The sequence below is a fragment of the Arvicanthis niloticus genome, chromosome 26 (assembly GCF_011762505.2).
Source record: "Arvicanthis niloticus isolate mArvNil1 chromosome 26, mArvNil1.pat.X, whole genome shotgun sequence".
In the NCBI taxonomy this organism is placed as follows: Eukaryota; Metazoa; Chordata; class Mammalia; order Rodentia; family Muridae; genus Arvicanthis; species Arvicanthis niloticus.
Window position 1 is genome coordinate 38766557 of NC_133434.1, and position 59497 is coordinate 38826053.

General features: G+C 39.1%; 1 protein-coding gene and 2 pseudogenes across 1 annotated transcript; 2 read left to right on the forward strand and 1 right to left on the reverse strand.

Moving 5' to 3' along the window:
- Positions 1–28041: 28041 nt before the first annotated feature.
- LOC143439445 (uncharacterized) lies at positions 28042–39212 on the reverse strand. The gene is made up of 5 exons (XM_076925866.1): positions 38961–39212; positions 36440–36553; positions 32329–32455; positions 32068–32128; positions 28042–30929 (listed from the first exon to the last, which is right to left on the reverse strand). The coding sequence occupies exons 2-5, from the start codon at positions 36452–36454 to the stop codon at positions 29648–29650; spliced, it is 1485 nt and encodes a 494-aa protein (XP_076781981.1). The 5' UTR covers positions 36455–36553; positions 38961–39212; the 3' UTR covers positions 28042–29647.
- Positions 38866–54361, forward strand: LOC143438909 (vomeronasal type-2 receptor 116-like; annotated as a pseudogene).
- A 2797-nt stretch (positions 54362–57158) lies between these two features.
- On the forward strand, positions 57159–58699 carry LOC143438910 (vomeronasal type-2 receptor 116-like; annotated as a pseudogene).
- The last annotated feature ends 798 nt before the right edge of the window (positions 58700–59497 follow it).

Sequence of the window (59497 nt, forward strand, 5' to 3'; positions counted from 1 at the left end):
ACTCTGTCTAGGCAGATATAATCAGTCGACTATTCTGCAAGTGTGTCCTTTTCTGGACAGTAATTTGTCTGTAGAAGGAAAGTGGCAATTCTTGCCTAGTGGCTGTCTCACCACAACTGGAGTAACTCCAAGGATGCTCAATTTCTTCTTAGAATTTAACATAGGAAGCTGTCCGGAGCAGACAGGTCTCTAATGAAAATGTACATTAATACTGAAATGTTTGTCATGTCAATTCTAAGGATTTCTGATGTTTTGAAAACCAGCTATCCATGTAAGGTAATCTGGACTGTTGCCTGTTAACTCCACTCAGCTATTTCTAAATAAAACATAGAGAACACCCTTATAATAAACTCCAAGTCATGAATTTGCTATAGTCACTTAACTCAGGCTGACCATCTCAAATCAGCTAAAAAAGTTAAAGAAGGACTGGGTCTAAGCTTTGTATTCCTAAGTGTGTTATACTGGTACAATGCCTATGAGAGTAACAATATTCATCTCACTCTTATATCACTAAGAAGCTCATGCCAATGAAAACCTTAAAATTTGTAATCAAAGTAAATTGGTGCCATTTAAGAATTTATATCTTCATCTTGATATTAATTATACAGATTTCTACTAATAGGTTATGGCTATGCAATAAACCCTAGCTAATCCTCTCTATTCTGACAAAACCACTACTTTTCCCTAGAGAGACAGCCCAACATTTACCACCTTAGTCCCCATGCCCAGGGAATAGGGGCGCTGACTCATCATTAGCTTCTTCAAGCTGATTATGGGCGTTGAGATATTAGAAGAGGAGTGGGGGGGGGAGAGCAAATTGACAATCCTCTGATGCTGTGTCTTCGCTGCCTCCAGATGGAATTCACGGACCTCAGAGGTTTGAGCAGGTCTGCCCAGCTTGCTTGTTGAGTAGATACACCAAGGCTGATCATTCTGCAATATACAATTCTCAAAACAAATTTTAGTATCAAGATAGTTTTTTTTTTAAAGAGGGCTGACATTTTATTAAGAATGTTGGTTCTAACCGCTTTTCTATTTTTCCCCTCTTTTATTGGATATAATATTTACATTTCAAATTTTATCCCCTTACCATATTTCCCCCACCACCCAGGAACCCCTTATCCCATCCCCCCTCCTCCTGCCTCTATGAAGGTGTTTACCCACCTACCCCCAGCCTCCCTCCCCACCCTCATATCCCCCCCCTCAGTGCTCAGCCTTCAGGGTACCAATGATCTTGTCTCCCACCTATGCCCAACAGGGCCATCCTCCCCTACATATACAGCTGGAGTCATGTGTCTTTCCCTATGTGCTCCTAGGCTGGTGGTTTAGACCCTGGGGAGCTCTGGCTGGTTGGTATTGTTGCTCTCCTCACGGGGCCACCAGCCCTTACGGTTCATGGTTCCTTCAATTTACTCTCTAACTCCTCCATTGGGAACTTTGATCAGATTAATGGATAGCTGTGGGTATCTGTCTCTGGGTATGTCCGACTCTGAGAGACCTCTAAGGAGACAGCCTTATCAGGCTGCTATCAGCTTTCCCATCCTGACATCCCTATCAGCGTCTATTTTTGGTGACTGCCTATGGAATGAATACCCAGACGCAATGGTCTCCCTACAACCCCCCCTTCAGATTCTGACCCACACTTTGTCTCCATATTTGCTCCCTTGGTTATTTAGTTACTCCTTCTAAGAAAGACCTAGGCATCCTCACTTGTTCTTTCTTCTTCATGAGCTTCATGTCGTCTGGTAGTTGAATCTTTGTTGTTTCAAATTTTTTGGGCTAATCTCCGCTTATCAGTGAGTAAATACCATGTGTGTTCTTTTGTGATTGGGTTACCTCACTCAGGATGATATTTTCTAGTTCCATCCATTTACCTAAGAATTTCTCGAATTCATTATTTTTAATAGCTGAGTAATATTCCATTGTGTAAATGTACCACATTTTTTGTATCCATTCCTCTGTTGAAGGGCATCTGGGTTCTTTCCAGCTTCTGGCTATTATAAATAGGGCTGCTATGAACATAGTGGAGCATATGTCTTTGTTATTTGTTGGGGCATTTTCTGGGTATATACCCAGAAGTGGTATAGCTGGGTCCTCAGGTAGTGCTATATCCAATTTTCTGAGGAACCACCAGACTGACTTCCAAAGTGGTTGTACCAGCTTGCAACCCCACCAACAATGCAGGAGTGTTCCTCTTTCTTCACATCCTCGCCAGCATCTACTATCACCTGAGTTTTTGATCTTAGCCATTCTGACTGGTTTGAGGTGGTATCTCAGTGTTGTTTTGATTTGCATTTCCCTGATGACTAAGGATGTTGAGCATTTCTTAAGGTGCTTCTCGGCCATTCGAGTTTCCTCAGTTGAGAATTCTTTGTTTAGCTCTGTACCCCATTTTTTAATGGGGTTATTTTGTTGTTTGGCATCTAATTTCTTGAGTTCTTTGTAAATATTCGATATTAGCCCCCTATCAGATGTAGGATTGGTAATGATCTTTTCCCAATCTGTTGGTTGCCGTTTTGTCTTGTTGACCGTGTCCTTTGCCTTACAGAAGCTTTGCAATTTGATGAGGTCCCATTTGTTGATTCTTGATCTTAGAGCATAAGCCATTGGTGTTCTGTTCAGGAACTTTTCCCCTGTGCCTAGGTATTCGAGGGTCTTCCCTAACTTCTCTTCTAATATTTTCAGTGTACCTGGCTTTATGTGAAGGTCCTTTATCCACTTGGAGTTGAGCTGTGTGCAAGGGGATAAGAATGGATTAATTTGCATTCTTCTACATGTTGACCTCCAGTTGAGCCAGCACCACTTGTTGAAAATGCTGTCCTTTTTCCACTGGATGAATTTAGCTCCCTTGTCAAATATCAAGTGACCATAGGTATGCGGGTTCATTTCTGGGTCTTCAATTCTGTTCCATTGATCGTCCTTTCTGTCTCTGTACCAATACCAAGCAGTTTTTATCACTACTGCTCTGTAGTACAGTTTGAGGTCCGGAATGGTGATTCCCCCAGAGGTTCTTTTATTGTTGAGAATAGTTCTCGCTATCCTAGGTTTTTTGTTATTCCAAATGAATTTGTAAATTGCTCTTTCTGTCTCTATGAAGAATTGATTTGGAATTTTGATGGGTATTGCATTGAATCTGTAGATTGCTTTTGGCAGGATAGCCATTTTTACTAAATTAATCCTGCCAATCCAGGAGCATGGGAGATCTTTCCATCTTCTGAGATCTTCTTCAGTTTCTTTCTTCAGAGACTTGAAATTCTTGTCATACAGATCTTTCACTTGCTTTGTTAGATTCACTCCAAGATAATTTATTTTATTTGTGGCTATTGTGAAGGGTGTCATTTCCCTGATTTCTTTCTCTGCCTGTTTATCCTTTGAGTAGAGGAAGGCTACTGATTTGTTTGAGTTGATTTTATATCCAGCCACATTGCTAAAGTTGTTTATCAGGTTTAAGAGTTCTCTGGTGGAAGTTTTAGGTTCACTTAAGTATACTATCATATCATCTGCAAATAGTGAAATTTTGACTTCTTCCTTTCCTATCTGTATCCCTTTGACTTCCTTTTGTTGTCTAATTGCTCTAGCTAAGACTTCCAGTACTATATTGAATAGGTAAGGTGAGAGTGGGCAGCCTTGCCTAGTCCCTGATCTTAGTGGGATTGCTTCAAGTTTCTCTCCATTTAGTTTGATGTTGGCTACTGGCTTGCTGTATATTGCTTTTACTATGTTTAGATATGGGCCTTGTATTCCTGATCTTTCCAAGACTTTTAACATGAAGGGATGTTGAATTTTGTCAAATGCTTTCTCAGTATCTAGTGATATGACCATGTGGTTTTTATCTTTGAGTTTATTTATGTAGTGGATTCCATTGATGGATTTCTGAATATTGAACCATCCCTGCATTCCTGGGATAAAGCCTACTTGATCTTGATGGATAATTGTTTTTGATGTGTTGTTGGATTCGGTTTGCGAGAATTTTATTGAGTATTTTTGCATCAATATTCACAAGAGAGATTGGTCTGTAGTTCTCTTTCTTTGTTGGGTCTTTCTGTGGTTTAGGTATGAGTGTAATGGTAGCTTCATAGAATGAATTGGGTAGTGTTCCTTCTGTTTCTATTCGATGGAATAACTTGAAGAGGATTGGTATTAGGTCTTCCTTGAAGGTCTGAAAGAATTCTGCACTGAAACCATCTGGCCCCGGACATTTTTTGGTGGGAAGATTTTTAATGACTGTGTCTATTTCTTTAGGCGTTATGGGACTGTTTAGGTGGTTTATATGCTCCTCGTTTAACTTTGGTACCTGGTATCTATCTAGAAAATTGTCCATTTCCTCCAGATTTTCCAATTTTGTTGAGTATAGGCCTTTGTAGTAGGATCTGATAATTTTTTAAATTTCCTCTGTTTCTGTTGTTATGTCTCCCTTTTCAGTTCTGATTTTATTAATTTGAATGCTGTCTCTGCACCCTTTGGTTAGTCTGGCTAAGGGTTTGTCTATCTTGTTGATTTTCTCAAAGAACCAGCTCCTGGTTTTGTTGATATTTTGTATAGTTCTTTTTGTTTCGACTTGGTTGATTTCAGCCCTGAGTTTGATCATTTCCTGCCGTCTACTCCTCTTGGGTATACTAGCTTCTTTTTGTTCTAATGCTTTCAGGTTTGCTGTCAAGTTGTTGATGTATGCTCTTTCCACTTTCTTTTTGTGAGCACTTAGAGCTATGATTTTTCCTCTTAGTACTGCTTTCAATGAGTCCCACATGTTTTGATATGATGTGTCTTCATTTTCATTTAAATCTAAAAAGTCTTTAATTTCTTTCTTAATTTCTTCCTTGACCAAGTTATCATTGAGTAGAGCATTGTTCAGTTGCCAAGTGTATGTCGGTTTTCTGATGTTTTTGTCCATGTCAAAGACAAGTCTTAGTCCATGGTGGTCTGATAAGGTACTGGGGATTATTTCAATCTTTTTGTATCTGTTGAGGCCTGTTTTGTGACCAATTATATGGTCTATTTTCGAGAAGGTACCATGAGGTGCTGAGAAGAAGGTATATTCTTTTGTTTTAGGATGAAATGTTCTATAGATGTCAGTTAAGTCCAATTGGTTCATAACTTCTGTTAGTTTCATTATGTCTCGATTTAGTTTCTGTTTCCATGATCTGTCCATAGCTGAGAGTGGGGTGTTGAAATCTCCCACTATTATTGTGTAGGGTGCAATGTATGCTTTAAGTTTTAGTAAAGTGTCTTTTATGTATGTGGGTGCCCTTACATTTGGGGCATAGATGTTGAGAATTGCAAGTTCCTCTTGGTACATTTTTCCTTTCATGAATATGAAGTGTCCTTCTTTATCTTTTTTGATTACTTCTGGTTGAAAACTGATTTTATTTGATATTAGAATCGCTACTCCAGCTTGTTTCTTGGGACCATTTGCTTGGAAGATTGTTTTCCAACCTTTTACTCTGAGGTAGTGTCTGTCCTTTCGACAGAGGTGCATTTCCTGAATGCAGCAAAATGTTGGGTCCTGTTTACGTATCCAGTCTGATAGTCTATGTCTTTTTACTGGAGAATTGAGTCCATTGATATTAAGAGATATTAAGGAAAAGTGAGTGTTGTTTCCTGTTATTTTTGTTATTGGCAGTGGAGATATGTTTGTGCAGCTACCTTCTTTTACGGTTTTTGGAAGATTACTTTCCTGCTTTTTCTAGGTTGTAGTTTCCCTCCTTGTGATAGAGTTTTCCACCAATTATCCTTTGAAGTGCTGGGTTTGTGTTGAGATACTGTGTAAATTTGGATTTGTCATGGAATATTTTGGTTTCTCCATCAATAATGATTGACAGTTTTGCTGGGTATAGTAGTCTGGGCTGACATTTATGTTCTTTTAGGGTCTGTATGATATCGGTCCAGGATCTTCTGGCTTTTATGGTCTCTGGTGAGAAGTCTGGTGTAATTCTTATAGGTCTGCCTTTATATGTTACTTTGCCTTTTTCCCTTACTGCTTTTAGTATTTTTTCTTTGTTTTGTACATTTGATGTTTTGACTATTATGTGGCGGGAAGTATTTCTTTTCTGGTCTAAACTATTTGGAGTTCTGTAGGCTTCTTGTATATTTATGGACATCTCTTTCTTTAGGTTAGGGAAGTTTTCCTCTATAATTTTGTTGAGGATATTTACTGGTCCTTTAAGTTGGGAGTCTTCCCCCTCATCTATACCTATTATCCTTAGGTTTGGCCTTCTCATTGTGTCTTGGATTTCTTGTATATTTTGGGTTAGTAGCTTTTTGTATTTTGCATTTTCTTTGACAGTTGTGTCAATGTTTTCCATGGTATCTTCTGCACATGAGATTCTCTCTTCCATCTCTTGTATTCTGTTGGTAATACTTGTGTCTATGACTCCTGATCGTTTTTTTTAAGTTTTCTATCTCCAGGGTGTTCTCCCTTTGTGATTTCTTTATTGTTTCTACTTCCATTTTTAGATCCTGCATGGTTTTGTTTAATTCCTTCTCCCGTTTGGTTGCATTTTCTTGCAATTCCTTAAGGGATTTTTGTGTTTCCTCTCTAAGGGTTTCTATCTGTTCTTTGAGAGTGTTATTTATGTCTTTCTTAAAGTCCTCTATCATCATCATGAGAAGTGATTTTAATTCTGAATCCTGCTTTTCTGGTGTGATGGGGTGTTCAGGGCTTGCTATGATGGGGGAACTGGGTTCTGATGATGCCATGTAACTTTGGTTTCTGTTGCTTACGTTCTTGCGCCTGCCTTTTGCCATCTGGTTAATTCTAGTGCTACCTGTACTTCTGTCTCTGATTGAAGCCTGTCTTTCCAGTTGTCTCGCTTGTGTTTGGTCTTCTAGGAGTCCAGATGTCTTTGTGATTTTTTCCAGCTGCCCTGATTACAGTGGTATCTCTAGGATGCCTCAGGATATGGTGCCTCCAATGTAGCAGTCCAGCTAGATGTCTGCTGTTCTGGGTGCAGTGTCTCCTCTTGGATATCTGACACTCTGAGTTCAGTTGTTCCTCTGTGGCTCTGGGTTGAGCGGACCTTCCAGTATGTCTCAGGCGGTATCCGGGGTCCACATAACTGCAGACCTGGTAGAGGTCTGGTCCAGGACTCAGACCCGGGAGATGGGCAGAAGGGGGGTGCTAGCCGGCAGGGGCGCGGGGGAGGGGGGCGGGGAGGGGTATCTGCTGGGTTCTGAGCACTCAGGGCGCCCAGCTATGAGCTCAGGGTAGTATGTGGGTTTTCCTACCTAAAGCTGGTTGTGGGATCTGTGGATCCCCCCGAATATGTCTGGTGGAATCCGGGTGCACTCACCCACAGGCCTAAGACTGGAGGAGGGGCGAGCAGCAGAAGGAGCATGCTAGCGCTGGCTATGGGTTCTATAGATCTCCCAGAATGTGTCTGGCAGAATCCAGGGTGCACTCAGCTGCAGGCCTCAGACCAGAGGAGGGGCGAGCGGCGGAAGGGGTGTGCTAGCACTGGCTATGGGTTCTATGGATCCCCCAGAATGTGTCTGGCAGAATCCTGGGTGCACTCACCTGCAGGCCTCAGACTGGAGGAGGGGCGAGTGACGGAAGGGCCTCTGTCAAGTTCTTTATGCACATTGCCTTCATTCACATTGATAACTGTTTAGAAGTATTTCTATGAGCTTCCTTAAACATCTCAATCCAGCTGTGGTATAACAGCACTTATGTAGCAAAACCAGATAGTTTGTTTTCTGATCTCTTCAAGGTAAAGTTCAGTATGGTCTCAATAACAGTTTTCATTCTACCTGAAATGGATCCATCGTGAGAATTAGTCTCAAGAAAAATCATCTCTGTAAATTTAGGAAATGTGTTGGCACCCACCTGTAAACATAGCCCTAAAGAAAAGAAGATAGAAGGTTCAGAAATGTCATAGTCTTCATCAACTACAAAACAAGTTTGAAGAGATCCTCGGTTATATTATACCCCACCTCTAATATCCTTTCTACCTCAAAGAAATTTTGCCATCTGTTTTGCTAGAACCAAAGATCAGTCATGTTGAAAGTTAAGTCAGTACACAAATACTGCACCTGTCTCTTACCTGCTCCCCCAGCCTTATTCTTTCCTCAACTTCACTCTATGCTTTCTCATGGTGCCACATTTCCATTCCCCATCCACAGTCTTTTTCTCTGCATATGTTTCTCAGAGCTCTCTTTTTATTACCCTCCTTTTATGTTTCCTCTTCTTTTAGGACACCAGAGGAACCATAAAGAAGACTTGTGAATTCCTAGGAAAGAAACTAGAGCCCGATGAGATAGATCTGGTCGTTAAGTACAGCTCCTTCCAAGCCATGAATGAAAGCAAGATGTATGATTTTAATATCCACACAAAATATAATTACTAATGTTTCGCAGATGTTTAGGAAAGGTAAACTATTTCAGAATATGTCAGATCATGTGGAGGTCTTCTGCCAATTGGAATATATCAGCAGTGATTGCTCAGCATTCATCGTTTTTCATAAAACTTACAGGGGAACTTTTCCATGGCAATTATGTGGGCTTAAGGCACTCTGAAATATTGATTTGTTCTGGAGGGTAATCTTGGGATTGCAGACAGTTATGTCCTATACCTTTAATGGAAAATGAGAAAATAGATGTATTTCTGAGAGGCTTTGTAAGGCTCCCTGTATCAGACCTCAACTCTAAAAAATATTTAACGTATCAGAGCAAAGATCTATCTGGGGTGGTAAACACAGAAATCACTTCCTTTAACTTCTGGAAAAGATGTTGAACAGGACAAGATTACTGCCTCAAAGCAGGCCAAGAATCAACCTCATAAGGACTAAGGGAAATATTCTCCAGTATTAAAACCAGAGGATATTTGCCAACCAATATTTTTAACTGCTGCAGGCTCCTGGATGCTCTCTTTATTTTGAATTCTCTTCCTTAAATGGTAATAGCAATCCTTTATATGTATGTGCCAACTCTCTATGCTGGTAGAAGTTTATGTGTATGGTTTTGTAGCTGTGAAGTTAGTGAGTAACTTTACCAGAATAAATCACAACTGGAGTCTCACCCACTCCTAATTAAAGAATATGAGGTGAGATGGGCCTCATTATTCAAGAATGAATGAGTCTGATGTTAGGTCTTTGTGGGTGAGTGAAGGACTTGGTTATAGATACAGGTGTTAGAGATTTAAAGGTTTATTTTTTCTTTCCCAATAATTTTAATGTTTCATCAGTAGACTTCAGTCCTTCTCTACCTTAGAGTGTGAGAATAAGATCCTAAGTATGTAAGGGCATCAGAACTTTACATGGAGATAACTATTTAAAGGGGTTAGCAGATTGCATTTAATAAAATACTCTTGGTACCTTCATAAAAAATTTAGACTCTATTTGAGAACAAAGACTTGTCACCACAGGAATGTGGTCATCTAAAAAGAAATGACTGAAGCCTCTGGAAAAACACTACTGTTAATAGATAACTTCAGGCTCCTGGACTCAATCCAGCCTGTGTGGATATAAAGTAATCAGCACTGGAACTTATGGTCTTACCTAAGAAAAGAAGTCTATGAATTTCTTGCAATGAATTAGAATTTGGCAGAGGCAAACAGTATGTATACCTAAAAGGCTGCAAGGAAAAGCTAAAAAATATTGTGGCTTGTTTAATAGACAGGTTCTATGGAAACTAACAAGCAAAAGTTCTGTTGGATTCACACTGAAGCAAATGCAACAGAATTTAGAAAACAATTCTATGATGATCAATGTCTGGCACTGATACCGTATTTCATGTAATACACAGAGGATAACGGTCTAGCACTGATACCGTATTTCATGTAATACACAGAGGATCAAGGTCTGGCACTGATATCGTATTTCATGTAATACACAGACCTACAAGGGCTACCACTGATTTTATATTTCATGTAATACATCAAAGATCAAGGTGTAGCACTGATACCTTATTTCATGTAATAAACAGACGATCAAGGGCTAGCAGTAATACCGTAATTCATGTAATAAACAGATGATCAAGGTCTAGCACTGTTACTGCATTTCATGGAATACACAGATGATCAAGTCTCTTCCGACTATGTTAGGACACAGAGCTGCAAGCACCATATGTCTTTGAGGGAAAACTGTAATCGTATACTGCTGGCAATGCCCAATAAAACAAAAACTGCTTCTGGTGATGTTAATGGACATGTAGTGACCAAAAGGCATTCGCTAGGTCAGTAAGTGCACGTGACGTAATAATGTATGTGTTCATCTTCTGAATTAACGATGCCACACACCTTGTGACCTTACTGACTCCTCCTTTCTCTGTTCTTCACACGGCTTATGTCTAGGCTGGAATCTGCTCTAGAGGCTTCTGATTTCTGATATGCAGATGCTCTAACTCTAGCGCTCAAGCTCTGCTTTCACCCTAACAAGCTTTTCTTGCAATGAGCAGAGTCAGTGTCTCACTCAGAATCTGCTGCTGCTTTAAGAGAAAACACAACCTCATCCCGGGCATCATGTGATTTATCTCCAGCACTGGAGATTTTCTTGGCCTTCTCTTACTAGAGACTCTCCCGATCCCTGTGTAGCCTCGGCAGCTGGGCTACAAATGTGTATTTAAAATCTTTTTAAAAATCCACGGGAATCTGAATGAAATAACATATTACAGGACACAACTGTTGTGTAGAGTATTTGTCATAGTTTGTGCTTTTGATTAAACTACACAAGGAATCCATGTTTGATACAGAAAATGATGAAATACAGATGCAAAAGAGAAAACCCAAAAGCTAAAGTAAACTTAAATTCCCCCACAGAAATTAATTTTAATATTTTATTATTAATTCTTCTTGTTTTCCAATGAATTTATTTACAATTAAACCATTAAGTAGAAAGGGATATGTACCGATGTATGTACTCATAAGACACCTCTTCTAAACAGTTACAATGAAAATATTTGAGGTGAAAATAAGACAGGATTTAATTTGGCTTAGGCTAGCCTCAAATTCATTAGATAGCTGAGCTGGGTCAGCTCAGCATTATGATCTTCTCAACTTGTCTGTTGGGTTCTGAGATAAAGGCATGCACCACCAAAGGGAGCAGCATGTTGCCTTTCAATTTCAAGCTCTTTCTCTTCGAATCATTTTATTTTCTGAAAGTAGTTTTCCTGAGAAGGTATCCCATAGTTCCGGAACCTAAAAATCTTGGGGTCTTCAAGTAACTTCAAAATTACAGCTTCTTGTTCCAGTATCTGGGATCCACACATGATCGTCTGCGCTCCTCAAAAGAGAGAAGTGGGTCTTGTCTCCAGCTCTTCCCTCTATAGTACACTATGTTCTGCTTGACTCCACTCAACTGCTGCTGCTGTTTTTTTCTGCTCAAATTTTCAAAATAGAAGTTGGAGGAAGCCCAGCAAAGAAAAAAGGCAGAGAAGGTTAACTTGATTGAGAACCACATTCTGTAGACTGCCTCAGTTCTGCTACGATTCCTGTGGACATATTTTCTAGCATACACTACTGTTAACATTGGTAACTGTCTCACCCTATGAAAGCAGTCATCTTAAAATATGTGCTTGTAGAAACTAGAGAGATGGCTGAGCAGTTAAGAGCACTAACTGCTCTTCCAGACGTCCTGAATTTATTTTGCTGCAACCAAATTACCTTTAGTCACATCATTTTTTAGGCTATACAAAACCATGTAAGACTATTTATGAGGAAAACCAAGAAAATGTAATATATATATATATATATATACACACATATATATATATATGTATATATATATATATATGTATATATATATATGAAAGAATATATAGACACGTATTCAATATATATGTATACATATAGACATATATTCATACACACATATACACACATACTATTGCTAATATCCCTTGTAGAAATCTCACAAAATTGAATAGTAATACCTAGTTTTCAAAATATCACTGAGGAGGCTGTAGAGATGTCCCATTGCTTAGGAGCACTGACTGATCTTCCAGAGGTTCTGAGTTCAATTCCCAGCAACCACATGGTGGCTCACTACCATCTGTTACCTGATCTGGTATCCTCTTCTGGTGTGTCTGAAGACAGTTACAGTGTACTCACATAAAAATGAAATAAATCTTTAAAAAGTCACTGAGGAAAGATATTAGGTACTAAAGTGATTAATGCTTCAGCTGCTCTTTTTAAAAAAAATGATTTTATGTATATTGGTGTTCTACATGCTTGTATGTGTATATGATGTTTTAGATGCCTTGCAACTGGAGATAGAGACAGTTCTGAGTTGCCATGTGGGTGTTGATAATTGAACCTGGGTCCTTTGAGCCACTGTTCTTATCCACTGAGCCAACTCTCCAGCAGCCTCTGCTGTTAATTCTTAAGTCACACTGCCCTTATTTGGTTATAGAGATGTCTAAGATGTCTAAAACTTGCCAATATAGTTTAATTTGAACAACTTCAAAGTAATCTTTTGGAAGAACACTTTTGTGTTTTGTCTTCTGGAACTTAAGCCTATGCAAGCAGGAGATCTATGGAAATATTAGAAAGATGAAAACCATGGTGTTCTGCTCATTAAGTTGGTTGGAACCAGAATGTTAAAACTTAAATAACACAAATGTTCTCACCTTGGCAAGTTGCCCTCAAAGAGAGATGGTGTTACAGAGTATACAGGTTACATACAACATGACTTCACCAAACACCCCTGCAGAGTGAAATAATGAGACATCAGTAGTGCACCTCAGCAATCCCAGTGCTCAAGGCTGAGGTCAGATGACTGCAACCTGAAGGCTAGTGTGGATCCTGCCTTGGGAAAAAAAGAGAAAACCAAGGCAGGCATAGTGGTCAATGCCTTTAATCTTAGCACTCAGGAGGCAGGTGTGGTGGACAAGCAGATCCCAGTGTCTTCCAGGACAATCTGGTCTACACAGTGAGATCAGGACAGCCAGAACTATAGTGAGATCCTGTCTGCTAAACAGAAAACAAGAAAGCCAACAAAAAAAAAAAAAACAAAGAAAACACATGGACATCTGTTGTACTAGAAAGCATATGCTCGGCCAAGTGTGGTAGCATATGTCTGTAATTGCATTATGCAAGATGTGGATGTGGGAAAATTAGGGGGTCAAAGATAGTCTTGGCTTCATAATAAGTACAAGGCAAGCCAGGACTATATTCACTTCTGTCTCAAAAACCCAAAGTTTGTCTGGAGAGAGAGTGCAGCAGTTAAGAGCACTTGCTGCTTCTCCTAAGGACCTGATTTCAGTCCTGAGCGCCCACCCATGTCTAGTAGATCACAGCTGCATTTAACTCGAGGGGATCTTGAGCCCTTTTCTGTCCTCTCTGGGCACACTAATATGTGATATATATATATATACATATAGACACAAAATTTCTAAGACATAATTGTAAACAAGTTAAAAAAACAATTTTATATACTAACTTAATTACTATATCAAATGATTAATTATGTCCAAAGTCTAATTTGCTCATTCATTCATTATTTATTGCAGTACTTGTGACTGAACCCAAAATTATTAACATGCTAGACAAGCAGAATACACTGAGCTAGGTCTGTCACTTACTTAAATATTATGACATATCACAGTATCCTAGATTTTCATCATTTTGGCGATATAGCTCCCCAAACTCATGACTCTAGGTTTCTGTACTGCCAACAGGTGTCACCCAAGGAATCAATAACTTTTCATTATACTGGCGAGTCTCTTTTCTTTGTTGGGTTGGATATCTTGATTCCCTAAGTCCAATATATGCTTCTTTCTTATTTTCACACATCTTGATAACATACATCCTGTGTGGATTCATATGAAAAGGTTTATAAAGCATAGAAATTTTAAGTTGGTTGAAACAAAACAAAACAACAAACCAGGGTCATGGCAACAGTCTTTAAAAGTCCACACTCATCTTCTCAGTGGCCTTACTTTCCTTCTAAGTACTTCCTCTCTTAAAAACATATGTTATGTGTGTACTTTCTATGAGGTTAAGACTCTGCAAATATGTGGAATTTTGAAAACATCTTTTAGAAGTCAGTTCTGTCTTTCTGAGAACAAGTCATCAAGCCTTGGTGGTCCCTTTAACTGTTGAGCTATCTTGCTCTCTCCAAGAAAACTGAGTTTCAAAAATTATCTTTTTGCTGCTATTCCCATATGACTGGTAGTTTGGCTGAGTAAAGAATTCTCTAAACAATTATTTTATCTTTTATTTATCTTTTTGTTTTTTATCTACCTTTTTTTGAGACAAGGTCTCTCTATGTAGTCTTGGCTGGCTTGTTACACAATGTTCAGACCAAGTTGGCCTCGATCCTGCCTGTGCCATCACTCTTCTTTACCACTGCTTCAGAAAGAGATAAAAGCAAATCTGTGTCAATTCATTATTCTACATTCATGTTTCTATGAAGTACTCTATAGGGTTAAATGTGTGTTAACTTCCTATGAATAAAGAGACTTTCAGTGAGTCCTTTCTTATAAAAGCATATTCTAGACGATCAGGCCTATTAAGGTTTATTTACACAAATGAAGTTCATTTCTATGGCTCTATTAGTAGGTCATCAATATGAGAAAAATATTCAGCTGCATTTTTTTCTGGTTATGGCTGTAAAAGTTATATGTAAGAAAACTAATGAAACTGAAGATGTTCCTGGTACTACAAAGAGAAGAAAAATTCAGGCTAGCCTAAATAAAAACAAAAATAATTTCCAAGACCAAATTTATTCCAGAGAGAAAAAAAGAAAACTGTTCAACTTCTTGGGTATCCACTCAAGAAATCCCTGCAATCAATATTGGCAGGCTATTAGGTGCTAAATAATCTATCACCATCAGCTGAGCTACACACACAGACCTCTAGTACTAGAAGGCTCCACTTTTAAGTTTCTGGACTTTACAACTTAGATACTGACACACTTTTACCTTGTTGGTATTCTGCAGATTATGAGTAGACCAAGATTGTAAGGCAGGTTAATTCAATGCAGAAATCACATAGATGCTTTTAAGTCAATGACAAAAAAAGTAGCAATTATCTTCCAAAATGGTTTTATCAATGTCTACATAGAGAGAAAATCAGCACAGAAATAATCAGTTAAACAGAAGCAACTCACCCCTGGTGTAAGCATTCATCTGAACAGAGCCAAAACTGCAAGAGCAAGCCAACATTCTACTAGCCAGGCTAAGAAGGCCAGGGAAGACAGTAGGTACCTGTACTGAACCCCGAATGGCGGTCTGCGGCCATGTGAGACGTCAGGTATGAGGTATTGGTCTGCTGGCTGGGCTGTATTCCCCACTCTCCTCTGCGCTCTGATGATGTAGTCTGTTTAGGCATTAGGAAGCATGACAGCAAGATATGGAAGGAAAGGTAAAGCAACAGAAAACAACAACAAAATCCAGTACATTAGTTTTCCTGCAGGGTTTCTGTATAGAAGTTGACATTAACAACTGCTGCAGAGCACTGAGAAATAGTACTGTGACAGCATTCATTTCCACTAATGAACCAACACACCAGTTCAAAGAAAACCTGTACTGACCAAGAGGAGAGAGGGAGCCAACCAAAAGCTGGGAGTCACCTTTCAGCTTCCACATTAATGTGATTTCAGCAGCCACTAAGCAGGTCCGATTCCGAAAGTTAAAAGATATTGAGCAAACAGTCATAATCTCATTGATTAAATAACTAAGCAGATAAAAGTCTTCCCATGAGGAACCAAGAAAGTGTCACTTCCTTAAATGGGTAGGTAGCTTACTACTCTCAAGTTTGATGTCCATGAGACTTACTTTTTCTTCTTTTAACATCCCTCCTCTTCCTCCATTTTTTTGAGACCAGGGTCTGTCTTATTCTGGTAACCCTGATTGGTATGAAATTCATACCAATTCTTCAAGTGTTGAGATTATAAGCATGAAACACCATATCTGACTAACAAGAGATTTACTAAGATGAACAGTGGCTGGAATATGCTTTCATATCTAAATGAATGGGCAAAAGTAGTTTTAATTTAAAAAAATATTTTACTTATTAAAGTGTTTGTAGATCTGTTTTATATGTATGAGTGCTTTGCCTACATGTATGTATGTGTACCATGTGCCTATGAAGATCAGAAGAAGGTGTTAGATATGCTGGAACTGGAGTTACAAATGGTTGGGAGTCACGATGTGGATCCTGGAAACTGAATCTAGGACTTTTGGAAGAGCAGCCAGTGATGTTCACCACTGAAGCCCCTCTTTAGCCCCCAACATATCTTTTTAAAGAAGACTCACATGCTAGGAACAAGTAAGTAAACATAAAGCTTCTGGTTCCTTGAGCCTATAGTATTTAATTTGGAATTAGAAACAATTTACTAATTTACTTTCACTTTTAGAAAGCAAAAGGCAGATATTTATTCAGCAAAAATAGGATCTTAAAAAAATTAAAACTCTTCATACTGTTTATATATTTGCTGCCATTCAGGCTGTCCTCATGTCTTCTTTACCTGTTTGTTGTTTAAGGTCGCACACTAGTCTGCCCTCACTTATGTGTGACTTTTTGTTCTGTAGTCTGTATTAGGTACCTTCTGCCCTGAGCCAGATGGCTGAGGAGGTACTGCCATCAGGTCTCACAGCTGTACAACAGTCCTAAAGCTTTAAAAGATGAAAAATGAGCAGTTTGAAAGGAAGTAATGAAGAGTCAGTAATTAAAGGTTTGATTGCTGCTAATATCAGTAACAGCAGGGGTTGGAATAGAGCATTGCTTCTCTACATTGACACTAGGTAAGGAACTTATTTCAGAAATGCTGGTGATCATAAATGTGTATTCTACAGCTTAAGGCTCCATACGATTTCCCTCTAAGGATTTCATTGATAAGAACTGTTTAAAGTTCATTGGTAAGTGACTTAACAGATATTTCCTATAAAGCAACAATTTACTTGTCATTATTAACAGACTGTGAGGTCACATAGATAATGACAGTACTGTAAAATATTCTTGTCAGATTTGCTGTTATTTCCTTTGGGGGATGAGGAGGCTCAATAAGGAGGTAGCTGTAGTAACTTGCTTGATATGTAATTTCTACAAGTGGGATTTGGGTTTCATGCTAACAGCACCACAAGAGAGTTGAAACTATTATAAATATTCCTTCCCTGCAGGGTTTTGATAATTTGCTTAGGTTGATCTTGAACTGGCATGCCATCATCTCACCAGTGACCTGTGTAGCTTGGATTAGACTATACTTTGATATTTCCCTTCCAATAATTTCTGTTGATAGATATTCACATGGTAAGTTTTCCAAAATAAAACTGTGGTAAATAACAAAATTATACCATGTTATAAACCCAGTACATTATCAGATGCCTAGACAATTGAATCAGTGTTTTTCTAATATTAGAAGAAATACAACTAATTTAATAAAGTTTAAATGGAGTATTCAACTTCTTAAGCTATTATGTAGAATTAGGTCTCATTATGTAATTCCAGGTTGGCCTCAAACTCATGATGACCCTGCTTCAGGTGTACCACAACAATGATAACAGTAAAAGTCAATTACATAAAATATCTGATAAAAAATTAACAGATAATGGGTCTGGCAAAAAAAAGATAGTTTACTTACTTCAAATGATTTTCAAAAGTTTTCAGGAGGTGCTTATTGAATAACATAATATTTTAAGCTCTTCACAAAAGAATTTATGTCTCTGTTTAATATTCTTAAGAGAGATGCAAATCTTAATTTCCCTCAACAATTAATTGACAAAAGAGGAATAATTTTACAAAAAGTAGAAGAAGCTCTCACTAATTGATATATTATATAGATTGATTAATTGTTGGCTGTTTTATAGTAGTCCTTTGATAAAAGAGATTATTAAAAAAGAACTATATTACTTTAAATAGTGTCTTCATGACTCTCTGAGGGTGGAAGGAGCATGCCTTGTTTACTCTTACCTTTCTAAAACTGATAGCTCACAGCAAATCTGCTGCTGATTGCTTCTGGCATTGCTGAGACCAATAAAAGCTATGCCACAACTATGTGGAAGGACCCTCTCACCCTTGAATGGAATGCCCAGGATATATGGGGCCGAGGATTGAAATGACTGTTTGATACCACAGAAGGCACAACTAAATTGTTGCCAAAAAGATTAATGAATTAAATAGATACCTCCACAAACCAGGCCCAATTATAAATAAGATGAATAACAATCGACATCCAAGGAAGAGAAATTTCCCTGAGAATTCCTTTCTTCTTTCTCTTCCAGGTAAAAATTAATCACTTGTGATGTCTGCTATTAGGAGGTCTAATCCTGATGCTGGCCTCCGAACTTATACTACTCAGACATCCGATGGGTCTTTGACAAGGACATCAAATAGCTGTAGATTGACATCACTAATCTGAAGAAATCCCTCGTTTCGCTGTCTGATGCGATCCCCCAAAATTGTAAAGGACTTTATTAGACTTGTTTTTTTCTTTTACAGTAGAAAAGACTGTGTACAGCTCTAGACTGTGTACAGCCCTTAAAGAAGAATGCTGCTTTTACATAGACAAAACAAAAAAGAAAGCATGAAAAGGTCAGAGAATGTCTTGAGAAAAGTCAGAGACAGAAAGAGAAAAAGGAGAGCTCGTATAAGAATTGGTCTTCAAGACTGGGTGGTGGTGGTGCACACCTTTAATCCCAGCACTTGGGAGGCAGAGGCAGGCAGATTTCTGAGTTCGAGGCCAGTCTGGTCTACAGAGTGAGTTCCAGGACAGCCAGGACTAAACAGAGAAACCCTGTCTTGAAAAACCAAAAAAAAAAAGAAAAGAAAAAAAGAAAAGAAAAAAGAAAAAAAAGAATTGGTCTTCAACCTCTCCATGATTGTTAACCCTACTTCCTTCCATCTTGGGATCATTAATTGGACTATTTTTGCTTATTTTCTTTGGTCCCTGGGCCTAAAATAGGCTAACTTTGTGAAACAACAGATAGATAATCTGATAGCAAAATCTATTCAGATACATTATCATAGACTCTAGATGAGGATGTTACTCTATCCAGGGTGTTCCCAAGTCCCATCTCCACCCAACCTAAAAGAGGGGACTTCCGCCCCTAGACCAAGCAGAGAGGGGCCACCCAGAACCCCCTCTGTCTGGTGATCTGAATTCTTTCATAGGCTGAGAGGCTAAGCACTGCAAGGGAATATAAATAAAAGTTAAAAATATGTTTCTGGGTTCCCTGAGGGACAAGTCTGAATGCATAGGGGTTGATGTCAAAAGTATCCACTCTCCAGGAAAAAGACATCAGCATGGGTATGGCCCTCATGCCTCATTGGACAACAATAGGAGGACTGGAGCCATTACAAGGTTCTCTTTAATTACTGGAGGTCAGGCCTCTATCCCTACCTTGGCAAGATAAGAATCACCACAGCCCTTCTATACTTGGAGAAGGGAGATGTCAGGGGCAGTCCTGCTTATACACTGAAGGCCTAAAATCAGCCATAAGCCTAAAATCAGCAATAGGCCTGACTTACATGCCTGCTAACACAAAGTCTTGGGTCTCTATGGAAAAAACACTAAAATAGAGGGCTATAAACTATTGTAAACAGGCAGCTTTTGTTGAAATCTACCAGCCTGAGTAGTCATAGACCTTGTAAATAGGCAGCCTTGGTGGATAGTACCAAATTAGATAAGGACAAGTGAATCATAGGCAGAGTCATAGTGACCTGACCCCTGAACCTTCACCCAGCTGATACCCTGTTCTGAAAGATATCTGTACTCTCTCTGAACACCTATGCTCCTGTGTTATCCCCTTCCCCACATCTTGCATTTTTGTGCTTATAACCCCTTTGTTAAAAAGTAAAAATTATGATTTGATAAAAAAAGCACACACACACACACAGTGTAACCCTGGTTCTGCTGACTTAGCTCCTGACAATCTATTTTCTTGTTCTCAGAAATACTTTGAATTATAGAACGTTATTGTGGTTTTTGTTAGTATGCTGGGTAAAATAATTTTTATTGATCTCATTTTAAACTTCAAAGTTTGTAGTGAGTTAAAATGTCCTTTAATATAATTATAGGTCATGTTTATTTTCATATTGTAAAATGCTAGTTAATCTGTTGAACATTTTAAAAAACTGGATTCCTTTTTGAGAATTTCATATATGAACACTGTATTTACATAATTTTCCCATTTCTCTCCTTCCTCCCACTCTTCCCAACTCCCTATACTTTTAAAATACATCTTATTGTTTAATTATTGTTTATATATGTATATGTGTATAAGTATATATGTTTATACAAATATTGATAAATAAAGTGTTTTGAAAAAAAGAAAAAAGAAGTTATACAATTAATTTAATAAAGTTTAAATAGAGTATTCAACTTCTTACACTATTATGTAGAATTAGTTCTCATTTGTAACTCCAGGTTGGCCTCAAACTCATGATGCCCTGCTTCAGGTATGTGCCACAACAATGTTCAGCTTCCCAAGATTTAAATACTTAAAATATCTGAAGGGGATTGTAGAGATGGCTCAGCAGTTAGAGCACGTGCAGAGGACCTGAGATCAGCTCAAACACTTACATGGTAGCTGACAATTGTCTGTAACACCAGTGCCAGGGAATCTAATGCCCTCTTTTGACCTCTGTCAGCACCATACACATGCAAAGCACAAATACAAACATGCTGGGGGAAAAAGCAAGAGGACGAGGAGCTCACAAAGAGCTGCCCCTATTTGAGGATCTATAGGCAGTTGCTAGTTGCTGGGAGAGGAACACTCTTTTCAACCCTATAGTCATTGGTAAATTGCCCATTCCTCAGTAACCAACCCCAAAGACACAAGAAGATAAGGCAGTTGGAGAGATGGCTCAGCAGTTAGAGCACTTGCTGCTCCTCCAGAGGTCCCAAGGGTTCAGCACACACATTGGACAGCTCACAATTGCCTGTCACTCCAATTCAGGGGGAACTAATGCTCTTGTCTCCTACATTTGCACATACATGATGTGTATGTATTGTATATGTGTGTGCATATACATATTTTATATATTATCCAAGCTCACGCATACATACATACATACATACATACATACATATAAAGTAAGTAAATCTTTGAAAGAGCAGTATAAAAGAAGAGAAACTAGATGAGAAGAGGAAAGGATCAGTGGGAGAGCAGAGGGAGAGGGTGATGAGTGATAAATATGAACAAAACACATTATATTAACACATAAAAAAGTCACAATGAAACCAACCATCATGCATAACTAACACATGCCAATAAAATATTTAAAAGTCCATTTACTGGCCAGTTAGCATTCTTTAGGGTTTTATGATATATACACAAAACATTACTTCTCCCATAAATTATGGTTTTATTCTGCTTGTTTTGTTAGGTGTGTGAATGTGTAAACATTTATGTACACATATACATGTGGCCAGAGGTCAACCTTGGTGGTGTTCCCCAGTGGCCATCCACTTTATTTATTTATTTATTTATTTATTTATTTATTTATTTACTTCTTTATTTACTTGAGGTCTCTCAGTGGTCCCCCTCCCAGTCTGTCTCTTTCTTTCTTTTCTGTATTTATTTACGGGAGAAGGTCTCTCAGTGGCCTGGAACTCATCATATAGAACTGGCTGGCTGTTTAGTGAGCCCCAGGGAACTGCTTGTCTTAGTTTCCACACTTCTGGGATTACAGGTGTGTGCCTGCTACCATGCCCAGCTTTTCTGTTTTGTTTTGTTTTGTTTTGTTTTGTTTTGTTTTGTTTTAAGAAACCCTACTTGGGTCATCTGGAAGGGCACCAAGTACTCCTAATTATTGGGTCTTCTCTCCTCATTACCAATCTGCTTTTTCCCACATAGGCACTGTATGCTCTTCACATGTGTACTGGGGATACTACTCAGGTCCTCATACTTGCAGGGCAAGCATTTTACCAACTGAACTATCACTCCTCTCCATAAAAGTTGTTTTTGCATTTGTTTTAAATCACATAAAAATGAAAAGGAAAAAAACAAGGCTTCCACTAAGAATGTAGCTCACTAGTAGCAAACTTGTCTAAGGTCCTCATGTTGATCTCTAGAACAAAGAGTAAATAAAAAAATAATTTAAACAGAAGAGAAAGTAAAGGGTGGAAATGGACATTTATTTATACTCACATGTATGTGGATGATTGAACACAAGATTGTGTATGGCCTGAACAAGTTCTCTCTCTCTCTCTCTCTCTCTCTCTCTCTCTCTCTCTCTCTCTCTCTCTCTCTCTATCAGTTTCTAAGACAGGGTCTCACTATGTAGCTTTGGCTGTCCTGGGGCTCAGTATGGGGCTAGACTGACTTTGCCTCCTGAGTGCTGGAACTGAAGGTGTGTGCCACTATGTCTGGCTTATTTTATTATTTAAAAATTGGTTTATTGACTTTTTTCATGTGTGTGGGTGTTTTGCCTGCATGTATGTCTATCTGTGCAGCATGTGTAAGAAGTACCCATGGAGGTCAGAAAAAGGCATTGAGTGGATCCTTTGAAACTGGAGGTACAGATGATTATTATCTGCCATGTGGGTGTTGGGAACTGAACCTGGGTCTGTGGCAGGAGTGACAAGTACTTTTAAGGGTTGAGTCAAGACTTTATTACTTTTAGTTTATGGGAGTATTTTCTTACATGCATATCTGTACCATGTGTGTGCCTGGTGCTCATGGAGACTAGAAGAGGATATAAGATTTCAGGAACTGGAGTTACAGACTGTTGTGAGCATGTCTTATGGAATAAAAAGAAAACAAAACTGTCTCCAAGATGAAGGTTGATAGCACAAAATCCCTACATGACAACACTGGCAATTTAACAAATCACATTAAAGTCTAGAACAGAAAGAAGGGAGTGAGAAATGAAGAACAGAAGTAGACATCAAGATATCATCAAATCAGGAGCTGAAATCCATAAAATAGAAAGAGAAGAACACAAAGAAGTAATGAAATGTGGAGTTGGTCCTTTGAGACTTTTATTAGACAAAATGGAAACACTTATTAAAAGATAGAGAATATCCAAATTAATGAAAACTAAAATGATAATGGTGACAAAATAACAGACAATGAAGAAATCCAGAGAATGGTAAAGACATAGTTTTAAAATGCCTGTACTCCACCAAATTGGAAATTCTAAAAGAAAAGGATAATCTCCTCAATAGGTTCCACTTACCAAAGTTAAATAAAACTAAGGTAAATAACTTAAAGAGACCTAAACTCCCAGAAAAAGAGGAGTCATTGCAGTCTGCCAACAAACACAGCCCAGGGCCATAAGTTTCAGGGTAGAATCCTACCAGACTTCCAAAGAGGAGTTCATGAAAATACTCCTCAAATTATTCAACAATAAGGAAGAAACCTTAGCTGATTTTATTTTGTGAACTTATTTTATTTTGTTTACCCAAATATTAAATCAATATAAAGACTCAGATACACACACACACACACACACACACACACACACAGAGAGAGAGAGAGAGAGAGAGAGAGAGAGAGAGAGAGAGAGAGAGAAAATTACAGACCAATTTCCCTTAAAACCACAGATGCAAAAATACTTAATAAAATAAAAAACATGTCAAAAGATCATCTTCCATGATCAATGAGGTAGGCTTCATTAAAGAGATCCAGGAATGGCTTAACATGTGCTTAAACAACTCATCATCTCATTAGATGATGAATAATTCGCTGACAATATTTATCCCACTTCATGATAAAGTTCTTGGAGTGATTAAGGATACAAGGGACAAACCTAAACATAATAATGTCACTTTACTGCAAACCTATAGCCAACATTAAATTAAATGAAGAGCAATTCTAATTAATTCCACTAATTCACAAACAAGACAAGGCGATCCATTCTCTCCACATCTATTTAAAATACCATCTAAAAGTTTAGCAAGAGCAATAAAACTGAAGAAGATGAAGGTAATATAGATTAGAATTATCTTTATTTGCAGATGATATGATAGTATGCATAAGTGGACCAACACTTCACCAAGGCAATTCCCAGAGCTTATAAACCCTTTCAGCAAACTTGTTGGATACACGATTAACTAAAAAATACAAAAAAAAAAAAAACCAAAAACCAAAAAACCAGTGGCCTTTGTATGTACAAATGAGTTTGCAAGTGCAAACAAAATACAGAGACATCGTAAAATTTGAAATGACTGTTGACTCTTGTCACATTTTTTTCCTCATAATAAATAACCTCGAGTAACTCAGTGTCAGTGTGTTGGGTAAGATCTTACCAAATTCCTTGTAGTCACAGATTACTTTTGATATTATTGAAGGTGCTCAAAGACTACTGTAATATACAAGGTCTTTAATAGATTGATTACCTACTAAAGAGTTTAGTCTTCTATAAAGATACCAGAAAGAACAAGACTTTAACACATTGACTACATTTATGGGTTTCTCACATTATGACATTTTCTCACCATTTCTAGGACTACTGCCACATGCAAAGGCTTTACCACGTTGCTTATTCGTGGCATTTCTCTCCAGGATGTGTTCTTTTATGTTCATCGATAACTGGTTGTGAAAAGATTTTATCTCATTGATTACATTTGTAAGATATGTCTTCAATATGTGTTCTGCTATGTATTTGAAGATGACCATGTTATTTAAATGTTGGGAAGAAGCAAAAGAAACTTGTCCTAAGGACTGCCTTTTTGTTACCAACTTCCACTTAATCATAAACTGAAACTAAGTTCAAGTCCCGGGTCATAGGGCACCTGTGTACTTAACAATATCTGACCAGCTTTCATCATTCATGTTTTGTTACCTAAAACATAACAACTGTTCCTAACCATTATTTCTGTTATTCATGTTTTATTCCTCAAAATATAATACATGTTCCTAACCACAAAAGAACAAATGGCTGTGATAGTGTAGACCATACAACCTACATTGTGTATCATTTGACATAGAGTAACAACAGGAAAAAAAGTGATTGGGAGAAAAATATAACTGTAACTTGGCACAGGGCTTTGTTGTTTTGACTTTTGGAAGCTATATAACTTTTTGGCTCAGGGTGGGGGTGAGGTTGGGGTATTGCAGCTGAGCTTCTGAGTATAATTTTGTGGCTCTGATTTATCAGTAGTGACCAGATTGCAATAAAGTTTTATCATTTGCCTTGTTCTTGTTTGTGTTGTATTGGATCTCAGTGGACCTCATAACATAAAGGCTTTAGCACAGTATGCAACCACTGTCCAGAATGAATAGTTTTCATAATGATGAAGACTACGGAGGTGTGTAAAGGCTTCATTATACTAAACATGTGTGGGGAGCCGACAGAAGGTGGCTATCATCCTTTCAGCCATCTTGAGCCATATACACTGATAAGAGGTTTAATTACAATACCATGCAACAGCTGAGCACACTCTGATAACATCTTGTATTAGAGACCCAGGATTTTCCCTTGGGTGTGTGACACTTAAAGGTGTGTGACTTAAGGGCGTGACTTAGAGATCAGATTTAGAGACAAGACCTAAGGGCATGATTAAAGGTGTGACTTAGAGGCATGGCTTAGAAGTGAGACATATAAAAGGCGAGAGGCAGATAGAACAGTTCAGAACAATTTGGAGTAACAGAGATTCAGACACTAGGAGTAGGAGTAGGCATTAGACACTCAGAATACAACAGAGAGTACAACTTGGAATTAGGAATTAGGTTAGAGAGTACAACTTAGAGTACAACTTGGAGTTAGGAATTAGGCATTAGGAAGAAGACACTTGGACTAGACAACTCAGAAGAAGAATTATTAGGTGTTAGACATTAGGCACTTGGTTTAGGAACTTGGAACTTGGAGGCAGTAGGGACTAGGAACTAGGGACTTGGAGAGAAGAAGAGAGACTGAATAATAAATGGGATTGAATCACACTCTGTCTGGTCTCCATTCTTTGAATCTGTCCTCACCCTCTTTCTTGCTGAACCCTGACCTGCAGACTGGAGCAGTTTGGAGCAGTGCGGGCTCTAACAACTTAGCCCCGAAGGCTTTTGGCAGTGTGGGTTCCAACACTGACAGAACGGTCCGAGACATTTTGAACCCAAAATGTGGGGTACTGCAGTTCTCAACATTTCTGGCCCCCAAGCATGGGAGAGCTCGGGCCACAACAAACATGTTCATAAGGTTTTTCTCTAACACATAGTCTCTCATGATAATGAAGACTAAAGAATTGTACAAAGGCTTCACCATATTAAATACACTCATAGGGTTCCTGTCTTAGTGTTTCCATTGCTATGAAGAGAAATCATGAACAAGGCAACTCCTATAAAAGCGACAGTTTAATTGGGACTGGCTTACAGTTTCAGAGATTTAGTCCTTTTTCATCATAGTGGGAAGCATGGCAGGCATGCAAGAAAACATGATGCTGGCAAAGAAGCTGACAGTTCTGCTCCTTGATCCAAAGGCAGCCAGGAAGAGACTGTCCGCCAGGGAGCTAGTAGGAGGGTCCATTCTGCAGTAAGTGGAACTTCAAAACCCACCCCCACAGTGATGCACTTCCTCCAACAAGGCCACATCTCATAATAACTTCCTCCAACTCCCTGAGCCAAGCATATTTATACTACCACATTCCACTGCCTGACCCCCATACGATTGTGCATACACATGAGTGTATGGGGACCATATTTAAAAATAGCATAATACAAAATATGTGAGGTTCAAATGAAAATGTTAAATCATTTAAAGCATTCTCAAAAAGTTAAAAGTCCAAAGTTCAAAGTCTCTCTTGAGATTCATACAATCATGTAACTATAATTCCTTATACTATCCAAAACAAATAGTACATCATATATGTTCAAATTTACAGGACTTACTTCACCATTCCTAATCACCATTGTGATGACTAAAGAAGATCAAAAGCCAAGAAGGCAATCTCCAAATTCTGCATCTCCATGTCTGATGCCAAAGGATTCTTCAGATCTCCAGCTTTTTCCTGCTTTGCTCACTGCAGCACAATTCTTTCTCTTTGGCTGATTTTATTTCCTGAAAGTACATTTCCTGAGAAGGTATCCCATAGCTTGGGAACCTAAAAATCTTGGGGTCTCCAAAGTAACTTCAAAATTACAGCTTCTTGTTCCAGTATCTGGGATCCAGAGATGATCTTCTGCACTCCTCAAAAGAAAAATGCAGGATCTTGTCTCCAGCTCTTCCCTTTATAGTACACTAGGTTCTGCTTGACACTGCTCAACTGCTGCTGCTGTTCTTTCTGCTCATCCCATGGGACTGATATCTTCAATATATTGGGTTCTTCTGGGACAAACAGTCTTAACTGTGTTCCTCTCATGCTCACTTCATGGTGCCAAGCCTTAGCTGCACTACATCAAACATTCATGCCTAAAGACCAGTGCCACCTGTGTGAGTCTTACACAGGACTAACTCAAGTTGCACCACAAGGGACAACCTTGGCTACCTCTGGAATACAACTTCTTTCTCCTCTCAGAAAACACTTACCCGAAGTTGCCCCCTCAGTGGTGCTGATTTCTTCTTCATTCCCACTAATTTTTTAACTACAGCTAACCAGCATCAGTTGCCTCAGTTGTCCCTTCTATTCTTGCCTCTAAAGCCAGAGCCATATGGACAAAGCTGTTGAGTTCCTCTGCTTGCTGGGGCTGGAACATGGCCCCATCTCTTACATCATCACCAGCTTTATATTTTTCAATGACTTCACTGCCTAAGCTTGGCTGTCCTTGAACTTGCTCTGTAGGTTAACCTTGAACTCAGATCTGCATGGCTTTGTCTCCTGAATGCTGCATAATACATGTGTAACAGTTTGCCTGTACCTAAGCTTTTCTTTGCCTAAAACATGTTCTGTACCAGGATAACTTGAATCAAAAATCTGCTTGGCACTCATCTCCTGGGATTTAAGGCATGTACCTCCATGCCTGTACTTAAGTATTTTATTTTAGATCTGAAAATGAAAACCCAGAAGAGTAATCACAGTTCATAGATAGTCAATTTCACACATACTGGTGACCCTTGCATCCACATGAAAACAATAACAATGGGATAATAAAGCTTAACATGATAGAGTTCTCCTTCGTAGAACTGCAAATCCGTAACTTTAGATGGATGAAATCTTGCCCTAATATCACCATTCCTTTAATGTTCCGCGCCCCTCCATGTCCCCTTCGCCCGTGAAAGAGACACGTGAGGCGGTGTTCGGGTGGTTACTACAGCGAGGCTTTATTCTTGTATCAGCAGAAATGGAAAGACCCAAAGCCCGGGAAAGGCACTGCTATATGTACCCTAGAGTGGCGTGTTCACTTCTGATTGGCTGTTCACTCATCACCCCATATTACACCCCGGGGATGGGCAGTGACTTTGGCGCACTTTTGCCTTTTGCACCTGCGCAGTTAGTTGTTTACTTGTGGGAGCACAGGATGCCCGCGCCATCTTGTAATGGTGAATGCTGTCACGCTCACTGCGGCTCCTAATACTTTAATACCATTTAATATAATTAATCACAGTATTTAGCTTCATTCAACTTCCTGGTGAGGCTTTTCTCTTTGACATAACATTTTATATTTTTTTCTTTCTAAGATTACTATGCTTGCTCAAAACAATCATCATGAGACTAAACACAGGTCAAAGGCTTTGCTGGCTTTACTGAGACTTCCTTTGTCAATGCAATGAACATCAACCTCTTTACCTTATCTCCAAGGAAACTGTACAGACCAGGGCAAAAGACAGCAACATTCTTTAGCAAAACATCATAAAAACTACATACAAAGTTCAAATCACCCTCATTCCATATGTGTTTCATATTCTTACTTAGTGGAACTTAATGCATGTACAAATCCAAAGTCTAAAAATCCACATTGTTCCATAAAACAAAACAAAAAAACATGATCAGGCCTATCATAGCAATGCTTAAGTCTGGGGTACCAACTTGTGTCTTAGAATCTCCATTGCTAAGAAGAGACATTATAACTAAGGCAACTGTGTTAAAGGCAAATATTGAATTGGGCCTGGCTTACAGTTTGAAATGTTTAGTCCTTTACCATCATGGCAGGAAGAATGTCAGCATGCTGGCATCCATGATGCTGAAAAATGAGCTGAGAGTTCTGCATCTTCAGGAGAAGGCATTCAGGAAGAGACTGTCTTCCAGCCAAGTGGTAGGAGGGTCTATTTTGTACTGGCCTGAGCTCAAAAGATCACCACCTTAGTAATTCAATTCCTTCAAAAAGGCAACATCTACTCCCACAAGACACATCTCTTAATATTGCCATTTTTTAGGGTCAAGAATATTGAAATCACCAGTTTATTTCTACTATAAATTCTTTCATGCTTTTAAAAATGATTAGGATAGCTGGGCAATGTTGGTGCACGCCTTTAGTCCAAGCACATGGGAGGCAGAGGCAGGAGGATTTCTGAGTTCGAGGTCAGCCTGGTCCTTAGAGTAAGTTCCAGGAAAGCCAGGGCTACAGAGAGAAACCCTGCCTCAAAAAACAAAAACAAAACAAAACAAAAGAACGATTATGATATGCAGAGGCTTTAACATGTTGATTATTTCAGATGGTTTCTCTCTCATATGTGTGCATTTCTGTATTCAGAAACCACAGTGACACGTAAACAATTTCCCAACTTCAGTACAATCAAAAGGTTTCTGCTCAGTTTGTGTTCTTTGGAAACTACAGAGATATGCACAGGGTTTACCACATTCATTACATTTGTAAGGTTTCTCTAAAGTGTGTGTTCCTTTAAGTGTTTGGAAAGTACAATGACATGCAAAGGCTTTACCACATTCATTACAATCATAAGGTTTCACTCCTGCACATTTTCTTTTGTGTATTCAGAGATGACGGTGTCCTGGAAAGGCTTTACCTCATTCATGACATTCAGTTTCTCTCCAATATGTGTCCTTTTATGATATTGGAGACCACTGTGACATGAAAAGGCTTTACCACATTGATTACATTGATAAGGTTTCTCTCCAGTATGTGTTCTAATATGATACTGGAGACTACTCTGATGTGGAAAGGCTTTACCACATTGATTACATTGATAAGGTTTCTCTCCAGTATGTGTTCTTTTATGTTTTTGGAGACTACGTTGACATGAAAAGGCTTTACCACATTGATTACATTGATAAGGTTTCTCTCCAGTATGTGTCCTTTTATGAACTTGGAGATGATTGTGATTTGAAAAGGCTTTTCCACATTGGTTACATTCATAAGGTTTCTCTCCAGTATGTATCCTTTTGTGTCTTTGGAGATGACTGCTATTTGAAAATGCTTTACCACATTGATTACATTCATACAGTTTTTCTCCAGTATGTGTCCTTTTATGAATTTGGAGATGAGACTTTCGTGAAAAGGCTTTACCACATTGGTTACATTCATAAGGTTTCTCTCCAGTATGTGTGCTTTTATGATACTGGAGACTACGTTTAAATGAAAAGGCTTTACCACATTGATTACACTCATAAGGTTTCTCTCCAGTATGTGTGGTTTTATGATATTGGAGACTACTGTGACATGAAAAGGCTTTACCACATTGATTACATTCATAAGGTTTCTCTCCAGTATGTGTGGTTTTATGATACCGGAGACCACTGTGACCTGAAAAGGCTTTACCACATTGATTACATTCATAAGGTTTCTCTCCAGTATGTGTCCTTTTATGATACTGGAGACTACCTTGACATGAAAAGGCTTTACCACATTGATTACATTCATAAGGTTTCTCTCCAGTATGTGTGGTTTTATGATATTGGAGACTACTGTGACCTGAAAAGGCTTTACCACATAGATTACATTCATACGGTTTTTCTCCAGTATGAGTCCTTTTATGTCCTTGGAGATGACTGCTATGTGAAAATGCCTTACCACATAGATTACATTCATATGGTTTTACTCCAGTATGTGTCCTTTTATGAATTTGGAGATGAGACTTTCGTGAAAAGGCTTTACCACATTGGTTACATTCATAAGGTTTCTCTCCAGTATGTGTCCTTTTATGATATTGGAGACCACTGCGACATGAAAAGGCTTTACCACATTGATTACATTCATGTGGTTTCTCTCCAGTATGACTTCTTTCATGCCTGCAACAATAATAGGCACATGTAAAAGCTTTACTACATTCATTATCCTGGTCAATCATTTTATCAATATGAATAAATTTTGCAGTTGGTATAATAATAAAGAATGCTCAGATCATAAGGTTTTATACTTCTGATGTTTATGGTTCTACTCGCTGACTGTGGGTTACTTTACCTCTTTGAAAATACCTGTGATGGTAAGAGCATTTACTACATGGCTCACATTTATAGCATCCTTTTTCTATGAGATTTCTATATGATGTATTTCACATGTCTGAAGATATCAGGGTATTAAAACCCTGATTGCTTTCTTAGGTTTTCCTGTAGTGTGCATCACACCACAGCAGCACTGTGAACCAGGACAAACAGAAGAATTTCCAAACTTCTAGTACCCGTAGAGATTTTCTGCAGTGTGAGTTTGGGGATGCCCCCAGTAAAGTCAGAAAACAAATTAATTGTAAACATCTATCACATTCAGAAAATCTACCAAAGGCAGAATACTACATATCTTCACATTTTTCTGGAGTAGAAAGAGATACGTTGCTTCTTTCAACATCCCTATGCTCACAAGGTTTGATCCATTCTGACAATTGATATACCCATTAAAAGAACGAGGATGAATAAAAGGTTTTCATATTAAATTCACAGCATTTGACATTTTGTTCTTTGTAGACATGTGGTATATAGATTAAGCTTTCTCCACAACTTTCTGTACTCTCACTAACTGACCACTCAATAAACCTGAAATGTCACTACAAGAATATGAGTATCACCAAATTTACCATGGACTATTTGCTTATTGGATGGCTTTAGATATATATTTATCACTATTCAATGTGTAACAGCTAAATATTATGAGATTATTCAGATTGGTAGTCCCACAGCAAAGCTCAAATGGAGCTACAAAACAATTAAAGGTATTTCTCAAGGCATTGTTTCCATTTCTTCTTCCTTAGAGGAATCCCTTTCAAACACAAATCAGATATCTGAGATTGAGGAACATGGCTTTGTGAGAATATTACAATCATAGCTATACTTAAAGGACTGATTTTTTTCACACACTTGCTTTTCCCTAGAGCTTCTAGAACACATTAAAATTTCCTAACAGGCATATCTGTATCAGCTTGCACATGAAAACTACCTTTCACGCCTTCTAGAACTTTGAGGTTGTTCTTCAAGATGATGATCTTCCCAACTGTAACCTACAACACAGTACCAGAAAATGAATGATATAATATTGGAAATTAGGTAAAATTCAAGTTACTGTGAATTCTGACAGCACTGAACCTGATTTATTCAGCTCAATCTTCTTTGTTCTCAATTGAAATATCAGAGGATCATCAATAACCAAGAATCACTTGTTCCATTATTTTGAAAAACAAAACAAAACTCACAGTCTTACCTATAACAGTGAGGTTTTGGTAGGTCTCTAGCATCACATGTTTGTAGAGCTTCTTCTGGGAAGGATCCAGCAAATTCCACTCTTCTGCAGTGAAGTTCACATGCACATCATCATAAGTCACTGCATCCTAAAATATTCCATACATGTGTACAACAGAAAGCATCATCGTGACATCACTGTAAATAAATGGATACATTCTAGACCATGTAATAATGTAATTCTGGTGCTTCCCTTACTTATTTCCTGAAACAGAAGTTATAATCTAATCATTCTGTCATTTTTAGAAGGAAATTGAATTATAAGTTTCACCTGTGTTGCTTCTGATCCTTTTGAATATGATATAGCCTTGCAACACAAATGGCAACTGAGAGCGGTATGCAGAGGTTAACAGATCAACTGTACTGAGCAAACATCTGAAAAGCTGTATGAACAATTACTAACTACAAATGTGATGGGAAAACTGTGTGTATTTGCTCATGTCTTTAATCACAGAGGTACAGGCAGGTGTATGTCATTGAGCTGGATGCTGGCATGGTCTATGTGATGTGTTGCAGGACAGCAAAAGTTACATATTAAGACCCTCACTCCCCTGTAAAAATCAACCAAGGAAACAAAAATGACAGAGAAAACTCACAGTTCTTTACTGAAGTTCCTACAAAGAAATATACATTCAATGCAGTTCTATATCCATCTTGCAAAAACATGAAGTGAACCAGTTTAAACAGCAACATTAATAAATTTTACTAGAAGGGAATGCATACTTAAATGGTTAAAAATGGACAGATGAAAATATTAGTAATGTATATTTTGATCAGAAATAAGGAACATAGAGCAGGAAAGAGAGCTCAGGAGTGGAAAGTTCTTGTTGATCTTCCACATAATGATCATCAATTTCTAGTATTTACATGGGGATCAACAACTACCCATTTCTTCAAGATCAAGAGCACTGAGGACATCTTCTGACACCAGTAAAGATGAGGCACACATGATATTCATGTTCATCCACACAGTCACAATACTCTTATTTATTCAAAAATTTCAAAACAAACACAAGAGTAAGACAGAATGACATACACCTGGAATCCAATGAGTGTGAAGCCTCAGGCAGTATTGATATCATGAACATACGCCATTCAGAGAAATATATTTTGCTGAATTTTAAATTTAAAGTTGTGTATGAAGAGGTGCACAGAAGCATGTGCTTATTTTAGAAAAACATGTCAGGTGGCTTTGGTGGTTTCTCTATCTACAATCAGGACAGGAAGTGCTTCACAGAGAAATTTTGTCTTGAAAACAATAAACAAAAGATGTAAAGTTAAAAATATAAAACCACCAGGCTTGAAAATAGCTTAGTATTGAATACCAAATTTTTATACTGTATCTTACTTGATTTAAGGGCTGAGACCAAATGGGGAATGTATGGGAGCATGAGAAGAAAGCTGAAGGATCAGTTTCAACCACAACACAGTAGACACACAGAACAAAATATATCCTGTCTAAAAAAGAAATACCGGGGTAAAGCTGGAGCGGAGAGTGAGGGAATGCCAAGGAAACATTCCCAACTGGAGACCCTCCTTATGAACAAGCACTAATCCATGATATTGTTATGGATAGTCTGTTATGCTCCCACATAGGAGCCTTGCATAATTGTCCATTAAGAGGGTCCACCCAGCAGCTGACTTGAAACAGATGCAGAGAACCACAGTCAAACATTGAAAGGTCCTTGGGGACTGTTATGGAAGAGTTGGGGGAAGGACTGATGGCCCAGAAGAGGATAGGAACTCCACAGGAAGACCAACAGACTCAACTAACCTGGACCCTTGGGGACACTCACAGACTGATCCACAATCAAAATAACACACACACACAGTCTAGACTGAGGCCCCAGGAACATATGTAGCAGATGTGTAGCTCAGTCTTTTTGATGGTCCTCCAACAGCTGTAGCAGGGGCTATTTCTAAAGCTTCTCTCTATCTTTGGAATCTGCTCCCTGAACTAGGCTGCCATGCCTGGCTTCAATGGAAAGGATGGACTTAACCCAACAGAGACTTGATGCACCAGGGGCCCACACATTCTCAAAGGAGAAACAGAGAATATTGGAGAGAGGGATTCTGTGCAGGCGGGGGAGCTAAAGTAGGGACTTCACAAAGTTCATGTCCATTTTATTTATAACAGCTTGAAACTGGAAGAATCCCAGATGTCACTCAACCAAAATATGGATATAGAAAATGTGGTACATTTACAAAAGGAAAAACTATTCAGCTATAAAATACAAGAACATAATGAATTTTGCAGGCAAATGGATACAGCTAGAAACTATTATCCTGAGTGAGGTAACCCAGACCTAAAAGCACATGCATGTATGTACTCACTTCCAAGTGAATAATAATCATAAAATAAAGGAAACCCACACTACACTTCAAAGACCCAAAGAAGCTATAGAAGAAGGAAGGCCCAAGTGAGCAAGGGTGAATCTCACCCAGAGGAGGGAAGAAAAAAGTCATAGGAGGCAGATGAAAGAGAGAGAACTGGATGGAAGAGCAGACAACAAAGGGGAATCGGGGAGAACCAGCAACAGGTGTGGTGAGATAAAAGAGAGGACCAGAGGGGAAAGTGTATCAAAATGTGCAGCTAGCTGGGGGGAAGAGTTACATTTAGGATGTGCCAGAGACCATGAATTGGAGGGTGACAAGGAGTCTATGGGGTTGATCTTAGCTGAGATGCATAGCAGTTAGATATGGACACTGAAGAGGGCATATTTGCAGTCAGAATGGACTCCCAGTGGAGAGTTAAAGACACCAACCAATCCAAAAACCTTTCTACCCAAAATTTGTTCTTGTCCACAAGACTGCAATCTACAACACAGATTCTGTCCAGCAGCAAAATAACCCTTTGATACCATGTTGTTGTTCTAACTGCTGCTCTGCTGCTGTGATTGAATCCTCTAGGCAAAAGCATCTCAGGTAATAAAAGGTTGTTGTACATGGTTCTGTCAGATCAGTCCATTATTTTGGGAGCTTACATTAGAAACTGAAGGCAAAAAGCATGGATAAACACTGTCTCCTGGCTTGCTCACTTGCTAGGTCATTGTCTCATGCTCAGCTAGCTCTCTCATCCAGCCCAGGACCACTTGCTTAGGGATATTGCCGCCCTCAGTGGAAGAGTCTTCCTAATCAACCTTCAACACTATCTCTCACAGACATAGCAACCAGCCATTCTGATGAGGTTACTTCAGATGGCTTAAGCTCTAAAATGTTGAGAACTGAAAACAACTATGACACAGATACAATAATAAATGAGGAAGTTGTAAAAAACCAAAACCAATGATTTAACCATATCGATACAGGAGCTCCTGCCACCCCATGAGAGACTTGGAGTTGTGGCTGAGCGAGGACAAAATAGGGAGGGCACCTGGCTCAGAGCAGGGAAGGATACACTGGAAGGAAGAGATCAGAGGCTGCGCTGACCTGAGAAGAGGGATCTTTAACCCTGGGTTCCCAGGCTAGTGGTACCAAAGAGGAGGCTAAAACAGCTGGAAGGTGGACAGAAAAGCAGATTGTCTCACAGACCTGGAAATGACCACCAACAAAGGACAGGATTTCTGATCCAAGGAAGATATGCTAAATTTGTTGGAATCAATGAAGAATGACTTCCATCTCATGACAGCTCCAAGTTCAAAACTATAGAGTCACATATGAACTGGGCAGAGGGTAGTTCAGGAGGTGGAAAATGAGGTCTTTGTTCTTCCACCCTGTAAAACAACGTAGGCAGAGCCTGAGTTTGCCCTGGATGCTGTCTGGAAGAGCTCTCTGTCATGGAGTAGTCAATGGGTCTAAGTCCTATTGTTAAGAAGGATTTAACTCAATGTGTGGGGCTAGTAACTAAATCAATTAGGATGAAATCTGTCTCATTTCCTCAGTGAGAGAATAACAAAGTTCCACACACAAAATAGACAGCCACAAGAGGGTGGTCAAGGGTACCCAGCAGATTCCTCCCCTTGGACAGAGGAGAAAATGAAGACAGGGTGCCAGCAGCTGTGAGCCCTGTCAGGGTTCCAAGTCTGTTCTAACCTTCCCAGAAATTAAGACCAGAGAAACACCATCCACTATACCATGCTCTGGAACATCTTCGAAGCACTTCAGGGCTATGACTCTCCAGGGTATCCACTGTAGCAGGGTTCCATGTTCAATTTAGTCATCTCCCTCCATATATACTCAAGAAAAACCTAAAAACCAAGGCACACAGACACAAATCTGGCAGAAAAGTCACTGACATAGAAACAATGGTTCATCTTAACAACCAGCCTTTCAATCCTTTAGTTGGGAGTCCTGAGGGTCTTGGGGTTCTAGTCAATGCATTAAGATGTTATGTCCAAGTCACAGAGACCCCAACAACCAACAAGGAGCCTATTATAATGCAAACACATAGAAATCTTTATTATGAGCTCTGTAATAACGATTCTCATCAGTCAGCCTCACGTGAGATCAAATCTGAGAGACCAAGTCTAGAGGTGCTGGGTATTTTTTGAAGTTACAGCAAGATTGGGACATTAACATGCAGGCCAGCAACTTAATATTTTAAAAGCTACATGTCTGGCATAATTTGCAGAAACTACTCAAGGGGGCAAAAATCATTTGACAACCATGATGGGTAGCCTACCTTTTTCTCTGTAAGGTGTATTAGTTATTTATACCTTGCAGTTGTATCTTGACTAGCTGTTGACAAGGGAGGGGTTGTCATAGAATGCTTGCTCAAGTGGACTTTGTGAGCTCTCTAAAACAGAATTGATTGGGCTTTACAAACTCATCTTTGTGCCTGAGGTCCTTATTATTGAAAGATACTCCTGTTCAAGCACAAGACATGCATGGCAGTTGAAAAGGTACTTCGTCGAAAGGCCTACCTCACTGTCTGTTACTGCACTATCTGAAACTGTTTTCCTGAGCAGGTAGCCCACAGCTCTGGAATCTCAAAATATTAGGGTTTCAAAAGTAACTTCAATATTACAGCTTCTTGTTCCAGTATCTGGGATCCACACATGATCATCTGCACTACTCAAAAGAGATTGGGTCACTTCTCCAGCTCTTTCATCTATAGCAGCCTAGGTTCTGCTTGACTTCACTTTATTGCTGCTGCTGTTCTTTCTGCTCATCCCATGGGACTGACATCTTCAATATGCTGGGTTCTTCCCCTGTGACTAAGATTCACTGCTTTCCTGTCATACACTCCCTTCACCATGCCAAGCCTTAGCTGCTCTGCATGAGATTCATTTATGCCTAAAAACCAATACCACCTGAGTGATTCTCACACATGATCAACTCCAGGTGCACAACAAGGTACAGCCTTGGCTATCTCTGGAGCACAGCTTCTTTATCCTCTCAGAAAACACTCACCAGAAGATTGCACCTCAGTGATGCTGCTTTCTTCTTCATCCCCACTAATTTTTTAACTACAGCTAACCAGCACCAATTGTCTCAGTCATTCCTTCTATTCTTTCCTCTAAAGCAAGAGCCACATGGACAAAGCTGCTGAGTTCTTTTGCTTGCTGGAGCTGGAACAGGGCCCCTTCTATTACATCATCACCAGCTTTATATTTTTCAACAACTTCACTGCCTAAGCTCAGTTGTCCTGGATTTTACTCAGTAGATGAACCTAGAACTCAGAGATCTGCATGGCTTCGTCTCTTGAATGCAGAGTAATATTTGTGTATCACTTTGCCTGTATCTAAGTTGTTCTTTACCTAAAACGTGTTCTGTACCAGGAAGACTTGAATCAGAGATCTGCTTGGCGCTCATCTCCTGAGATTTAAGGCATGTACCACTGTGTCTGTACTTAAGCATGTTATTTTAGATCTTAAAATGAAAGCCCAGAATAGTAATCACAGTCCATCAATGGTCAGTTTTACACATACTAGTGACCCTTGTGTCCAATTGGAAATGATGACCAGGTGACAATTGAAAGCTATAAAAATTTATAAAGGGTATGAAAAGTTTTTATGACCCCTAGAGCTGAGCCAAGAATGTAGGTCAGCTGGTTCACTAGCTCCAGGTTTCAGGAACTGGCTGACCACAAAAAAAGCAAAACTAAAAATATAGGTCAGCTGGGTTGTTCCGGGAACTGGCTGACCACAAATTAGATGGTTGAGCAAGATTCAATTCCTGAGAAAAACATATACAAGATATTTCCCACATGACCAACTGAATGAAGGCTGGGAATTTCCACTATTTTTATGATATCCTTCCTTGGTTTCCCCCTAACTCCCCTGGTTTGTGGGTGTTTTTTTTTTTTTTTTTTCCTTTAAATACCCTTCTTTCTCTGGCCTCATGGTCAACACTCCTTGCTCTTTGTCTTGACCTCAGCTGAGTGATTCCAGAACTAAAGCCTCTTGCTGTCTTGCCAGTTACTAGAGACTAGAGTGAGGGTCTCCCCTCTTGGGGGTCTTTCAATAACAATGCCCAACATGATACAGTTCTCCTTGCTGCAAGTCTGGAGCCGTGTCCATAGGTTCGCCAGCCATGGTACCTGGAAGCAGCTCTGGTCATGCCCCTGCCTCAGATTCACAGGCACCGCCACCGCCACTGCCACCCACTCATGGGCAGCCTGGGGTCTCCACTTCCACCAGCCCGCCACAGTACCTGTAAGCTCCGGTCATCTCCCAGATCTGCGGTGGCCCAGCGGCAGGCAATCAGATTGCGTTGTGCGGTCTGTGATGTCAGAAGGAGCCCTCCAATGCCACCAGGACAGAGGTGCTCGTCCCAGACCAAGGCGGTGGTGGTAGTGGTCCCTTGGTGGAGTCTCTCAGGCCCTCAGTGAAGTCTATTGACCCCTGTGAGGATTTCCGAACATCGTGAATGTGCGCCAGGCCACAGCCTTCATGGGAAATGTAGTCTCTGGCCAGCCACCATCTTGCTTTTTTGCGGCATCATGGGATATGTAGTTTAATGGCCGGCCGCCATCTTGGATTGAGTTTTCTGCGCATGCTCAGCAAGTTCTGCGACCGCCATCTTGGCACAAGTCCTTATGGGAAATGTAGTCTCTGGCCGGCAGCTGTCTCTGAGTAGCCCTGGCAGCCCAGGAACTCACTCTGTTTCCCAGGCTGGCTTGAACTCAGAAATGTGCCTGCCTCTGCCTCCCAAGTGCTGGGGTTTAAAGGTGTGCGCCATCAATCATTGATCATTATTGGCTTTGATTAGTATTGATTATTGATTAGCACTGTCTGCTGATTATTCTGTAGTATTGATTGTCATGATTATTGATCACTTTTGGTTATTGACTAGTATTGATTATTGGCCACTGATTAGTATTGATTATTGATCAACATGATTATTGATCATTATTCCACCACTGTCATCCCCCTGCCTCTGCCTCCCGAGTGTTGAGATTAAAAGCATGCGCCACAACTGCCCTGCTATACCTTTCTTCTTAATGTATACTATAAAAGACAAAAGGGTTTGGACAAATGTGCTGCAGAGTCAGAGAAACCACCCGTGTTTCTACAAGAAAGCAACTGGTCCAAATGTTTTGGGCAGATTCAGAATCAGCCAAGACAGTGATGTTACTCAGAGGTCACTGCCTGGTCTAATACATGAGGAGCATCACCAGTGACCTCACAGTTGGTCACATCTGGCTGATGCTTCCCGCGCAGCCCTAGAGAGGACCCAGCACTCCAGTTCCTACTGCTCAGCCGCCTGCCATTACCTATTGTGGGCAGTGATCCTGTGCTCACCATGACTTGATTTTAGAGCTTCCCTGAGGTCTCCACACAGCACTCGACAGCAGAGCTCAGAGCAGGGAACAGATGATCAGTCGACCCTGAACAGCCACCTGGAACTTGCAGAATGGCACCTGGAAGAACCCGCCTTGTTGTCTGATTGGCAGGTCTGCCTGGAAGCCTCGATAGGCCAGTTAGTCTTACCACTCCTCAAGATTAAAGTGTGCTTCTGGACCAGGGTCAGAACTTTTTTAGATCTCAGGAGTGGTTTGCACTCCATTAGCATTTGTTTCTGTCTTCAAAGAGGAATCTCACCCTACCCAGCCCTGGGGGAGGACCCACCATTCCAGCTCTGGCTGCCTGCTCCTTCCCTCTGTGAGCAATGGTCATCCTACACTTCCAGGACCTGACATCAGACCTTGTATGGGCTTTCCTCACAGTACTTGCCTTCTTCCTATAATCAAGTTGAACAGCTTCCATAGCCCATTACTCAATGTGCAGTGGAGGTATCAATCTGACCCACACGTGGAAAGATACCCTGGTTATTTCTTAGCATTCTGTCTAAACTCCACCCCAGTTACCTGGCAACAGCCGGGTAGGACTGACCCACTATAAAGGTGGCTGCTTGCCCCTTCCTCTCTCTTTTAATCTCTTGCTTTTTTGCTCTCTCTTTCTCTTGCCCACTTGGGCTCTTCCCTTCCCACATCTCTCTTCAAATGCTCATGTCTGACTTCTACTTCTCTACTCTCTTCCTCTCTCTGCATTTCTCTGCTTCTACTACCCTCTTAACTCTCCTCCCCATGTCCTGAATAACATATATTCTATACTATACTGTCTTGTGGTAGGTTGCTCCTGGGGAAGAGCTGTCTCAGCATGAGGCACGTTTCCCCCAGGGGAAGAAATATCTCAGCAGAATGCATGAGCCTGCTGAGACATCCCCTTCCCCCACACCTCCCTACACACCCATAGAACATATTCCATCTGTCTTTAAAGAGAGGTAGTGAAAAACCCCCAAAGGGAGATCCCCACTCAAGTCTCAGGACTTCACGCACCCAAGGACTCACCAGAGACTGGCTTGATGTAAACACATGAGGCATTTTAATATCAGAGCTCTGGGTCAGCACTTATCTTACTCAAGAGACAGTGCAGCTGACCCTGAAGCTTCAAGGAATAGGCCTTTTATAAGCAAGGGGTGGGGGAAGTGGGAGATTTTCACATGGGTACACATGATTGGTTGCTTTACATTTTTGAATATCAGCAGGCTGTGCAGGCCAAGCAAGCCCAAAAGGGGGAAGGGTGAAAGAACACCAGATGGCCCATTACTCATTTGGACATATCTCTGTTCTTTTAAGGATGTCTTTGCATACTTTTTATTTTTCATGGCCAGCCAGTTTTTTGGATGATTCAACAGGCCTTTGTCTTGTAACTCCACATCCTCTGTAACTAATTACCTGAGTCCAAACCTGCTGACAAGCATTTTTAAATATTTAGGTTAGGGAAAAGGAATCATAGGGCCCTGCTATTCTTACTAATTTAGGCCTATTTCAAAATTTTCTTTCAGTAGCTATGGAGAGGATACCTGGCTGTCACCAGATAACTGTGAGGTAGAGTTTTAGACAGAATGCTAACACCATTAACATTAAAGAAGGGTTTTAGAAAACAAGCTTTATACTGGGCTCAGGGAAACTACAGCTCCCTTTCACCAGATGATAGGTATCAATCAACCCTGGAGAAAATCCAGAATCATAAGGGAAACAGTTGAGCACTATTGTTAGCCAGCACATCTTCATCAATGGCAAAGTGAAGAAAAAACATAGTTGGATTAGTACAGGTTCTGTAGATAAACATATCTCAAATCATAGAAAGAATGAATCTTTGTATACAGAAAGGCTATTTAATAGAATGTCCTGATAAAGGCTGTTAGACAAAGTAAATTAAAAAATTTTATTTTCACAGGAAGGGTGATATGTAGGAGGAGCTAAGGCAGAAGGAGTGCTGAGAGGAAGAGATGCAGTAAGGAGAGGAGAAGAAGAAGGAGAGGAGAAGCTACGTGATGAGAGAGAGAGAGAGAGAGAGAGAGAGAGAGAGAGAGAGAGAGAGAGACATGGAAGCAGATGTTCATGTGTCTCCAACAGTCAAAGATAGTTGATGAATCTAGGTTGGGTATTGGGTTACACTTCTGATTGAGCATTGCCAAACTTATAAAAACCTTTGATTAACATTTTAAAAAATTGTATAAAAGCAAAAAGGGAAAGGGGGCATCGGATAGGGGTTTTCTAGGGAGTGGAAATGGGGAAAGGGGATGGCATCTGAAATGTAAATAAAATATCTAATAAAAATGCTGCATGATATTACAGCTGATATTCAGTGTATATCAGGATTCTGAAGAGATAAGTACTTACTAATGCCAGTTTTAAACACAAATAAACAAACAAATCACCATTGTTTTGTAAAAAAGTAGGGCAAGTACAAAATACAAAACACCACCCTGTTCAATGTCCTTCATATATGTAGGTTGTCAAAAGAATTTGTAGCCCAGATTAAAGGTGGATCTGAACATCTCAAAAGATCAAGATTAATAAAGGGTTTCTCACTTCAAAAGTTGTAATTGAGAAATATGTCCCACACCAAGCAGGATTTGAGTTAGGGTTAGGGGATTAGACAGTCATGGTTAGGATTAGGATTATGGTTTTTAGAATTAGGTTTAGGAGGTTAGGAAATTAAGAGGTGAGGTTTAGGATAGGGTTAGGCTCAGGGTTAAAGTTAAGGTGGCTACCATTATTCTTGATGGTCCCACTGAATCAATATTATCCCTATTACACAAAAAAAGAAATATCAGGCCTAAAAGATATTCATTTTATATCTTAATGGTTTGTTTTGTTCTTATTCTGATAGCTTCTCTCTTACTTATAGAAAGGCTTCTCAAAGCAACCTAAAAGTTTTTTCCAGCCATTTGCCTCCAAAACTAGCATACTAAGAAATGAAGCAAAAACTTTGATATTCACAGAACTCTACAGATAATCAAAGGATAAGTTGCTAAGAGCCAGACTGACTGCTGCCAGCAAAGAACATTTATTCTACCCTATTCTGGGTCTCACCATCAGCTATTTCTGCAGTTAATTTTCATCTGAGATAAAATGCCCTCAGTATTCTTCTGCTCTAGACATGTCCGGTTTACTTTCTTCCCAACCTAAAAATACACTTACTAAAGATTTCTCTTTTTTTATTTTTTCGATACAGGGTTTCTCTGTGTAGTCCTGGCTGTCCTGGAACTCACTCTGGAGACCACACTGGCCTGGAACTCAGAAATCCATCTGCCTCTGCCTCTGCCTCTGCCTCCCAAGTGCTGGGATTAAAGGCATGTGACACCAGTGCCCGGCTTACTAAAGTTTTCTATGTGAAGTTTTCTCTTCACAATGAAAATTCTGAAACAAAAATCTCAGACAAGCAATAGACACAAAATCATGGCTTATTAAAAATTGACGTTTTATTAATTACATGTAGAATATACTCAGGAGACATGGTTTGTTATTCACATCATGTACTTAATAGCAAATGGATTACAAGTAAATTAAACTTGTTAACTTGACTCTAGTTCATTTTGTTCCTAATGAAAATAAACTTAATAATTGATATGAAAAGACAAAAATATATTCATCCAATATATCCATACAGGTACAGTAAGTATACAGTGATAATATGGGTCTGCATCTTCCCTTGGAATAGGTAACATGAGGATGTATAATTAAATTTCAACATCTACTTTAAAAAATATGACACATGTAAACATACAGTTCTGGGTACAGTGATATCTCTTTGAACCCTATCCTATTTCTAGTACACAACGTGGTCTCTATCCCTTAAGATTCTAAGTTACTTTCAAAGATTTTACTACTCCTAGACCAGAAGATGTTATTAATACTGGACATTGTCCTCACTCATGTAAGAACAGCATATCTACATTTTAAATTATGATATACACATATTTTAAATTTTATAGAGGCATAAACATGTTAATAATTTAAAATATATTTATATTAGCAAAACCTCTTTAAAAACAGATAAATACACAAAGATAGGAAGATCCAGCACAGGGCTCATCTTATCTTCTAAATTAAACCACAGCCATTTTCATATCTTTAGCTCTGTTGAATTAAAATAATCACAGCAGGGCTTTTTAAACATTGTTAAACCTCTGAGAAAGAGAGAGAGAGAGAGAGAGAGAGAGACAGAGAGAGAGAGAGAGAGAACGAACATGGTTGGTCAGTATTTGTACATTATGAAAGTGGAATAACTATTTAGGTAATTTGTCTCCTGACATACTAAGTAGAATATCTTTGATGTGACTGATTCTTTCTTCCAGTGCTTTATTCTTGTGAAGATCTCTAGAAAGAATCTAATTTCTGAGCCTGATACTGGATCAGTGAGTCAGTGTGTGGGACAAGAAACTGTAAGGGTCTCCAGACTGGTGCTGTAAAATCAAGGATTAAAAGAATCTCCTGTCACTTGATCTTCATGTGAGTAGGGGTGCCAGGTCTTGGCCTAGAGAAGCTAAGATATTTGGTTTTTCCATTCCTCACTTAATCTTGAATCTCTCGATCTGAGGTCCTCATATAATTGTATTATTTGTGTTATAACTGTTATACTTTTGCTATTGACATTCTTTTCCAATAGCTGTAACAGCCCAGCATCAAAGCATCACCTGAACAAAAGGTTAAGGGAAGGTGGCCAATTTGAATTTGTATGTGAGCTGATATGGTTGTGAGGCCCAAACTGCTCTAAAAGTATTCAGTACTTGTCTGGTATATTAGTCAGAGTTCTATAGACTACCTTCAAAGAAGACTTATTACCATTTCTCTGTAAAGTGTTTTCCAAAATAGAAACAGAAGGAACACTACCCAATTCATTCTATGAAACCACAATTACACTTATACCTAAATCACACAAAGACCCAACTAAGAAAAAGAACTCCAGACCAATCTCTCTTATGAATATCAATGCAAAAAATACTCAATAAAATTCTTGCAAACTGAATCCAAGAACACATAAGAAAATTATCCATCATGATCGAGTAGACTTTATCCCAAAACTGCAGGGATGGTTCAATATACAGAAATTCATCAATGTAATTCACTATATAAACAAACTAAAAAAAACCCCACATGATCATATCACTAGATGCTAGGAAAACATTTCACAAAATTCAACACCCCTTCATGATAAAAGACATAGAAAGAACAGGAATGCAAGCCCCTTACCTAAACATAGTAAAAGCAATATACAGCAAACCAGTAGCCAGCATCAAATTAAATGGAGAGAAACTTGAAGCAATCTCACTAAAATCAGGGACCAGAAAAGGCTGTCCACTCTCTCCCTACCTGTTCAATATAGTACTGGAAGTCCTAGTTAGAGCAATTAGGCAACAAAAGGAGGTCAAAGGAATACAAATTGGAAAGGAAGAAGTCACAATTTCACCATTTGCAGATGATAAGATTGTATACTTAAGTGACCCCAAAATTTTCAACAGAAAGCTCCCAAACCTGCTAAACAACTTTAGCAAAGTGGCTGGATATAAAATTAATTCAAACAAATCAGTAGCCTTCCTCAGTTCAAAAACAGGATGAGAAAGAAATTAGGGAAATGACTCCCTTCACAATAGTCACAAATAATATAAAATACCTTGGTATGAATCTAACAAGCAAGTAAAAGATCTGTATGACAAGAACCTGAAGTCCCTGAAAAAAGTAATCAAAGCAGGTCTCAGAAGATGGAAAGATCTCTCATGGAAGGATTAATATAGTAAAAATGGCTATCTTGCCAACAGCAATCTACAGATTTAATGCATCCCCATCAAAATTTCCACTCAATTCTTTAGAGAGATAGAAAGAGCAATTCTCATATTCATTTGGAATAACAAAAATCCCAGTATAGTGAAAACTATCCTCAACAATAAAAGAACTTCTAAGGAAGCACCATCCCTGACTTCAAGCTGTACTGCAAAGCAATGGTAATAAAAAACTGCATGGTATTGGTTCAGAAACAGGCTGAAGGATCAGTGGAATAGAATTGAAGGCCCAGAAATGAACCCACACACCTATGGTCACTTGATCTTTGACAAAGGAGCTAAAACCATCCAGTGGAAAAAAGACAGCAGTGTCAACAAATGGTGCTGGTTCAACTGGAGGATAGCATGTAGAAATACACAAATTGATCCATACTTATCTACTTGTAAGAAGTTCAAGTCCAAGTGGATCAAGGATCTCCACATAAAACCAGATACCCTGAATCTAATAAAAGAGAAAATGAAAAAAACCTCAAACACATGGGCACAGGGGAAAAGTTCCTGAACAGAACATCAATGGCTTATGCTCTAAGATCAAGAATTGGCAAATGGGACATCATAAAACTTCAAAGCTTCTGTAAACCAAAGGAACTGTCAATAGGACAAAGCAGCAACCAACAGATTGGGAAACAATCTTTATTAATCCTACAACTGATAAGCAGATAATATACAAATTATATAAAGAACTGAATAAATTAGACTCTAGACAATGAAATAACCCTATTAAAAATGGGGTACAGAGCTGAACAAAGAATTCTCAACTGAGGAAACTCAAATGGCCAAGAAACACCTAAAGAAGTGTTCAACATTTTTAGTCAATAGGGAAATGCAAATCAAAACAACCCTGAGATTCGATATTATATATTTCCAATTTTGAATTTTTAAGGACCAGAGATTATTGTGTAGTTGTTACCATTCTTCCTCATTTTCTTATTCATGACTCAGAGTCTTTTCTTAATATTCTAGATCAAGGTCCTTCTCTTAGGATCAAACGAGAGCCTCTGACAGCTCTTACGTTGTCTGTCATATTAGGAATCAGTGCTGTTGGCGCAGGAACGGACATTGCTTCTCTAGTTACCTCCAATAATCATTATGCCCATCTTCAGTCTCTCATTGATAAAGATTTAAATAATTTGAGAGAAGGAATACAAGACCTTAAGGACTCTGTGGCTTCTCTTTCTGAGGTGGTGTTACAGAACAGGAGAGGACTTGACCTTGTCTTCCTTAGGGAAGGGGGTCTCTGCGTAGCCCTCAGAGAAGAATGTTGCTTTTACTCTGATAAGACAGGCCTTGTCCAAAATAGCCTGGACAAGGTCAAAAAGAGTTTAGAGGAAAGAAAAAGAGCCAGAGAACAAAAAGAGTCATGGTATCAAAATTGGTTCTCTACTTCACCTTGGCTTACTACCCTATTGCCTAGTTTATTAGGACCTTTTGTTGGTATTTTATTGCTTTTGTCTTTTGGCCCTTGGGCTTTTAACCATCTCACAAGTTTTGTTAAGAACCAGATTGATGCTGCCATCAAGAAGGCGGTTGAAGTTCATTACCATCAACTGAAGACTGAGGGAGATCCAGAAGTGACTCTGCCAGAGACAAGCGCAGCTGCCAGCCCTCCTGCCTCCCCCTATGGCCTACCCCTAGACTTCCACACCCTCAAGAAAAGTTCCTGGCATGCCTGGCTCTGCCCTCATTTCTCTCGCTAGGGAGCCTGGCCTCTTGATCATCCCGACAAAAATTGGCTTTTTTCTAAATTAAGGCCTGCCTTTGATGTGGTCCTCTAATATCGGGGAGTCTTCCATTATGACAATATTACACCCCAAATGACAAATGGCTGATAACCTAGACATTCACACAGGGATTAGGATGGCTATGAGTTAGCCCAATGATGGGATTATTGTAGGTCCACTTCCCAGGGGCCCACCCAATGCAGCCGGAAAGGAGTGCGTGGTGCTGGGAGTGGGTGCAGCCTACATAGCCTAAGACAGGGTCCTCAACCTCCTTTCACCCACCTCGGGGTCCTTTGATGTTGCCCATTGTCGATAGCCTAAAGCCTTCGACCATCAACGTGACTCGTCTCACATTAATGTCTTGGGGTTATAAACTCGTCCAAGACCCCCCCACAATTTGACCTCCAAATTCTAAACTAATGCAGTTGGGATTGATCACAGGATGCCCTCTCCATCTAAACAGAGAAGGGGGAGATGTCAGAAGCCAGGACCCTTGCCTCTTACCCTCACCCCCTACTTCTCCCCACCTGCACAATGTCTCTTGCAGCTTCATCTCCCTAGCAACCACAAGGTTACAAAGATAGTTACAAATAGATTTTTAGATGTAAAGCAGTGTACCGTATCTTTTGAAGTAGGCAGTTGGACTGCCATTGTTTCAGGGCACAGGCCAAAAAGATTCTGTACTTTCCCATCACCTGGATCCCTCTTACCCCTCCGTTTGAAAAACGTATTATAAATAAGCACTTGGTGCCCAAATATATGACTCTTGACAAGCATTTGCTTCCTTGAGTCCATTCTCTCTCTCGCCCGTTCTTCCAGGTTGCAATCCTCCTCGTCCCTCACAAATAACCTAGGGCCCGCAGGTCAGGACATAAAGGCAGACCTATAAGAATTACACCAGATTTCTCATTAGAGACTATAAAAACCAGAAGATCCTAGAATGATATCATACAGGCCCTAAGAGAACACAAATGCCAGCCCAGACTACTATACCCAGCAAAACTCTCAATCAATATTTATGGAGAAACCAAAATATTCCATTATAAATCCAAATTTACACAATATCTTACCACAACTCCAGCACTTCAAAGGATAATTGGTGGAAAACTCCAAAACAAGAAGGGAAACTACAACCTAGAAAAAGCAAGAAAGTAATCTTCCAACAACCCTAAAAAAAGGTAGCTATACAAACATAACACCACCACCAATAACAAAAATAACAGGAAACAACATTCATTTTTCCTTAATATCTCTTAATATCAATGGACTCAATTCTCCAATAAAAAGACATAAACTATCAGATTGGATACATAAACAGGACCCAACATTTTGCTGCATACAGGAAACACACCTTTGTGAAAAAGACAGACACTACCTCAGAGTAAAAGGTTGGAAAACAATCTTCCAAGCAAATGGCCCCAAGAAACAAGCTGGAGTAGCAATTCTAGTATCAAATAAAATAGTTTTTCAACCAAAAGTAATCAAAAAAGATAAAGCAGGACACTTCATGTTCATCAAAGGAAAAATGTACCAAGAGGAACTTGCAATTCTGAACATCTATGCTCCAAATGCAAGGGCACCCATATACATAAAAGAAACTTTACTAAAGCTTAAAGCATACATTGTACCTCACACAATAATAGTGGGAGATTTGAACACCCCACTCTCAGCTATGGACAGATCGTGGAAATAGAAACTAAACGAAGACACAATGAAACTAACAGAAGTTATGAACCCATTGGACTTAACTGACATCTATAGAACATTTCATCCTAAAACTAAAGAATATACCTTTTTCTCAGCACCTCATGGTACCTTCTCCAAAAGAAGATTGGAGTAATCTTCTTTTCTTTTTCTCACAAAAAGATTGAAATAATCCCTTTTGCCCTATCAGACCACCATGGACTAAGACTCCTCTTTAACATGGACAAGAACAACGGAAAGCCCAAGTACACGTGGAAACTGAACAATGCTCTACTCAATGATAACTTGGTCAAGGAAGAAATAAAGAAATTAAAGACTTTTTAGATTTAAATGAAAATGAGGACACATCATATCAAAACTTGTGGGACTCATTGAAAGCAGTACTAAGAGGAAAAATCATAGCTCTAGGTGCCTACAAAAAGATTAATAACTTGACAGCACATCTGAAAGCATTAGAACAAAAAGAAGCTAATATACCCAAGAGGAGTAGATGGCAGGAAATAATCAAACTCAGGGCTGAAATCAACCAACTTGAAACAAAAAGAACTATACAAAATATCAACAAAACCAGGAGCTGGTTCTTTGAGAAAATCAACAAGATAGACAAACCCTTAGCCAGACTAACCAAAGGGCGCAGAGACAGTACTCAAATTAATAAAATCAGAACTGAAAAGGGAGGGGTGGGGGGTAGGTGAGGGCACTGCCTCATAGAAGCATAAGGGGGGGAAGGGATAGGAGGTTTCTGGGTGGTGGGAGGAAGTGGGGTAAGGGGGTAAAATCTGAAAGGTAAATATAATACCCAATTTTAAAAAAGAGATGAAAAAAGGGGGAAAAGGAGAAAAAAGAGAAAAAAGAAAGAAAAAAAAGAAAAATGGGAGATATAATGACACAAAGGGAAGGATTTAGAAATTTAGGAGGCAATTTATGTTAATGGAAACAGCATCATAGAAACTGCAAAATCATACCCTCATAGAAGCACAAGAAGGGGGATGGGATAAGGGGTTCCTGGGTGGTGGGGGGAATGGGATAAGGGGATAAAATTTGAAATGTAAATATTACAACCAATTTTAAAAAGGGACAAAAAAAGCTGTTAGAACCAACATCTTAAAAAATGTCAGCCCTCTAGGAAAAAATTTTTCTTGATACTAAAACTTGTTCTGAGAATTGTATATTGCAGAAATACACAGCCTTGGTGTATCTACTCATCAAGCATACTGAGCAGACCTGCCCAAACCTCCGATGTCCTGAAATTCCATCCAAATGCAGTGAAGATATAGCATCAGAGACTTATCAATTTACTTTTTCCCCCACCCCTCTTCTAATATCTCAACGACCTTAATTAGCTTGAAGAAGTTAAAGAAGAGTCAGCACCCCTATTCCCTGAGCTTGGGAACTAAGGTGGTTAATATTGGTCTGTGTTTCTAGGGAAAAGTAGTGGTTTTGTTGGAACAGGGAGGATTAGCTAGGACTTATTGCATAGCCATAACCTATTGGTAGAAATCTGTATAATTAATATCAAGATAAAGTTTTAATTTCTTAAATGGTACAAAATTTACTTTGATTTCAAATTTAAGGATTTCATTGGCATGAGCTTCTTATTGATATAAAAGTGAGATGAATATTGATACTCTCATGGGCATTGTGCCTGTACAACACATTTAGGAATACAAGGCTTAGACCAGTCCGTCTTTAACTTTTATAACTGATTTGGGACTGTTAGCCTATGAGTTAAGGGCCTATGGCAAATTCATGGCTTTGAGTTTATTGTTAGGGTGTTTTCCATATTTTATTTAGAGATAGCTGAGAGGAGTTGACAGACAACAGTCCAGGTTACCTTACATGAATAGTTGTTTTTCAAAATGTCAGAAGTCCATAGAATTGACGTTACAAATATTTCTATATTAATGTTCATTTTGATTAGAGACCTGTCTGCTCCTGACAGCTTCCTGTCATGGATTCTAAGAAGAAATTGAGCATCCTTGGAGTTACTCCAGTTGTGCGATGACAGCCACTAGGCAAGAATTGCCTCTTTACATCTACAGACAAATTACTGTCCAGAAAAGGACACACATGCAGAATAGTCGACTGATTATATCTGCCTAGACAGAGTAATCAGCCCTTAATAATTCTGCATCACTAATGTCTGTCAGATGATTCTGGGCCAGAAGGCTGAAGATTTGATGCTCCAATGTTTGGTAGTATAGGGGCTTTACAGGTGTTCAGCGGTCTCTATAAAATTGGCTAAGTTTTAGAAGGTATGCTTTGTGCTTCCCATAATTTCAGTTAACTCAGTCATTCTGGATTTCTGACCGGGTTGAAGACCTATAGTCTCATAGCCAATCCTGGCTACTTATTTTGAGAGAAAAGGTCTGAGTGGATGTTTTTTAGCTGGCATTCATTCTAAAGCCAAGAAAAAACCAGGTTCAAAACTAAGTGTTTTAGTTAGGAGAGATGACAGAGGTTCTGGTTAGTCAACAAAATGATGGAGTGGGTATTAGGACTATCCTATACCTCACTGGTACAATTAGGAATAATTATGCTCTAATTGCATTTTGAGGGAAAATTTATTTTAACAGGAAGGGTGAAGCTAGGTGATGAGAGAGAGAAGGAAAGAGAAAGAGGGTGGCATGGAGGCAGATGTTCACACGTCTCCACTAGTCAAAGATAGTTTATATATCTAGATTGGGTATTGGGTTACACTTTTGATTGAGCATTACCAGGCTTATATAGCCCTTGATTAACATTTTAAAAAATGTATAAAAGCAAAAAGGAAAAGGGGGCATGGGATAGGGGTTTTCTAGGGAGGGGAAAGGGGATGGCATCTGAACTGTAAATAAAATACAAAAATAAATAAATAAATAAAAATAAATAAATAAATAAATAAATAAATAAATAAATAAAAGAAATGTTCATGGAGATCAGCTAAAGCTTGGTACTGTGAAATGCCAGGGAAGGCCAATGGTGAAGATGCAGTCTCAGTTGTAGTTGATGGCTAAGGTATAAAGGAGTCATGTAAAGAAGGTGAGCTTTGTCACCATGAAGAGAGCCTGTGAGAGGCTATTGGTGAACCCTAGTTGCATCAGAAGTCCCCATAGTGTTGGAGATGCCAGTATCATGGAATGTCTACCAAGAACAGCAGCAGTGGAGTGGAGTCTACCAGAGATTATAGTGCTACAGAAGGTGTGGCTGGAGAAGTGACACACATCCTTCAGAAGAGCCCAGAAGATCATGTGTGAATTTTAGACATTGAAACTAGAAGCTGTAAAGTTGAAGTTTACTTGGAGATCCCAAGATTTTAAAAATGCCGGATTCTGTGGAATTAGAACTTGAAGCCTAATGTGTAGTAATCTTAGTTTATAGAACTGTAATATGGTTCATGTGTGATATTCAGAGATAAAACAGCCCTTTACACATTCTCACAAATATAAAAATTATAATATAAGAGTGATAGATTTGGGAAAATTCTTAAGGTTTATTCATCTCCAAATATTGCTAATTTCTTAAGCTTATTTCAGAAAAGTTAGCATTTGCCTGTCTCCTAGTGTGAAGTTTACTGCAATTGGAGAGAAAATTTCATCTTTCAAACACCTTCCTCAATCATCCCTATGCTTTCTTGTAGAATACCAGAAAGAAGATCCGAGTTTTTGGGGGGTAATTTTTTTGCTACTGATGAGATCAACAGGAATCCTTATCTTTTACCCAACATGTCTTTGATATTCTCTCTCATTACTGACATGTGTGAAGATACATTGGGATTTCTGGAAAAAATATATTCACCACAAAATAATTCTTGGCATTTTATTAATTATGACTGTGGAATACAGACAAGCTGTGATGTAGAACTTACAGGACCATTATGGACAACATCCTTAAAACTGGCAATTAATTCTAAGAACCCAAAGGTGAGAATGTGTGAAACTGAATGAATTAACAACTTTTTATTCTATTCATAGGTGCCTAGGGAAAAAACTTGCTTGGCATAGGTTTGTGTATGTACAATTTTTTATATATTATCCATTTATTATAAAGGATTAAATAATCAGATCTTTGATGCATTGAGTAAACAGTTAAATATGTTTTCTACAACATGTGACTTCTCAGGAATAGTCTAGATTCTAATAGGAATAATATATGATATTTATAGTACAATCTTACTATCCTCGATGGGAGTTCTGAAATCTGAATAACGTTGCTTGTATATAAGTCCAAACTTTCTAACAGTCATATTCCTTACAGGATGTTTTATCATCTATCTATGTCCTCTAGGTTTTCTTTGGACCATTTAATCCTAACCTGAGTGACCATGGCCAGTTTTCCTATGTCTATCAGGTAGTTACCAAGGACACGTGTTTGTCTCATGCTATGGCATCCTTGATGGTTCATTTTAGATAGACTTGGATAGGACTTGTCATCTCAGATGATAGCCAGGGAATTTAGTTTCTCTCAGACTTGAGAGAAGAAATGCAGAAGCACAGGATCTGTTTAGCTTTTGTGAATATGATCCCAGAAAACATGCAGATATACATGACAAGGGCTAAGATATATGATAAACAAATTATAGCATCATCTGCCAAGGTTGTTATCATTTATGGTGAAATGAACTCTACCTTAGAAGTCAGCTTTGGAAGATGGGCATATTTAGGTGCTCATAGAATCTGGATCACAACCTCACAATGGGACATCATCACAAATAAAAAAGGTTTCAGCCTTGATGTCAGTTTTGCACAGCACAACAGTGATATTGTTAAGTTTAGCAATTTTGTACAAACAATGAACACTTTCAAATATCCAATAGACATTTCTCTGACTATGCTGGAATGAAATTATTTTAATTATTCAATCTCTAAGAACAGCAATAGCAAAATGGATCATTTTATATTCAACAACACAGTGGAATGGTTAGCACTGCACAAATTTGACATGGCCCTGAGTGAAGAAGGTTACAATTTGTATAATGCTGTGTATGCTGCAGCCCACACCTACCATGAACTCATTCTTCAACAAGTAGAGTCTCAGCAAATGGCAGAACCCAAAGTAGAATTCATTGACTGTTAACATGTAAAATTGTTTACATTTCATTGTGGTTAGGTTTTTCAGTGTGATCTTTTAAATGGCCCACATAAACTCACTTATATTTGTTAGAGAATATTCTATCAGTGGACAGACTTCCACACTTCAAAAACTTTCTAATGAATATAATGTACAAGGATAACATTTAATAGGAGACAATATTTTTCTGTGTACATCAGTGAATTTTGTAAAAATGTGTCTGAACAAATGAGTTTTATATTTAAAATAGAAGGGACTCTACACCTTAGAAAAGGCAAGAAAGTAATCTTTCAACAAACACAAAAGAAGATAGCTGCACAAACATAATTTTACCTCTAATAACAAAAATAACAGGAAGCAACATTTACTTATCCTTAATATTTTTTAATATCAATGGACTCAATTGCTCAATAAAAAGACATAGACTATTGGATGGATACATAAACAGGACCCAGCATATTGCTGCATACAGGAAATGCTCCTTAGTTACAAAGACAGATACTACCTCAGAGTAAAAAGCTAGAAAACAATTTTCCAAGCAAACAGTGCCAAGAAACAAGCTCTAGGAATCATTCTCATGTCAAATAAAATCTAATGTCAACCAAACAACAAAAAGATAAGGAAGGACACTTCATTCTTGTCAAAGGTAAAATCTACCAAGATGAGCTTTCAATTCTGAATATCTATGCTCCAAATGCAAGGGTACCGACATTCATAAAAGAACTTTACTAAAACTCAAAGCACACATTGCACCTCACATAATAATAGTGGGAAGCTTAAACACCCCACTCCCATCAGTGGACAGATAATGGAAACAGAAACTAAACAGAGACACAGTGAAACTAAGAGAAGTTATGAACCAAATGGATTTAACAAATATCTATAGAACGTTTCATCCTGAAACAAAAAATATACCTTCTTCTCAGCAACAGGCCTAGACAGATATAAGAAGATTGAAATAATCCCATGTATCCTATCATCATATCCTGCTACAAAAGCCTATACTCAACAAAATTGGAAAGTCTGGATGAAATGGACAATGTTCTAGACAGATATCTGGTATCAAAGTTAAATCAAGATCAGATAAACCACCTAATCAATCATATGACCCCTAAAGAAATAGAAGCAGTTATTAAATGTCTTCCCATCCCCCCAAAAATGCCCAGAACCAGATGGATTTAGTGAGGAATTTTATCAGACCTTCCAAGAAGACCTAATACCAATTCTTTTCAAATTATTCCACAAAGTAGAAAGAACATGACCCAATCCATTCTATGAAGCCACAATTATGCCCATACCTAAACCAGACAAAGACACAACAAAAAAAGGAATCTCCAGTCCAATCTCCCTTATTAATATTGATACAAAAATACTCAATAAAATTCTCACACACCAAATCCAAGAACACATAAAAAAAATCGTCCAACATGATCAAGTAGGTTTTATCCAAGAATGCAGGGATGGTTCAAAATATGGAAATCCACCAATGAAATCCACTATATAAACAATATCAAAGAAAAAAACACAAGATCATCTCACTAGATGATCACACAAAGTCTTGTGTCTCTATGGAAAAACACTGAAACAGATGTCTATAAACTATTGTAAACAGGCAGCTTTTGTGGAAATCTACCTGCCTAAGTAGTCATAGACCTTGTAAATAGGCAGCCTTGGCAGATAGTACCAAATTAGACAAGGACAAGTGAATCCTAGGCAGAGTCATAGTGACCTGTCCCCAACTGATGCCTGAAGGCACTGGCAGAGACTGAGCGTCTATCATCTTCCTAAGATTTGATTTATAGTCATTTTCTTGTGCTTCAGTTGTGTTAGAATATCCTGGGCTTGCTGTAGAAGGATAGCTATGCTCTGAAGTTGTCATATTGCCCAGGCTTTTGTTGATTTTGTTCTTTCAAGGACCTTTAGCCATCAAGATGAATTTGGTCACTGGATGTTCTTGTTGTAGTAGGTATTGGTGGGTGGGGTAAACCTCAGTGGTCCTGGTGTGGCAGGTGTTTGATAGATATACTTGGGTTGTATGGCTCTGTATCTGCAGGTCTGTATGGTTCAGGATCTACAGCTCTGTATGGTTCAAGAGCTACAAATTCTATGAAGGTGGGCAGAGAGGTGGCAAGAGAATGGATGTCTGCCTGGGGTAGCAGGCTGCTCATAGCAGCTTGGCTTGCTCCAGAGGACTCAGCAATCAGGGAAAAGGGAAGATACACAGGTCTGATGAAGGTGGGTGGAGAGGTGTGGATAGGGAGATTGGAGATTCCCCCAAGGGTAGCAGGCTGCTCAGGGTAGCTTGGGTTATTCTAGAAGACTTGGCAAGCAGGGAAGATGGATGGGTGATGGGAAACTTACTTGTATGTTTCAGGCTCAGCAAGTGTGATGAAGATGGAAGGAGAGAGAGAGAGAGAGAGAGAGAGAGAGAGAGAGAGAGAGAGAGAGAGAGAGCTGTGGGATCCTGTAAGCATTTTTAACAATAAATTTTAAACACAGACTATGCATATGTTTAGTCTTCCTTGATTCATTGAACAAAGGAATTTGACTACATAATCAGTCAACAATGTTTTCATTCTATCATCCAGCTTGGTCTCTGACAAATGCTAGATACTCAGGGTAACAATTGTTGTTTAATGAAATATAGTTTACGAACTTAGGTGGCTTATAGAATGAAGTGTTTGCTGTCAAAGAATTAAAACAAGAGTGGAGAGTTCAGGAATGCACAAACGATGTGCTAGTGCTCATCAGCCAGCAGAGCCCAGTAAGGAGAGAGGGATGAGTGTGAATATCCATAATCTTCATGCCGTCTAGATCACCGTGGGTAGGTGAGAAAAAGAGACCTTACTAAAAGAGGAGGACATGCATCTGTCTGTGAAACATACAGCTTTAATAATGGAAATATTGCTTTATGCAAGTATTTACATGAGTAATTCTTTGTTCTTGTGCCCTTTGAAGATACTGACAAAGGGAACAACCCTCAATGCCAACAAAGTGGATAATGCATTTCATGAGCTGGCATGGAAAACTATGTCAGCACACTGCACAGATCTCTGATAGCTAGTTTAAAGTTTCAGCAATTAAATAATATTACTTCATGCATATTATTATTTACAATGGACTAAAAATAAAGTATTTTCTTTCTTGTTTAATTAATAAGTAATTTTTCTCTTCCATTCCCTAAGATGATATATTGTTTCATCACCAAGCATAAGATAATACAGAATAGCCTTAAGTTAGTGGTCCCTACAGCAATAAGGATTGAAATAAAGGCTCAACACCAAAATATTTTTTGAGATATCTTCTGAGTAATATAAGTACTCAATTATTAAGTACATAATTATGACATCTTCTGAAGGTTTGTTGTTCACCAGCAGATATGGAGCAGTGTGTGAGGTGTCCAAATGATAAATATGCCAACGTACAGCAAACCCACTGCCTGCAAAGAGCTGTGTCATTCCTGGCTTATGAAGATCCATTGGGGATAGCTCTAGGCTGCATGGCCCTGTCCTTCTCTGTCTTCACAGTTCTAATACTAGTCACTTTTATAAAGCACAATGACACTCCCATTGTAAAGGCCAATAACTACATTCTCAGCTACATCCTGCTCATCTCTCTCATCTTCTGTTTTCTCTGCTCATTGCCCTTCATTGGACATCCCAATCAGGCCACCTGCATCCTGAAGCAGACCACATTTGGAGTATTTTTCACTGTGGCTGTGTCTACAGTGTTGGCCAAAACAATAACTGTGGTCATGGCTTTCAAGCTCACTACTCCAGGAATAAGAATGAGAGGGATGCTGGCATCAGGGGCACCTAACTTGGTTATTCCCATTTGTACCCTAATCCAACTTGTTCTCTGTGGAACCTGGTTGGTCACATCTCCTCCCTTTATTGACAGAGATATACAATCTGAACATGGAAAGACCATCATTATTTGCAACAAGGCTCAGTCATTGCCTTCCACTTAGTCCTGGGATTCTTGGGCTCCTTGGCTCTGGGAAGCTTCACTCTGGCTTTCTTGGCTAGGAATCTTCCTGACAGATTCAATGAAGCCAAGTTCCTAACTTTCAGCATGTTGGTGTTCTGCAGTGTATGGATCACCTTCTTCCCTGTCTACCACAGCACTAGAGGGAAGGTCATGGTGGTTGTAGAGGTCTTCTGCATCTTGGCTTCCAGTGCAGGGTTTCTAGGGTGTATATTTGTCCCAAAGTGTTGTGTTATTTTAGTTATACCAAACAAAGGTCATCCAGAGACTGCCCTACCTGGGGATCCATCCCATATGCAATCACCAAACCCAGACACTATTGTGGATGCCAAGAAATGGTTACTGAAAGGAACCTGATATAGCTGTTTCCTGAGAGGCTCTGCCAGAGCCTGACAAATACAGAGGCAGATGCTCACAGTCAACCATTGGACTAAGCACATGGGGTCCCTGATGAAGGAGTTAGGAAAAGGAGTGAAGGAGCTAAGGGGATTTGCAACCCCATAGGAATGACAGCAATATCAACCAACTAGGTATTTCCCAAAATATACAAACATGGGCTTCAACTTATTGGCAGGTGAGAAAGAAAAAAATCATGAGGGGAAGGGTCCAGTGTCTAGTTCCTCCTAACTTGCTGTGTGATTCATATCTGATCTTTCATTTACAAACTAAACAAAAGAACACTGTGTCCTCAAAGTTCACACAGTCAGGCTCCCTGGAGAGTGGCCACTACTCCACATGGAATGAAGCAGGCTTCCCTTTTCTTCTGTGGTTAACATTCTATACCCAGAAACCAGTGCATTCTTATTCTTGGATCTGTATACTGATGGTCTAGTTCAGTCTTGCTGTGTTTGTTTGGGATAAGGTCTCACATAACTAAGGCTTGGCTTAGATTTATTATGCAGCTGAAGATGTCCTTGAACTTCTGATTCTCCTGATTTTAATTCTCAAAGATGAAACAGCATACCAAATTTTTGCAATCCTAGAGTTTAAACTTTTCAGGCAAAAACTCTACTATGGAACTATGAATCCAGAGCCTTGCAGGTGACAGAAAAGTAGGGATACCCAAAATGTGGATTTGATTCTATAGTCTTGGGGTTGGCAGCAGTCATCATCATCAGCTCAGGTCTGGAGAGTGTTTAACCAAGAAGATGGAGG

What these genes read in the sequence shown, in the direction of transcription:
- LOC143439445 (XM_076925866.1), bottom strand. An exon ending in CCAAAACCTCACTGTTATAG is followed by an intron (nt 32,129 to 32,328) that starts GTAAGACTGTGA and finishes ACTGTGTTGTAG; the next exon opens with GTTACAGTTGGGAAGATCAT. An exon ending in AGTTCTAGAAGGCGTGAAAG is followed by an intron (nt 30,930 to 32,067) that starts GTAGTTTTCATG and finishes TTATTGTTGCAG; the next exon opens with GCATGAAAGAAGTCATACTG.